Genomic DNA, 72,089 nt, shown 5'->3' with positions numbered 1-72,089 from the left:
GCATTATTTGGTACATATGAAAAAATGGGAGTAAAGGAAAGTAAAAAGATAAAAAATGGAAGAATGGAAAATCTTGGAAATGTAACTCCATGCACCACCTGAGCATTAAAATATTCATGTTGTCCACCACTTTGCACCACACTTAAAACCTCAGAGGAGCACCTATGGGAGAAAAGAGAGAAAGCATGATAACAAATGCAGAAAGATGGGATGAATGGAAGGAAGGGAAAGCATAAATGGACCTTACCTTTACACTTACCTCCTCACACCAAGAGAGCACTACCCTTGCTGTCCAAACTTCTGGAAAAAAAAAAACCCCAACTTGGAGCCAAAAGATAGAGAGAAAAGAGGAAAGAAAGAGAGCTTGAAAGGGAGAAAGGAAAGAAAGAAAGAGGAAAAACTATGTGAATATGGCACGCTAGATGAGCCACCTCGAGGTGGAATATATAAAAGACAAGGCCACACCCTATTACCCGGCACCTGGATGAAACCATAGGGTAAAGGGGGGACCGGTGGTAATCTAGTTGCCGCCTATGCCCCTTTTGGTGAAGTGACTTGGCCTAGTTCTCTCCCGTTAGTAAGAGAGGGACCTTGGGAAGACCTCCTAACGAGGAATCTTGCACGAATTGTCCATGGTAAAGTGATGGAAGAGAGAAAGAGAGTAAATGATGAACATTGTGGGAAAATTCAAATCCAAAATCCAATAACTCATGAGAAATTAAAGATAAATTGGGAGGATTATGTAGAGGAGAGAGAAAATCCCATGCATTTTCAGGTTTCACAAAAAAAAACTCCCAATGAAAACTAACATCAATCGTGACCGTCGATTCGTATCCCAATGGACTAGACCCCTTTCCCAATAAAACCCAGCATCAATCACGACCGTCGATTCACGATTCGATGGATCGGATCATTTTCAAAAACTTCACATAAATTTCCAATAAAAATTGGCATCAATTATGACCATTGATTCGTGATTCGATAAACTGGAGCATCTTCCAAAAATTAAAATACATTCCCAATAAAAACCAACATCGATCACGACCATCTATTCGCGATTCGATAAACTTAACCCCTTTTAAAAATATCTCAATAAAAATCAAAATCGATCGCGACTGTCGATTCACGATCCGATTTGACCCCTTTCAAAATCCTTAAATATATCTTAATAAAAACTAGAATCGATCATGACCGTAGATTTGTGATCCGATGGACTGAATCCTTTTCAAAATCTTTAAAAATATTTCAATAAAAACTAGCATTGATCACAACCGTCTATTCACGATCCGATGGATTGAACCCCATTCAAAATCTCAAAAAAAGTATCCTAATAAAAACTAGCATCGATTGTGATTGTCGATTTGCGATCCGATGGACTGGACCCCTTTCAAAAGCTTCAAAAATATTCCTAATAAAAACCAGCATCGATTGTGATCATCGATTTGCAATTCGATAGACTGGATCCTTTTTAAAATCTTCAAAAATATTCTAATAAAAACTAGCATCAATTGCGACCGTCAATTTACAATCTGATGGACTGGACCACTTCCAAAATCTCAAAAATGTATCCCAATAAAAACCAGCGTCACCGTTCATTCGCAATCCGATGGACCAAATCATCTTTCAAATTTACCAAAAATATTCCCCTAGAGAATAACAAACCGTGGGACAATGGATCCGATCAATCATGGATAAGAATATTGACCACAAACCGTGGGATGACGGATCCGATCAATCATGGATCGAAATCTTAACCACAAACTGTGGGAAGATGAATCCGATCAATCATGGATCGGAATCTTGACCACAAACCATGGGATGACGGATCTGATCAATCATGGATTAGAATCTTAACCACAAACCGTGGGGCAACGGATCCAATCAACCATGGATCGAAATCTTGACCACCAACTATGGGACGACGGATCCGGTCAATTATGGATTGGAATCTTAACCACAAACTATGGGATGACGGATCCGATTAATTATGGATCGCAATCTTGACCACAAACCGCGGGACAACGATTCCAATTGATCATGGATCAAAATCTTGATCACGAAACCAGTGGGACAACGAAATCAATCATAGATTAAAATTCTGATCGCGAATCGTGGGACAACGAACCCAATTAGTCACAATTTGGAATCCCAACCACCAATGTTGGATAGATCCGCACCATCCATAATAAAAAGGAGGAGTTGATCACAACTAATGATCTGGATCAACCCAAGAACAATTAAGTCTGATTACCATGTGAGACGATGGAACCGATTAACCATCTCTAATGGGACTTGATCATAACCATTAATCACACTTGCATCAAATAAACCATCACCAGTAGATCTCAATCCCGATTATGACAACCAAAATCCAAGTAATAAAGTATAAAATCTTAAAAATCCACAATTCTCATTACAAACAGCATGTGCACTAACCCCTCACATATTTTCAATAAAAACCAGCATACTTGAAGTCCCTTAAGCATCCCCCTATGGAGAGAACCAGTAAGTTGAACACATTTTAAAATCATCTTGTAATAAAAACCCTCATGGAATATCACTCCCTAGAGCGGGGTGACTTTAAAATCACAAAATATTTCCAAAATAAAGCATCAGATATTCGAGGCACTAAGAGATCTTCCATATCTTTGGGTGGGAGTCAGCACAAAATCAAATAAGATTCGATATCTCACAGTTTTCCCAAAGATTATCGAATCTAAATTCACATTAAAGTACGATCGGACTAAACTACAACGATAGCTCCATCGTATCAAATGTTAATGCTAAGAAGAGATGATAGACCAATACTAGTCAGAAGAAATCATCCAAACGATGAAAAAGACAAATTGTAACCTAAGCATCAAAATTAGAAGATTGCATGTAAAAAGGTCACTCGCACGTACCTAGGTGTAGATGCTTACTAAATTTGATCGAGTCCAAGTCAGCGTAGCAAGTTCCCCGTAAGGCCGCAGAAAGCGCAAGGCAGCTAACCCCTTTAATGATCAAGCAAAACAAGTACTTCTGGGGTGATCTGGGAGTAACGAACAATCCAGTACGAGTCAATATCCTCGTAAGGCCATAAAAAGTGCATGAGCTCTACTGTTCCTTTTCAATGTTAGTACCAATTAGGAGTGAAAGGGTGGTGATTGACGGCCCGCACAGGGATAATCGAAACATTTTCCTCAAACCATTGCAATATGTGCAAGTTATCTATTTCCAGGCAACCAGCTGACAAAAACACAAAGGCAGGCAACGAATCCAAATCGGAATTCATGACTGACTGGTAAAGGTGGGGTGTCCACTCACTTTGGCATTCGGTTGAACAAAAACTCTGCCAAAGAGGGGTATCTATAGACACCCCACTCCAGGCTGATAAGCTAATTTAGTTTGAACTAATGGATGGTCGACCAAACCCCAATCCTAAACCCTAACCCTAGAAGCCTAAACCTCAAGAACCTTAACCTTCTTATACACTAACCCTATAAGCCTAAACCCTAGGAACCCTAATCCTAAACACTAAACTCATCCCATTCAACCTAGTCAACGCAATCAGCCTAACCCTAAACCCTATGAACCTAAAATCCTAGAACCTTGAGTTAGCTTTGTGAGTCAACTCACCCGATCAGCCTATCCAGTCCAACAACCAAATCATCTCACCTAGTTAAGCCCAAATCCAAGCCCAAAAAGCAAGCACAATAGGAGAAATATGTAAAACCTCAAAGAAGCAACCTTCATAGAGCCTCCGCATGTTTGGAGCAGGCTGCCTGCCAAAGCAAGGAGTCCAAGTGGGGACCGGTGGCGACTAGCTTACTGTCGACCACGTGGCACTCTCCATCTTTGGGGTGGCATCCCTTAAGTATGTGGAATCACCCTTTTTGGACCATAAGCATATAGTTGAGGTGTATTTATTTTGATGCCTATCTCCTTACCCAAAATTACACTTTTACCACTTCATCCAACCCATGTGATGATGCCATGTGAAAATATATAATTTTAACCCTTCAACCATCCTTTGTCCCAAGGATCACTAGGAATTACAAAAAAAAAAAAATGGATTTGGAGGCTATAAATAGCTCCATCCCCTTCTCATTTCAAGCACTCACTCTCATTTTATTCCATTAAATCCATAAAACCTATTTCATCTAGTAGATTCAGGAGGCATCCCTTCTTATTCAGAGATCCCTTAGCCTTAGCTATGTATCCATCCCTCCACTAAGGAGAGTAAGATTGAGAGTCTAGCCTTGGTCTAGCTCAGCCTAGCCAGAGTCCAATCCTCCTAAGCCACCTAAGTTCAAATTTGAGCCACTCAATCTAACCTTTCAACACTATCGTTCATCCAACAATTCAAGCTTCAATTAGTTTCATCAAAATCATAGGATTATCATTGCGCAACATTCATTCCCTTCTCAACCCCTTTGCTCCTCATATATATTAGTATTTCATCGTTTTCTCGTATCCGACTAGCAGGCGTATGCTCTATGGCTTGCCGATATAATTGGAACTAGCCCACCAAAAACCTTAGCCAGTTAACCGTCATTTTATCATAAGCATCAATACACCATCAAGCATTTCATACATCATATTTTTATATACTTTGCACCATGCACTCGATCATTTCAAACGTATTTTTATGGCTTGCTGATATAATTAGATCCTGCCCATCAGAAATTCGAATCAATCAATCACCATTATCATTGTATTGTATTACATTTTTTGTACTCGAGAACTAATCTTATTCCTCAAAAATTAGTCAGATCTTGTGAAGTAAAGACTGTACATCTGTACGGATAAAGTGTGCCTAAAACCTTCCCTCTCTATAACCATGGTTCCATACTCGGAATCTCTGGAATGTAAACTCACGAGTGATCTTAGGGTTAACGATCTTTGGGTTCTCAATCCTAAGTACATTGATGTCATTTAATTTAGCCTTTAAAATACACTTTTGCATGTATTAGTGACACCTTGATATTTAGAGATTGTGAATATGCCCGATTCCTGGATTTCGGGACATTACAATATAAATTGTGAGACAGAGATGACCTTGACACATAATATGAGGGAGAAGTAGAAAACTCATGAGTTAAAAGGTTAAAAAAATTAGTTACTAACTTAAGTTACTTTTACATTAATATTTATTAAACTAATTTAATTAGAATAAATAATTTAATTACTTAACCTAAGTCAAAAAGTAACTTATTTGGCCGTATCCAAACGTGCCCTACATCTTCTCAATTTGCATTCTTCCTGGATGGCCAGACACATTTCAAACCAAGTGCGTAGTGTTACGCCATCGCAACTACGTCACAAACCGATGTGAATTGTGTAGCGAGCAGATTACCACGCTACAGCGTAGTGTGGATTCTCTGTCGGGCCTACCGTGATGTACATGTTTTATCCATGCCGTCCATCAATCTTTCCAACTCATTTTAGAACATTATCCAAGAATTGAAGCATATCCAAAACTCAATTAGACCACATCACAAAAAAAATCCAAGGTATAATGACATCCATCATTGAAACCTTCCCAAGGTAACATTATCCACAAAATCTATTATTTCACGTGATGTGACCCACAAGATTTTTATAATAGCCTTAATTTTATATCGGTACTTCATCCTTTTGTGATATGTAAGACTATTAGATTGGATGTAATACACACACTATAATCGACGAGAAATTTCTAACTGTAAACCCCACCTTTTACCCACCATCTTTTCCAAACACTCCCAAACTTTACTTTCCAAAACTAAACCACTCTATACAGACACACTCTTTTCAGACGAAAATACCCTTGCATTTAGCACAGTTGCATCGTCCATTCTATAGACATATGCTATTGCATGAGTTGAAAGCTTCCTACATGAATCCCAGTGGTGCACCTTAAGCTCTTTCCCGGTTATACCCTCAGAGCATTGAAGAAACCCTTTTGCTGAAACACTTCTGTTGTGCACATTTGGATGAGTGTGCCAGTCTCCATCTCAGTTGAGCGCCCTCCACTTGAAGTTAGGAAGGCTTTGTGCGTCATTTTGTATGGAGGAAGGATTGTGCACCACTCCCTGAAGGAAGATCTCCTGTTGTGCGCCACTTCTTAAGGGGTTCTAATGTGTGTTGTCTGAAGGAGAAGGGGTTGTGCACCACTTCTTAAGGGGTTCTGATGTGTGTTGTCTGAAGGAGAAGGGGTTGTGCGCCACTTCTTAAGGGGTTCTGATGTGTGTTGTCTGAAGGAGAAGGGGTTGTGCGCCACTTCTTAAGGAGTTCTGTTGTTTTGTCTGAAAGGAAAGCTGTTGTGCGCAGACCTATTGTACGCTACATGTTTCAGTCTGAATGAAACAGTTGTGCGCTCCATGCACTCTCCTGATGGACCTGTTGTGCAAAAATAGCCCCCCACATGTGTGGGAGGTCTATAAATACCTCTCCCCTCTCCTCATTTGAGAGAGAGAAGTTAGGAAAGCTGATGAGCGCCCAGAGCATTGCACTCTGTTGTGCGCTCCAAGCTTGTGTGCCACTTTTGAAGGAGCTTTATGCGCACATGTCTGAAGAGAAGCCTGGGCGCTACTTTTGAAGGAGCTCTGTGCGCTCTTGTCCTGAAGAGTTGGTGTTGTGCGCCACTTCAAGTGGCCTTATTTGAAGGATACCCTTGTGCGCTCCTTGTTTGAAGGAACCTTATGCACTCCTTGTTTGAAGAGAAGCCTTGTGCACCATTTTACATGGGTTCTTATCCTAAGAGAAGGCTTTGTGCGCCACTTTGAGTGGCCTTCTATCTTAAGGAGAGGCTTGTTGCGCCACTCCCTGCCTTCAAGAATGTTGTGAACTCCCTACCTTTAAGAGTGTTGTACACTCCCTATCTGAGGTTGTGCGCTCCCACCTTTGATGAAGTTGTGCGCCCTCCACCTTTGCATGGGCTATGCACCCCCTCCTGGTGAAGTTGTTGTGCACTCCATGGTTGTGCGCCCCTTGGTGATGCACTCCCTGTTGTGTGGAAATGGTCTCCACACGTGTGGGAGGTCTATAAATACCTCTCTCCCATCTTCATTTGGAGAGGGCAGTGAGAGAGAGAAGCGAGAAAGAAAATTGAGAGAAGACAGAAGTTGGAGAGTCTCAAGGAGCTCCCAGAGGAGAGAGGAAAGTTGAGCATGATGGAAGATCCGCACAACAGAATTACGGCACAACGAGAAAAGTGGCACAATGGAATTACAGCGCAATGAGAAAAGTGGCACAACAGAATTACAGCACAACGAGAAAAGTGGCACAATAGAATTATGGCACAACCCAACTCTGAGAAGCCTCTGCTGTTTCTCCAGATGTGCACCCACATAACCCAAGTCTAAGAAGCCTCTGCCGTTTCCCCAGTTGTCCACCCGCACAACACAAGTCTGAGAAACCTCCACCGTTTCCCCGGTTGTGCACCCGCACAACCCAAGTTCATGAAGTTTCCAGTTCCTCCTAGATTGTGCACCAATATTCTTGCCCAAAATGCCCTTTCCTTGATCAAGTGCGCCAGTTGCCGGACTTATAAAGGGAAAGTAAGGGAAATGTAAAGCATAGAGAGAGAGCTCCAGGAGAAAGAAGAGTCTGTTTATACAACTGAAAGGATAAGTGGAAGGACGATCAATGCCTATTGCATAACCAAATCAAGGGTTTTAAGTCTCTTCAAGTCCGCACTACCCATTTGCCTTTATGATGAACATCAAAAGCGTCGAGATGCTGCTAAAATTATCATTAAACTATCTTCTCTTTCATTCATTGCATTGATTCAATGTACTCTGTTTTCATAATCATGGGAAATACAAGGATGTAAATGAACTCAGAATGAATAGAATACTTTGTGATCATTGTTCTCTCATCCCTTCTTTGTTATCATTGAATGAATTCACCCAAATCGAATGCATTTGTTTCTTGTCGAAATAGGTAGCATAGCTATTAAGGGCAGCGGGGCCACCACCAATTCGGCGCGACCCCACCCGCCGATCCAAACAGAGCCAGGCGTGGCCACTGCCAGTTTGGTGCGACCCTGCGGGGACCTAAGTTCTGTGGGGGCCTTTACACACGTGTGGGGGCCCCTTTTAGATCTTTTTTTAGCCCTCAAACACCCCCATTTTGAAATTTCCCTAATCCCTCTACCTTAAAACCTAAAAACCTCCATCTAAGCCCATTCCCTACATCCAATCATCCCCACCAAACCCCATTTCCCTAAATCCTCTTCATCTCTAGGCCCACTATTCACCAAAATTCTTCCTTTCAAACCCAATTCCCTCAAAACCCCTCATTCCCTAAACTCGTCTTCCTCAGGGGGATAACTACTCCGAATCCATAGAGCTAGAAATTCAGCGAGGCAAACTGGAAAGTGAGTGAGGCAAACTTAAAATTAAGCAAGGCAAACTGGAAATTTAGCGAGGCAAATTGGAAATTCAGCGAGGCTAACATGAAATTGAGCAAGACAAATTGGAAATTTAGCAAGGAAAACTGGAAATTGAGCGAGGCAAACTAGAAATTGAGCGAGGCAAAATGGAAATTGAGCAAGACAAACTGGAAATTGAGCAAGGCAAACTGAAAATTCAGCGAGGCAATCATGAAATTGAGCGAGGTAAACTGAAAATTGAGTGAGGCAAACTGAAAATTGAGCGAGGCAAACTAGAAATTGAGCGAGGCAAACTGAAAATTTAGCGAGGCAAACATGAAATTGAGTGAGGCAAACTGAAAATTGAGGCAAAGAGGAAATTGATCGAGGCAAACTGGAAACTGAGCGAGGCAAACTGGAAATTCAATGAGGCAAACATGAAATTGAGTGAGGCAAACTGAAAATTGAGCGAGGCAAACAAGAAATTAACTGAGGCAAACTGAAAATTCAGCGAGGCAAACATGAAATTAAGTGAGGCAAACTGAAAACTCAGCGAGGTAAACTGGAAATCGAGAGAAATAAACAGGAAATTCAGCGAGGCAAACATGAAATTGAGTAAGGCAAACAGGAAATTGAGCTAGGAAAACTAAAAATTGAGTGAGGCAAATATGAAATTGAGCAAGGAAAACTAGAAATTGAGCAAAGCAAAGAGGAAATTAAGCGTGGTAAACACAAAATTGAGTGAAGCAAAGAGGAAATTGTGCGAGGGAAACAGGAAATTGAGTTAAGCAAACTGGAAATTGAGCAAGGGAACTGAAAATTCAACGAGACAAACATGAAATTCAACAAGGCAAATTGGAAATTGAGCGAGGCAAACTGGAAATTGAGCGAGGTAAACTGAAAATTCAGTGAGGCAAACATGAAATTCAGTGAAGCAAAGAGGAAAGTGAGTGAGGTAAATTGGAAATTGAGCCAAGTTAACATGAAATTGAGTGAGGCTAACATGAAATTTCATACTTTCCTCACACAATTTGCTGTTTACCTCGCTCAATTTCATGTTTTCCTCGCTCAATTTGTTGTTTGCCTTGCTCAATTTCTTGTTTGCCTCGCTCAATTTCTTGTTTGCCTCATTAAATTTCATGCATCGTGTGAATCGCTATCTTTAGTTTCTTTATATCCACGGATGACCCGAAAGAGGGGATGACGTACCTTTCCACAGTATACTTAAAGTAATAGTATACTCAAAATCGACTCTATATCGTTGCACAACACACTCGATGAGAGAGCTTACCCCCCATTAAAACATTCATAATCATTTATTGGTCCCTCTGTGATGTGCTTCACATTGTATCCAAAAAGCTAAAATTAACATCTTCTATAGTAATTAATTACATGGGTTTAAAGTTTTCAAGTTTGAGTTAAGAAGAATGTCGAGGCAGCCTAAGCGAACTAAAACTTAATATTTATAGTAAAAATGAAAATAAAATGGACTTTCGGCCATCAATCTAATGGAATCTCCTAAATCTGTTGGGTTAGTTGGCTAAATCAGCTTTTCCAATTTGCCTCCCTCAATTCTAATTTTTCTCACTAAATTTCTAGTTTGCCTCGCTCAATTTCCAGTTTACCTTGCTTAATTTCCAGTTTCCCTCGCTGAAATTCCAATTTGCCTATTTCAATTTCCAGTTTGCCTCGCTCAATTTCATGTTTGCCTCGCTCAATTTCTCGTTAACCTCAATCAATTTCATGTTAGCCTCGCTTAATTTCACATTAGCATTGCTAAATTTCATTTTAGCATGGCACAAATTCCAGTTTGCCTCGCTCAATTTCATGTTTACCTCGCTTAATTTCTAATTTTCTACGCTTAATTTCCAGTTTGCCTCGCCTAATTTCCAGTTTGCCTCACTCAATTTCCTCTTTGCCTTGCTCAATTTCCAATTTGCCTCGCTAAATTTTGATGTTTTCCTCGCTCAATTTCATGTTAGCCTCACTCAATTTCACGTTAGCCTCACTCAATTTCCAGTTTGCCTCGCTCAATTTCCAGTTTGTCTCGCTCAATTTCCTCTTTGCCTTGCTCAATTTCCTATTTGCCTTGCTCAATTTCATGTTTACCTTACTCAATTTCCAGTTTGCCTCGCTCAATTTCATGTTTGCCTCAGTCAATTTCCATTTTGCCTCGTTCAATTTCCAACTTGCCTCGCTCAATTTTCACTTTGCCTCGCTCAATTTCCTATTTGCCTCGTTGAATTTCATGTTTGCCTCACTTAATTTCCTTTGAGCCTCATTGAATTTCATGTTTGCCTCACTTAATTTTCTTTAATGCTCATTGAATTTCATGTTATGATCATTGAATTTCATGTTAGGCATGTTAGGCTCGTTGAATTTCATGTTAGGCATGTTAGGTTCGTTAAATTTCATGTTAAGCATGTTAGGCTCGTTGAATTTCATGTTAGGCTCTCTCAATTTCATGTTAGGATCCTTGAATTTCATGTTAGGCATGTTAGGCTTGTTGAATTTCATGTTAGGCTCTCTCAATTTCATGTTAGGATCGTTGAATTTCATGTTATGCATGTTAGGCTCTATTAGGCTTGCTCAATTATCCATAGTTGTATGTACTTTTCGATACAGAAGCAATGGCTACAGTTTAGATCCGTAGCCATAGAACTAATGGCTATGAATCTAATGAAGCAATGACTATGTTACCAATGGCTACAATTATAATCCGTAGCCATAGGTCCACAGAATAGACGATGCAACCGTGATGAATGCAAGGGTATTTTCATCTAAAAATAGCGTGTCTGTACATAATGGTTTAATTTTGGAAAGTAAAGTTTGGGAGCGTTTAGAAAAGACGGTGGGTAAACGGTGGGGTTTACTGTCAAAAATTTCTTGAAAGGCTTTCCACAGGAAATCTGATTGGGTACCACGAGATGGATGTTCACGTTATATGCTCTATGGGGCCCATAGTGATGCATGTGGTGTATCCATGTCGTCCATTCATTTCAATGGGTAATTTTGTGCATGATTCCTAAGAAGAGGCAGATCGAAGCTTCAAGTGGACCACACCACAAATCAATGGTAGACATTTAATCTCCATTGTTTCCTACGATGTGGTCCACTTGAGCCTTTATCTGCCTACTTTTTTATGCTCATGCCTTAAAATGAGCTGTCACAATGGATGGACAGCTTAGATAAAAGACATACATTGCAGTGGGCTCCATAAATCCTGCTAGGTAGGGAGGGGACAGTAGCTTTTAGCTACGGAATAAACCATAGCAACGTAGCTACAGTTTATGTCCGTAACTAAAAACATACATAGGCCGTAGCCTTTTCTCTATTTTTCTACACAGACCCTTACTTACATTCCCTAAGGAAAACCCATTAATTAAAAGGTAAAAACTAGAGAAAACTAGTTTGTTACATGGTACATAATAGAGTCTTAATCTATGATCCTTCGTCTTTAGTGTGTTTAAATCATTGATTAGGCAGAGCATACCAATGCTTCAAACACTCAATAGCCTTAGCATTGCATCCTATATAAGCTCCAGAAAGTTTGGAAGTTCTGGAAGCATGTTTACCTTGCCCTGAGGCATCCAAAAGTCCTTGGACAAAAACAAAACTAGGTCCATTCTCCTGGAGAAACCAAGAGTTGACACTCCTGACAGTTAGAGCAGGACCACCCAGGAGTTTTATTAATCAGTCCAAACTATCAGCGCAGGTCACTATTTGGGTCTTTGGATAATCAACACAGCCACCACTAGTGCCATGAACAGTAAGCATTGGGTTGTAGCTCGGGACTCTCAAATAGTCGACCGGGGGGGGGTACTATTGGTGCTCAAACAGTTGGTTTAGAGCCGAATAGCTCTTAAGCAATCTCAGGAATCAAATGGCATGAGTTGTGGGAATGAAGATTTAAAGGGGTATTTATAATGATGGGAGACCATTATTTCCCTCCCACAAGATGGTTACACAGTTATTTCCCACCTAGAAGTTAGTCGGGAGGTTATGGACACATGTCGCACTGCCATTGCACCACTTAGAGTGCTTTATGTTGGTGCACGCAAAGTGCAAAACATCGTTCAACATAGAGTGGACTTATATTGAAGTGATTAGTGTTGCATGGCTAATAGACACTTAGCGCAATATGACATACTTGATCCCATGTTATCTCTCAAATAGTGAGCACAGACTGGAAACACGAACCAGCACTAGCCTCGACCATTGGCGATCAGAGTGTATTAAATGAGCTCCGCCTGAACTTGGTCAGCACATGATGTGGATCCATCCTAACCTAGAGATGAGTGCGAACCATCCTACATGGGCTAGTTATGGTTAGCACATTTCAGATTTAATGAAATTTTGATGCCACGGTGTTGGAAAAATGTGTTGGAAATACCAAAAAATAAAAATAAAATAAAATAAATTATTTTTGTTTCACCAGGATGAATCACTTAAAAATTATGCTGTCCTTAAAGCGTGATTCGCCCCCGTATCTATTGTTGATGGGTTACATGTTGAGTGTCAAATATTACATATTTTCCCCTATTTATATCTTAGTTTTATGAACATGATAATGTTTAATGGGTATATTTTATACATGTTTGTATTGTAAGGTGAATCTGGGAGCTTAGATTGAAAATAATGTTAAAAGCATGGATTTGATGCTCAAGAATCACCAAGGCAGAAGATGGATCTTAGGAGAACAAGAATGAACAATTCACATGCCAAAGAACCAAGGAAAATAATTACAAAGGATGAAGAAAAGACTGGAGAAGATTATTTAATATGCTATAGAAAACAGACAGGTTTGGTCTGACCAAAGCCAACTTCAGTCCGACCGAAATCGCACAAAACAGTCCACCAACTAATGATGAAATTCAGAGTTAATTTGGTTTGACCGAGAATTAATTCGATTCAACCAAAACTTAAGTTTGGTTTGACCGAACCAAAGCTCGATGTGACCAAAATTGAGCAACCGCTGAAACAAAATCCTATCATGATTCGAACTCGACTTTGGTCCGACCAATGCATAACGCGGCTACATAAATTTGAGGTGATTTTAAGGTCGGATTGCGGAAATTCCAAGGTGGTGTGAAAGATAGTGTTTCACAACTATAAATAGGAATCCCTAGGACGTCCCAAACCATCTTCTAAGGTTTGAAAATAGAAAAGAGGCCTAGGTGGAGTGTCGATGACATTCTTCTACTTCAATTTCTTCATGGGTTCTAGTAGATCTTTCTGTTTTTCTTATGTTTTTGAGTTAGCTATGACTAACTTCAGCTAATCTCTTAACTAAGGCTAAGAGGTGAAGCTTGTAGCGTGTTGGGATGTTTATTTTTCTTTGATTCTCGTTCTTATTGAACATCATTGATTTCTAGTTTGATATTAAAAGAATATTTTCAATTTTCTATGATTTATTGTGACTCAAATTACAATAGATGTTGTGATAGCTTTGGATATCTTCTTTTCCTATTTTAAGATTATGAGATTGGTAAATCCTGTTGTTCATCATCGTCTCCTAGACATGGTAGGATGATGGAATCCCTTCCACTCATTACAATTCTCCTCCATTGAGAATTAGGTCAATGAAAAGTTCAGATTTGATTTAAATTGCTTTATCTTTCAATTGGATAGGATTTGACTTCAATTCCAATTGTGTTTATTGAATCCAGTAAGGTAGCATCCTGACAGCTACAAGTGGATCCTTAGCACCCTAGTTCTCACCTTTAAATTTGTAAGTTTTAATCAACATTATTCACCATTACTCTCAATTATTCCATACTTAGGTTTAGATCTTTCAGGAAAAAAAAAAATTTCCTTTCAAGCTTTTTATATAACAATCATCAATTACATTCGAGATTTTTCAAGGAATAAAAGAACCTAGGGCAAACCTATCATAAAATGGGGACCTAGAAAACTCTCAAAAGAGGAAGGAAAAGGAAAGAGAAAAATGAATGAACCCAAGGACACGGGGCCCCTAAACAGCCCCATCCAGCAAATAGTCACCCCCAAACCAAAACCAGGACAGCCAAACTGCACAAACCAAAGCCTAAGCTTAGCCTAATTCCCCCTAGATATTTCCCTAATAGATCCCAGCCCCACCTTGTCAAGGAATCAGAGACCTCTAACCTAAGATGAGAACCACCAGGGAAGACGATTGATTCCCACTACCCGAGTGGGCCATCGCGTCTGCTACCGCATTACTTAGGTTTAGATCTTTTTCTAGTTCTAGTTCTAGTTATTTTCATAATACATACAAGTTTAGTCCCTATGGATTCGACCTCGCTCCTACCGAGTTATTACTACATCACGACCCTACACTTGGGGTTATGAACAAGTTTTTGGCGTCATTGTCGGGGACTACGGCTACATTTTTCTGAGAATAATTAGTATTAAAATTAGGTTAAGATTAGGGTTTATTTTTCTGTTATGCTTTTAGGTTAGGATTTTTCTGAAACTATTTTTAGAGACTAACATTGTTTTTCTGTTTTGTAGGATCCTAACATAACAACCCTAATCGGGTAACCTCTTTCCAATTCTCTCTATCTTTTCAAGATTTCTTATTTGCTTTATTTAGTTTTCTTTTTCTTAGGCTTAGGTTTGTGTAGTTACTTGAGGGCTGAGAGTGTTTCATGCCCAAGTGGGTCAATGATAACACTTTACGTCTCTTGAGTGAAGGAGGATTAGTTGAAGGGTTGCCTATCCATCACTGGATTAGATACCATCTGAGATCCTCTGAGTCAGTACAAGTGATGGTTGCATATCAACCTCAACACCTAGTTGAGAAACCCCAAGATGAGAATGAGGTGCATCATACACCCCCACCTCATACTCGACATAATTATTTACAACCAGCGAGGGTGAGTACACCTTCTTGCATGATATTCCCATTAAATGCAGAAACTATGAATGTTAAACCAAGGGTGATTCAACTCCTCCCTAAGTTTCATGGACTAGAATCTGAAAGTCCATACTTGCATATGAAAGAGTTTAATGAGATAATATCTACATTACACTTCCCAAACGTGTCCGAGGACACGGTAAGACTGAAATTGTTTCCTTTCTCTTTGAAAGAAAGGGCTAAGTCGTGGTTACATTCCTTAAGACCACGGTCTATTGGCACATGGGTTGACATGACAATGAAGTTCCTTAAAAAGTTCTTCCCATATCATAAAACGAATACCTTAAGGAAAGCAATCTTGAATTTTGCGCTAAAAGAGGATGAGACCTTCTTCCAATGTTGGGAGCAATTTAAGGATCTCATAAATTCATGTCCACAACATGGCTACAAGATATGGTGTATAACAAGCTTTTTCTATGAAGAATTGACCTCACCCATGTGCCAATTTGTGGAGATGATGTGTAATGGAGAATTCATGAACAAGGAAGTCGATGATGTGTGGGATTATTTTGATAAACTTGCTGAAAACGTGCAATCACGGGATACCTCCTCAAGAACCACCACTTCTAAGCCTACTCAATCAAAGGAAATGGGAGGAATTTATATATTAAAAGAGGAAAATGATATAAATACAAGAGTGGCCAAACTCACAAGAAAAGTCGACGCCATAGAACTTAAGAAGGCAGAACCCGAAAAGGTTGCGGAAGTTATTTGTGGTATTTGTGCATGTAACATACATACAACTGAAAATTATCCAACAATTCCTGCTTTTCAAGAGATATTGAATGAGCAATCAAATGCCGTAAACAACTACCAAAGACCTTTCATAGGACCCACGTCAAATACATACAACTCCAGCTGGAGAACCATCCAAATTTTAGCTGGAGGAATGAACAAACGACTAACCCACAAGAGGCACTTACTCAATTTTTAAATCAAAAGAGGCCTCAAGAGGATACAGTTCAAAAATTCATTCAAAACCAAGAGTTATTCAACCAGAATACGATACAAGTATTCCAGGATCTCAAAACAACAATGGGAATTTTTACGTCGTCCATTCAAAGGATTGAGTCACATTTAGCGAGTGGGGAGAAAGGGATACTTCCAGCCCAATCTCTCCCCAATCAAAAACCACAATGTGAAATTAGTGACCCAAGCTCTGCAAATCAGATGGAGCAGGCTAAGTCTATCACCACTCTTAGGAGTGGGAAGATTACTAACAAAACCATTCCTATGAGGGCTGAAAAGTTTAAGGACCCAGAAGAAAATGAAAATGATAGACCTAGCAATGCCCCACATGGGTTAGGACCGGAACCTCAAAGTAAGCCGATTGCGCCACTCCTCGAGCAGTTGGTTGCACCAAAACCTCTATCTAACTCACAGGATATTCTAGAGGTACTAAAACAAGTGAAAGTCAACATTCCTCTGCTGGACACTGTGAAATAAATCCCCTCTTATGCCAAATTTCTGAAAGATTTATGTACAACCAAGAGACGGCAGAGTATTCAAAAGAAAATTTGTCTAAGAGAAAATGTGAGTGTCATCCTCAAGAAAGATGTGCCACAAAAATATAAAGATCTTGGTAACCCAACTATCACTTGTATAATCGAGAATCACCAGATTGAGCACGCACTTCTTGACTTGGGAGCGAGAGTTAATTTGATTCCTTTCTCGGTATACGAACAATTGGATTAGATGAATTAAAACCCACCCGAACCACATTATGACTTGATGATAGTTCGGTCCGTGTATCAAGAGGGATGATTGAGGATGTGTTGGTCCAGGTCGACAAATTCTACTACCCAATAGATTTTATCGTCCTGGATACGCACCCCATTGTAAATAAGAGCACTTATATACCGGTCATCCTTAGTCGCCCATTCCTTACTACATCAAATGCCATCATTAATTATAGGAATGAAATTATGAATTTATCTTTTAAAAATATGACATTGGAGCTCAACATCTTTTTCAACATGAGTAAGCAGCAAGAGGATGAAGACGATACCCACGACATTAATACGATTGATTCTTTCATGGAAGATAGTGCACTTCTGACTCTTTACTCTGACACTCTAGAGACGTACTTGGCCCACTCTCCTGATTTAGATGATGACACGATTAGGGAGAGGAATGTCATGCTTGATGTTGCGCCAGTACCTGAAGTTAATTAGTGGAGGCCAAATTTTGAAGAATTGTCTCAAACCGATGTAGTGCCTCTACCATCTAGCCTCAAAGCATCAAAGCTTGACCTAAAACCTTTGCCTGTTAATCTTAAATATGTCTACTTAGGTCAAGATGAGACATACCCGGTGGTGACTTCTTCCCACCTTGAAAAAGAACAGGAGAGTATGCTTATTTCTACTCTCCTTGAGCATAAAGGAGCCATTGGATGGTTAATTGCGGAGCTCAAGGGAATTGATCCTTTGATTTGTACTCACCGTATTCATCTTGAGGATAATGTGAAAACCTCCCATCAACCATAATTTCAATTAAATCCAAACATAAAGGAAGTGGTTAAGGCTAAGGTACTTAGGTTATTAGATGTGGGTATCATATATCCTATATCCGACAGTCAATGGGTGAGTCCAACTCAGGTGGTTCCCAAGAAGTCCGGAATCACCATCGTATCAAATGCCGACAATGAACTCATGCCAACTAGAATCATTACTAGTTGGAGAATGTGCATTGACCACACGAAGTTGAATGTCATCACAAGGAATGACGACTTTCTTTTGCCCTTCATTGATCAAATTTTGGAAAGGCTAGCTGGTCACTCTTACTACTGTTTCCTTAATGGATATTCGAGCTACAATAAAATAGAGATAGCCCTTGAAGATCAAGAAAAGACAACATTTACATGTCCATTTGGCACATTTGCTTACCGAATGATGTCATTCGGACTGTGTAATGCCCCCGCCACTTTTCAGAAATGCATGTTGAGTATTTTTTCTGACATGGTGGGGCAATATTTAGACATCTTCATGGACTTCTCTGTCTTTGGTCCATCCTTCAAGAGTGTTTAAAAAATCTTAAATGTGTGCTGAAGAGATATGAGGAAAATAATTTGGTTCTAAATTGGGAGAAATGTCATTTCGTGGTTCCTAATGGAATTGTTCTTGGACATATAATTTTATCCAAGGAATTGAGGTAGACAAGGCTAAAATTGATCTTATCTCTAACCTACCTCCACCTAGGAGCATATGTGACGTGCGATCCTTCTTAGGACACGCCGAATTTTATAGACGATTCATAAAGGACTTTAATCATCTCTTTCACTCTTTATGTAATTTACTTCAAAAGGATACACCATACGAGTGGACTGAACAATGCCATGAAATTTTCACTAAGCTCAAGGGCATCTTAATTACCACTCCTATTATGCAGCCACCCGACTGGAGCATACCTTTTGAGATTATGTGTGACGCATTTGACTATGCTATTAACGCAATGTTAGGCCATAGAAAGGAGAAGAAGACCTACGTGATTCACTATGCGAGTAGAACTCTAAATTCTGCCCAAGTGAACTATTCTACTATGGAAAAGAAACTCTTAGCCGTAATGTTAGCTTTAGACAAATTTAGATCTTACTTGATCAGATCCAAGATCATCATTTACACTGATTATGCGACACTGAAGTACATTCTTTGTAAGAATGATGCTAAGCCCCGCTTGATAAGATGGATCCTTCTACTTCGAGAGTTCAACATATAAATACGAGACAAAAAGGGAGTAGAGAACATAGTGGCTGACCATCTCTCTAAGCTTGATCTTCCCGATTTCCTTAAGCTAACACCGATAAATGACATGTTCCAATTGTTTAAACTTTCCCAATTATCTTGGTTTGTTGACATTGCAAATGATTTTGTCATAGGTTTCACGCCGACATATTGGACTACACAACATAAGAAAAAATTATTCACCGAGGTACATAAATTTTTCTGAGATGACCCTTATTTATTTAAATACTGTCCAGATCAAATTCTAAGGAGATGTGTACCAGACAATGAACATCAGAGTGTCATCTCCTTTTGTCACTCTCAGGCCTGTGGTGGTCATTTTTCTGCTAAAAAGACCATAGTCAAAATTTTACAGTTCGGCTTTTACTGACCCATTATGTTTAAAGATACGCATGAGTTTTACAAATCTTCTGAGCATTGTTAGAAATTGGGAGGATTATCTCATTGAAATATGATGCCACTAAACCCAATTCTTGTCAGTGAAGCATTCGATTGTTAGGGCATCGATTTCATAGGACCATTCCCCCAATCCTTTGGTAATAATTACATCTTATTGGTAGTAGACTATGTCACTAAGTGGGTTGAAGCAATCCCATGCCAGAACAATGATTATCAAATGGTCATTAGATTCTTAAAAGAAAACATCATTTCCCGATTAAGAATGCCTCGAGTCATCATTAGTAATAGAGGTTCACACTTTTATAATAGGTTGTTTGAGAACTTAATAAAGAAATATGGCATCTCTCATAAGGTGACACTACATACCACCCGTAAACAAGCGGGCAAGCTGAGATTTTCAACAAAGAAATTAAACAAATTTTAGAAAAAATGGTTAACCCTGACTGTAAGGATTAGTCAATCCGCTTAACTGATACTTTATGGGCTTATCGTACAGCTTTTAAGACCCCCATTGGAATGTCTCCCTTTCGACTCGTCTATGGGAAAGCTTGTCACATGCCTGTGGAGCTGGAACATAGAGCCTATTAGGCTATCAAAAATCTAAATTTTAACTTAGACAACGCTGGCTCACTGCGCAAACTTCAATCGAATGAACTCGAAGAAATCTGAAATAATGCATACTAAAACTCGAGAATTTACAAGGATAAGATGAAGGTGTTCCATGACTGGAACATCCTTCGAAAATCATTCATAACCGATCAAAAAGTTCTTCTGTACAATTCTTGGTTACATTTTTTTCCGGGTAAACTGCGTTCTTGTTGGACCGGTCCCTTCATTGTTACTAATGCCTATTCTCATGGGGCCGTCGATAAAAAGAATTCGATGAATGACAATGTTTTCAAAGTGAATGGACATCATCTCAAGCCATCTGTTGAGAAGTTTGATTCAGAGGACATGTCTATGCCTCTGACTGATCCTGTGTACCAGGATTGACCTCCTTTTTTGATGGAGGTGTAGTTAGGTTTATTACTTTCATAGAATTTAGATTATGATAGTTTATTTTTCAGTAAGTTTAATCTTCATGCTAACCCATCTACATGTTAAGAACTTTGAAAAAGCTTCAATTCTCCATCTTCAGGTACTACATTTCCATCACTTCTCCTTTCTTTTCGTTGTCTCATATACATTATATGTTTATATCTTTTACATTGAGGACAATGTAGGTTTTAGGTTGGGGGTGTGGATTAGGTAAATTAATCAATGTTTTCTTAGTCTTTGAGAAAAAAGTTTGAAAATTTTCAATTTTCAAATAAAAGAACTCTTTGAAAAATAAAAAGTTTGTGCACTTAAGAATGCTTTAAGTATGATGATAAGATAGAGATTGAATTTTGAATTATTGGAGTTTGATCAACTAAGTAAACTATCACTTAAGTTCTTGCACTTAATGGATTAAGAGGAAGTTTGAATATCATATTGATCTAAATCACAAGACACATTCAATTTATTTTCTGTGAATTATGCTAGAATTTCTGATTATTAATATATCTATCATTGATAGATGTTGATAATTAAGTCTGGAGAATTTTATCCACCTTAAAAGATAAAAAGAACTAGTTAAAAAACAGTGAGATCGACAAAAAGGTCATATATGGTGAAAAGACTGGAAAAGAATGAAAAGAATGGGTATATTTTATACATGTTTGTATTACAAGGTGAATCTGGGAGCTTGGATTGAAAAGAATGTTAAAAGTGTGGATTTGATGCTCAAGAATCACCAAGGCAGAAGATGGATCTTAGGAGACCAAGAATAAACAATTCACATGCCAAAGATACAAGGAAACCAAGTACAAAGGATGAAGAAAAGATCGAAGAAGATTATTTAATCTGCAGCAAAAAATAGACAGGTTGGTCTGACCGAAATCGCACAAAATATTCTAGCAACCAACAATGGAATTCAGAGTTAATTCGGCTCGATCGAGAATTAATTCGGTTCGACCGAAACTTAAGTTCAATCTGACTGAACCAAAGCTTGGTGTGACCGAAATCGGGCAACTACTGAAACAGAATCCTATCATGATTCGAACTCGACTTCAGTCCGACCAATGCGTAACGAGACTGCATAAATTTAAGGCGGTTTCAAGGTCAGGTTGCGGAAATTCCAAGGCGGTGCGAAAGATAGTGTTTCACAACTATAAATAGGAGTCCCTAAGACGTCTTAAACCATCTTCTAGGGTTTGGAAAGGGAAAGAAGGCCTAGGTGGAGCGTCGACGACGTTCTTCTACTTCAATTTATTCATGGGTTCTAGTAGATCTTTCTATTTTTCTTATGTTTTTGAGTTGGCTATGACTAGCTTCAGCTAATCTCTTAGCTAGGGCTAAGAGGTGAAGCTTATAGCGTGTTGGGATGTTTATTTTGCTTTGATTCTTGTTCTCATTAAACCTCATTGATTTCTAGTTTGATATTAAAGGAATATTTTCAGTTTTCTATGATTTATTGTGATTCACATTATAATAGATGTTGTGATAGGGATATCTTCTTTTCCTATTTTGAGATTACGAGATTGGTAAATCCCGTTGTTCACCATTGTCTCCTAGGTATGGTGGGGTGATGGAATCCCTTCCACTCATTACAATTCTCCTCCATTGAGAATTAGGTTAATGAAAAGTTCAGATTTAATTTAAATTGCTTTATCTTTCAATTGGATAGGATGGGACTTCAATTCCAATTGCGTTTATTGAATTAAGTAAGGCAGCATCCTGACAGCTACAAGTGGATCCTTGGCACCCTAGTTCCCACTTTTAAATTCGTAAGTTTTAATCAACATTATTCACCATTACTCTCAATTTTGCATACTAAGGTTTAGATCTTTTTCTAGTTCTAGTTTTAGTTATTTGTAGAATACGTACAAGTTTAGTCCCTGTGGATTCGACCTCGGTCTCACCGAGTTATTACTACATCACGACCCTACACTTGGGGTTGTGAACATTACATGCGAATTGCGTTAAGGATAAGACAAGCCTGTCTGGACTTGCGTTCAGTAATCACGAAGGGTCCACTTGGGAATAATTCAACACAGCAGATCTTCTGGCAGAATCAACCAGTGGATACGTTAACAGTATTCTAAAATGGAGATGCAATATGGAGGATCTGATGGATGAGGAAAGATGTGTTTGAGTTGATAGAATTTGGACTGGAATGGTCCAGTTTATATAAGCACCAGGGAGTTGACCGTTGCTAGGTGGCTTTTAATGGTTCAGAACATTTGAAAAATGTTTCTGACCGTTGATCATTAATTTGAGTCGTTTCTGGTCGTCGGATCGAAAGATTTAACCATTAGCCAGTCCGTTTTCGGAACGTTGTGGCTTTCAAGGCTGCTAGCCATTTTTAAGAATTACTGACCATTTCGGATTAATAATCCAACCGTTCTCAGTTGCATATAAAAGCCCTGACTCATTTCAGACCCATTGCACCTAGGTTCATACTAGACCACTAAAAAGGTCGAGAAAAATGTCCTAGAGGAGGGGGGGGGGGTGAATCTGACTATGCCAAATAAAATTAATAAGCAGAATATAAACAATAGATAGCCAAATAGAATGCAAATAATAAAAGGAAATAACAACCTCAAAATTCAAGTATTGAGAGGTTGATATAAACTTCGTTCTAAGGACAACCTAACACCAAAAAACCAATTGTTTATGGCAGGACAACCTTACTAAAACGTGGGTGAGTATCAAAAACTCAAACTCAAGAGGATATGAAAGAAATAGAAACAAATCTATTATAACATTCATCACACAATGTTGAAATATAAAGATTACAATATTCACATCCACAAATACATCCCACAATCTTAAACCATAAAAGATAAAGAAATAAATCACACATCCACCAAATACAAAGAATTATAGTGGTTCGCTTTGTGTACACCAACTATTAATATACAGCCACACAACTACTCCACTCCTAATATTCACTCCCTCGGGATATTAGCGTTCACCAATCAAAATAGGTTTTTCAAAGTTCACCTAAAACCTTCACAATTGTGTTTTTAGATGGGCTTACACAATTCAAACCTCTCTCTGAGATTTTCTGGATCACCTCAGACAAAATAAAAATAGAGATTTTCTGAAACAATCTCATAAACCAGAAATGAATTGAATTACAGAAAAAGTAAAAACTTATTTGTATGACGATTCTAAAGCAGCCCAGCAGAACCAACATGATGACAACGTAGATGTTCAATGTTCAGTCTCACAAGTGTATAGGGTTCTAAGTCTAGATGATTATTAATTTAAATCAACAAGGGCTTTGTATTGATTTTGATCTCAAGAAAGGGTAAATCAAATATCCCTTTTCAATATAAGAATGGAATAGAGATTCAAAATCAAATTACAAGAACTACTAGAAGGAATCTTAAATATGCACAAAATAATTTAGAATGTACTCAAACTTATCTTAGAGTGATTGCTTAAAAATGATTTGAATTGAATTGAAAACTCTGAAATTCGAGCACTATTTATTGGTGAAAAATCGGTTCGCACGACTGGCCTTTGGTTAGCTACAACTGGCCATATACAAACAGATTTTCAAAAATTCTGACGCGATAAGATTTTTCAGTTACACGACTAGCCGTGTGGGTCCCACGATTAGTTAAGTAGCCAGCTCGACTAGTCGTGGACACCACACGACTAGTCTTGTAAGTCCAAATTACTCGATGGAAAACGAGTAAAGCACTGCACGAATGGTCAAGAACTATTTACACGACTGGTCGAGCAATTTTCAGGAGTGGTCGTAGACCGACAGAAAAATTCTAAAAATTCATAACAAATCCTGGATTGGTCGAGAAAATACTAGGACTGATCAACCTAGTGCTACGGCCAGTTAAAAGAATAGAATTTTACACTTATAAAATGACCGACCGAAAGTATGAAATGATCTAGTTATGATCTAAGGTCAATCTACGTCAATCATACCTTACTTGTGAAATAGAACATATGAACACTTAATCTATCGATCACTTCAGTGACTTTAATTCTTGTGATCTTCAAAGCTTGAACTCAACATACAAAACATAATCTTCAACTGGGTCTTGAGTTCTTGGACTTCTATGGTTCCAGATCTTGAACCACAATGTTCTTGAAAACTCTGTCTCCACTCAATATATGAAAGTCTTCACTTTCTTCCAATTTAAATATCTCGGTAAATTCGTTGTAAATATCAACAAGATAAATTTAACATGAACAGAACGAACGTCGAAGATTCAATGTGAACAGATGCACAAGCTTGATACAAATCAAGATACAAACTTGAATTGGTTTGTCACACCAAAATTTGACGATACTTAGAGTTTATCAACATAGCACTTTTAATCTCCCCCTTTGTCAACTTTGTGACAAAACTAAAATTACAATATGCAAATATATTCAAACAACACATTACACAAACATGTTACACTAACATGCACACACATGTATGACATGAACCATATTAGATATCATACACAATAATCAACTCTCCCCCTTAATCCATTATTCTCTGCAAAAATAAAAATAAAATATTAGCCACATTTTCATCATATTTCATCATATCATATCCTCATTCACATATCATTCAATATTACAATATCTCTCCCTTTTTATCACAACATGACAAAGGAAGCGAATAAGGATAAATGTAGAGAATAAGAGAGCATGTAGAATTAATAACTACTCATCCAAATCTAATAAACACACTATCTGAACTGAATAGATAAGAGTTTAAACAAAATTATCCAATCCGTCATATGAAAAAGAGTTAGAATAAAGTTATTACAGATACCATCAAATCAAAACAAAACTAATCAGATCCTGAAGAGGGAATAGGAATAGATGATCATTTTGATGTAAACCCTTATTAATGCGCCTCACATGTTTGCGCCTATAAACAAATTGAGAATCCTGGGTTACACAAATCTGAGCCACCTTTTGCTCAAGATTACGTAACCTCTCATCGAAATCAGAAGGCTGATAATCAGGGTCAGCCTCAGAATCTAATTCAAGTTCATCAAATAAATCATCCATATTAACGTCTTCTTGAGGCAAAGCATCAGCTTCTTCATCTCCTCCAGCATTCTCATCAACTTGACCAGGTGCCAAGTCTAGGTTCATCTTGTTGATATTAGAATTGTTAAATGGAAAGAGATTAATAGAACCTTCTCCAACAGGCATAGCTATCAAAGCATGATTAGTTAAGGCAGTCATAAGTTAAATGAATGGAATATCGCTATGACTAGGATAGAGATGAAACTGAATAATATGATGACGGATAAGAGAAGGAAGACAAATATGGATGCCAGATACAACTAAATGCATAATGCAAACCATAAAAGAAGTCAGCCCAGTCTTGCTACCTAAGCGAGGATAGACATTCAAAATAAAAATCCGATGCAAGACCCTGTATCTGGCCAACATATATTTGGAACTGAGTGCAGTATCGCCGTTCCATTCCGCATTCATATTACAAAGTACTCTCGTAATCAATTGTTTAGCATTTTCAGAAGGTCTAGATTGCAAAGTGGATATGGGTATGCCGTCATCAACAACAGGTATATTCTTGATTATTGAAATTAAATGATGGTTTACCTCAATTGGACCTTCTCTAGTTATCACAGTAAATGTCAAATCTTCTAGAGAGAACTTAGTAATGCAAGCGTACATGGCCTACGTAATGGACCGGTATGCCGGACCACCCAAAGATGGTATGTTTTCCCATCTTACAGCTTGAAGGAGAGGGACAATGTTAAAGCGTTCAAGATGATCAACAATGACAACATGCTCAACTATCACATTTATAAGACAAAAATCCCGTATATACTCGAGATCCTCTATGGGAGGCCAAAGGTGACGCACAGTAATGGGTGCAGAATGGGATGAAGAGGGACCACGTGTGGTTCTCTTCCTATTTCTTCCTTCCATTACAACAAGAAAACAAAGTAAGAAGGATTGCAAAAAGAAGTGAAAGGATTCCAAGTAAATCAGATTTTAAGGAAAAAAAACCCTTTCAAACTGCCATAAATCTTGAAACAAGAAGCAAACACTACCAAAAAACAGGGCAACGCTGACGGTTTAAAATTGTCGGCAATGACCATCCCTGACGGATTCTAGCTATTGCAAGGTCCGTCGGCAAAGGGTGTGTCGGCGTTGCTCGCCAACAGATTAAAATCGTCGGCATTTCTGACGGCTAAAACACCGACAGTAACGGCGACGGCCAAAACCGTCAGCGTTTTTGGTGGCTAAAACCATCGGTGTTTATGACAGTAAGAGCGACGGTTAAAACCGTCGACTTATTTTACGGTGAAAACCATCGGCGTTTCCGATGGTAAGAGCGACGGCCAAAACCATCGGCGATTCTCATAAATTAAAAATAAAAATTGAAATAACATATCATCCATTGAATTTGGATGATATATTTCTTACATTTCTATGGTGTAGACTTAACTTTTCAAATAGGTTAGTTCATTCAGGGCTTTGGAGAAATGAGTATATCTAGAAATGGATGTGCGTTGATCAACGCGCACATCCATTTCTAGATATACCCATTTCTCCAAAGCCCTGAACGAAAACCTATTTGAGAAGGTAAGTCTACACAATAGAAAAGCACATGCATGGCATACCAAAAACTTTTAAAGGCAACAAGAAGCAAAAGTCAATATGACATACCAAAAACAACTTACGTCTCTTTCAACTTGTGAGAAGAACATGAAAGCAGACATAGCTTTCTTTGGTGCATTAGGATACTTTTTCTTCTTTGGTTCTCTCTTCTTTGAACCATTTTCATCTCCATCCTTAGATTTCCTCTTAGAAGAAGATGCCCTAGGAGCAGCTGTTGCTTTCTTTGCTTCCTTCTTGAGAGGCTTCTAAAATGGGAAGAAGAGGAAGAAGAAAGTATTAACTTCCATGGCCAGACATTGATGAAAAAGCTATAGTATGTAATTAAAAGCACCAAAACATTCTAAAACAGCAATGACGATTACATAAATTGCCATGTCAAACTCAAATAGTGCATCCAAACATAGCCTAAGGAATATAATTAAAAGGCCCTACACTTTCATAATGAATCTACTCCCAATATGAGAAACGACTTCACAGAGAAGGTCCATGTATCCCTAATACTCTACCACCAAGCATCTCTTCATCAGTGTCATATTCCACAAATTCACGAGGCCCATGCAACCTAGAAACTTCGCAATTTCACCATTGTAATGCATCTATGAGTATGATTATAATATGTAGTTTCTGGTATGAAGCATATGCCTCAAATCACTTATGCTAATTGTCCAAGGTTTATGGCTTTATGCTTCATGAGGTATAACATGCCTTTCAACGCCAATTAAAAGAACAAAATTCAAGCTGACAAGGGTAAATGATGCTATCAATGTCAAATGCATAGCCCACATAATATTGAAAATACTATTTCCCCCTAAAAGTGAGCTTGTTGAAAGAACTCTTGAAAAGGTTAAATTTCAATGATCCCCTTCACATCTCTGGAAGAAAAAGTGAGCGGGAGTAGATTGCACCAAAATAGAGCAAATTACAGAATCATAAGAAAATTGTGCAACTTACAACACAGGCGCATGCAAGAAAAGAAGGTACCTTTGAGAAGCATGAAGAGGAGGAAATCCAGATGAATGTAGTGGACCCACATATCTTACTCTATCACCTGAAAATACATCGCAAACGATTATGTAAGAATACAAGTGATACAAATAGAATACATCAAAAAATAAAAAAGAAGAAAAGAAAAAGAAGTCTGAGGGAATTTCACCTTTGCCTGGCTGTAGGCTGTAGCAGGTTGCTGCAGGAATAAATGAGTTGCTGTCTATAGAATTGCAGGCCCTTAATGGTGGTGATTGGTTTTCAGCCTTTCATAGATGAGTTGGAGATGTAGTCCTGCTCGTATTTTCTTGGGATAGATATACATTGTTGAGCTCGTTAGTGGAAGTTAAGTGGGTTTTTATTAACAGTTTCTTTCCTCTTTTTTTCTTGCATTGTTTAGCAGGCTTTCATTGCTTACTTCTTTTTCACTAGAAATAGTGCTTACCAAATGGAGGAAATCATACACATCTGTTACAACATCTAGATTTGATGCCACCTAGCAAAAAGAAGAAAGAAGGCAATTCATATTTATGCTTATGAAACAAAGTCTAATAGTTTACACAGCTAGGTTATTAAACTAGTAAATTCTAAGAAAAAAAGTAAGTGCTAAGACCTATGGCATAAAAATAAAAAATAAAAAATCATTGCATGGATTAACAATCAAAGAACAATGGTAAAGGGAAGAAAACTAACTTCTTTCTTGCTCCACATAATCTGGAAAGGTGTTCCTGTGCCAATGGCGACATGTTTACCCCAAGAACATGATGCAACTATACTGGATAGTGAATCCGTGTGAAACCTTTCAGCTGCTCTCTCAAAACATTTATTTGGCCTCTGCATCCATAAAAATTATTAAGATTGGTTAAACCCTACCAAATTACCAATAAAATTCGGTATGGCACAATGGTAATTCTTCCCTTGAACGTCATGGAATTTAATATCAACAGACATTGGCAAGACTCAACATTAATCCATCTTTACTTTAAACCTAGCCTAAATTTCTTTGGACTGTTGGTTTGGAATCTACCAACCAGATGGCTAGGATCATCCAATTTATATATTTTTAATCATGTTTCATCAACAACAGGGGCAATTAAATGAACAAACTGAATTGGCACGTCACCCCTGTCATGTGTACTATGTAAAGGTCCTCTGTAATCCTACACCGATTCCACCAGTTTTGCCATAATTTCTTCCTCCTATTAGAATTATTATATGACTAAAAGCACAACTGATGGGGGTATTTATCAAATCAGTACTGGGTCTGTACACATACATACCTACTTCTTCTTCTTCTTCTACGGCACCTTTAAGAAGCAAGCCTAAAAAGGTAGAAAAAGATGGAAGTGAGGCTAGAAATGTCTTAAAACAAACCTTATAACCATTTCCGAGACAAAACCACACAAGTTGGAATGTATAGAGCTGTTCAAAGATGATAATCTCCAAGGTACCCAAGTACCTATGTGGACATATACATTCAACTATAATTCACAAAACAATATCAATTTTTGTTTTCATCATCCAAAGACAAGCTGACTCCTTGGCCCATTCAACCCATCCTAAAATTCTTAAGAAATTACCTCCTGTTGAATGGGCCATTCAACCCGTCCTAAAATTCTTCCTGACTATGAGTTAACCCAATGCATAACCAACGTTCCAGATACACTTTCAATCTACAACAGCAAATCCTGAGAGATGTGAGATGTATAGAAGAAAAACCAACAATTAAAGCAAATTCAAACAGCCAAGAAGTATATCTGACTCTATCTGTATGCCTACATATATATATCGGTAAACATGCAAAGACACTGCTGTTAGGAAATGCTGAATCTGATCTTGATACACATCATTTGAAGCTATCCCTCCTACAGTAAATCAGAATTTCAAAAATACCAACATCAGTTGCAGCATCAGAGAATGATTAAAAGCTTTCGAATCATGAATGTTTGACTAAATCTACCGAATTATTGATATAGATACCATCATCATCATCATCATCATCATCTAAGCCTATCCCAACTAATTGGGGTCAGCTACATGAATCCTTTTCCACCATTCCACTCTATCAAGGGCTAACATAAGTTAGCCCATAGGCCATCGAATCTTTTCTTACTGCCTTCACCCATATAATTCTACCTTCCCCTTGTCCTGTCAAAAGTTTGTAGGGTTTGATTAGATGGTCAAGAGTCTGAACTAACAAAAGATGCACCAGTCAACAGTTTGTAGTATTTTCTGCTATTTACTAAATGGAACCTGATGTAATCAAATCCTAGCCAAAAAAAAAAACCATACTGTGCATTACCTAGACCAAAGCCCCAATCGGGAAGTCATTAATTTTCAGAAGGAAAACTATAGTCATTAGGGCATTTGGAAATGCCACCAAAGTTAAGTTAGTAGTAAATCTGTTAATACCATGCCTAGCAACAATGTATGTACTCCAACCTTGGATCGCTTGCACTCCTTCAAATTAAAGAGATGCTTGGAGTTGCCTTAGACCACATTTGGTCGAACCATAGCTACAAATTCAAAGAATATAAAGAAAATATATTAATAGATAGATCAGAATAAAGAAAAAGGATAGTTACCCAAGCCTAACCTCGAAGAATGCATCAATCTTTCTTAGCATTACCCAAGCCACACTGAAGGTTTTGAAGAACCTCACCCAAATGTAACTTCATTCATTGTCACCATTATCATAATCATCATAGCCTTTTGATCCCATGTCTAATATTGGATCCCTAGTAGATAGCAAATAGAGTTAAATGAAGGTATGACATACATAAAAGCTGAAAAGCTGGTGGGAAGCGAATGGTTACCAAAAATACACCACCTGCAAAGGGGCTATCTGTTGGTCTCATAATTGTTGCTTGCCAATGGAACATGTCATCAGCAATGGGACCTATAATCATATAAAATATCTAATTCAAAAAAGCTGAAAACCAACCATAAAAGATCTTGGAGCTAAATAGGGAGCCAAACCCAACCATAAATCAGAAACAACTAGAAAATGGACTGTGGAAGTAATTTCCAGCATTCTACTAGTCTATTCAACTAGAAAGAGAAGAAGAAACAACTAGTGCTTGAGAAATTAGAGCAGCTAATTCTCATATTAAAACATGTCTGCTAGTCTATTCAACTAGAAAGAGAAGACATAAATCAGACTGGAACTAGGTAGGCCTTGGTTTGCAAGTAACTCAGTCTTATTTTCCTGGTTAGTCAACTTGAAACTTAAATGCTACCAAAAAGAAAAATAAAAACTTATCTGGTTAACTCCCCCTGAAGTGTCACCTACACCAACCTGCAAGAATGGAAACCAGATCAGTCCCAAATGTGTACTTAGCAATCAAGGCATCACAAACATGCTGAATCAGACTGATTTTTGGTGCACATGCCATTGATGGTGAAGCCTGTCAAATAATATTTCAATCATTGAATCACCAGGCCCACTTTACAAGCTGAAAATCTCTAATATTACTGTACAACCTCTCCAGAGTTGGGGCTGACAGTTACAGACTGTGGTCAATTGCACTCGGGTCCCAAGAACCCAACTCATGGACCACAGTAGCAGCAATTGAAAGTATGGCCCATAGGCCTACAACTCGCTTCCAAGAATAAAAAAAACATAATAGTCCACAAAGCACTACATCAATACATTATTCTTGCCTATAAACCAAGAAAGCCTATATATAGCATCTGCCGAGCAAGTGAGTTTGCCTTGTACTTTAAATTTTCACCAAGATCATAGAGTATCAACACATGTTATATGTAAGTGTTTATGAAATTGGATAACAGAAGAAGATATAAGAGGAAGCCCAATTGCTCTAACAGTAACTGATCTCACCCCTAAGTTCCCAATTGTCCAAACAAAAAGGGAAAAAAGAGAAGGAATGAAAAAAAATATCGAATATAAAAGAGAAAAGAAACAGAAACTGCATGGGAACTGAGATCAAGAGGGAACTGAGAAGTAGGGAACAGTCTGAAGTACTTAAAGAGTTTCCACCACCAAAGAAATTCAATCAATGCCCAAGCCGGAATAGGGTTCAAAAGGTACTCTAACAATCAATAAAAAATAGAACATGATCAAGATACTCTCAGTGCCATGGATTTTATTAATTAATGTACTGAAAATCCCACACACCAATTAAAACAAACACATCCCACCCTCTGGCAAAAGGAACCGATCTAGTCGGTTGTGGAAGAAGCCAACATATACAAAAATTGGAAGGAGAGCAAGTGAAGAAACAGGACATCACTAGGCGGATTGAAACACTGCTATTTTTAGCGAGCCAGATTCCATAACAGAGAGGGGACAATCGAGGAGTGGTTTCAGGCGGTAGGTAACTAAGGCTGAGGAGGGATAAAATAAAAAATAGAAATGGCCACTAGATAGTCTCTCGATTGCAGGAGGGCTGCAGTAAAAAGAACAGAAAAATAATCATAAACAAATAGATAGAAAGATGCCAGACAGATTTAAAATCAGTATCAATCAATGATCGTATTGCAACATATGATTTTCTATCCTACAAATAAAGTATGATTTTCTATCCTACACCCATCACTTTCCTTTTTGTTCTCCTCAAGTTTTGTTTGGCTAGGATGAGATCCTGAACTTGTTCCAATTAGATATCCCTCATCATCCAAGTAGTCTGGTCTAGCCTATTAGATCTCTTTTTGTATCACCTTTTCCTTGATAAATTTACTGTCGCCTTTCAAATAAAATTGTATGGTGTGTTAACCATCTTTTCAATCTTACATGTCATTTAGGATTTTTCATATGATTCCACCCAAAAAATGGGAACAATATCATAATTTTCATAGATTATCGAACTGTTTTCAAGAAGCTGAAGACGGGACATATACTAGAAAGGATACAAATACCTAAAGACAGCAAGTGTGCTGCAAGCATAGACTTCCGTGGCTCCCTTCTGATGTAATAAAGCAGCACCTTTTGCAATAGTACCTGCATTCACAAGCAACTAGCAATTAGAACCACTTTCAGAGGAACAAAACAATATTGACCAAGGAGTAAATAGCTAAACTACACTCACTAAATCCTAAGGGTATGATCTCCAATGGACACAAGGAAACGCACAAGATAGCAATGATGCACATGTTTAGCCAGGGCGACAACTCCACATCAGAAAATCACCCTTAATTGGTAGATTACAAAAGAAAAAAGGATAATCATCACATGAGGAGCTTGACAGGTGAATTTTAAAAGTCAGATTTCACACCACGTCTATACAGATATATATATATACACACACACACACATAATGGTACATTATGACTATATTGTGATTATTTATTTGTGAAAAATACATAAAAATAACAACAAATATTTGAGGTATTATGCATTTCTCGGGCTGAGGGATTGTACAGCATGCTCAGGTTTTCAATTTGTACAACTAGTCATCATGGTTAAGTGATCCAAAACATTGATACATTGGGGGGTGGGAGCTCAATGTGATGGTTCATGCACCAGAAATCCCATAGACGGAAGATCCAAGCTACACATTATTAGGGCCTTTTTTATGACTGAAAAAATCCAGAATTTCAAGGATATGTAGAACTTATTTATGCAGAAAGCTCCAGCACCAATGCCCCATTAACCTGACTGTTGAGACACAGGGGGTTCTGATTTAATGTTCCACAATGTTTAAAGGAGAATTTAGATAGTAGCTATGTGATTTCTGAGATTATCATAACCAAGTATGCACAATCTTCATGAGAAAGTTCTTTCACATTTCTTCCTTGTTTTAAGAATTCACATGTTTTACCAGATCTACAGTGAAAAACATTCCTCAAAATTGAGGGGAAAGACAATGCGATTCAACAATTGCTCAAAAAATGACAGCAATGCAATAATGAAAGTTCCTCAGAAAAAATAAATCAAAACGCAACATCAGAAAAACAAAATCCTAATAACAAGGTAAATAAACTATGATTTCCCAATCGGCTGGAAAAAAAAAAAAAAACTCCGTAAGTACAGCCATTTCCCTAAGAAGAGGTTTCAGAAAGAAAGCAAAAAATTGAAATAAATAAGCAATACTCAGATTATGTTTATTTTCTAGAAAGCCACTGCAACTTCAACCAAATGAGAAAAAAATAGAAATCCATGAAAATTCAAAGGTTTTTAACTGCAATTTCCAGATCTTATAAAAATCTACATGACGAAGTCCACATGATGCATAAGCTCAGATGTTTACCACATGGCGCCAACTTGACATGTGTGCTGACAGGTAGAGGGGCTGCATTATAGGCACATCAAATTTCTATTTTTTTCTTTTTTCCCTTTCCCTTTCTTACAATTGGCAGTTGGGAAGGCATCGAAAACAGAACTTGCATGAAGTTGGCTTCCTTTTTCTTGCTTTTTCCATCCAAATTAGAGGAGAGTATGTACTGGGAGACACTAAACATACCTCACATGTGTTTTGATGATAGTTCTTGAAGCCCAATGAGCTGTTGCATGCCACATGCAACTATGTAGTCAGACATTGAAAATAAAGAAATGAAATGATCTGCAAGGAACCAACTAAATGGAGATGCAGGATGTACCTTATAAAGCCCAGCACAATTAGTTATCTGGCCTAAAAACTCAGCTTAGTGCGACTTAGTATAACTTAGGCCTAGCCCAATTAGTTATCTGGCCTGAAAACCCAGCTTAGTGTGACTTATAAGCCTCTTGGCTAAGCCCAAACCTGGCCAAGGTGGACTTAGGCTTACCCCAGGGCAATCAAGTCCAGTTGCACCTCTAGCTATAGTTTTGGATTATAAGAAGTAGCAACAGTACTACCTAAGTCTTAGATGGTGATGCTGCCTTCACGAGTTCCAGCTAGTTTTTTACGTGCATGCAGTCATGAGAAAATACCAGCATCCAAGTGGGGAAAATGTGAACCCATCATTTCTTTTTTTTCTTTTTTTTTCTTTTTGAACAAAGCTGCCATCCAAGTGTCAAGAATTTCCTTAATTTATGTTATCAAGTACCTCATAGTCCCATTCATTTTATATGCTTTAGTTTTGGCTGGATTAGATTTTCATTAGTCTGATTCAATTGCATGTGTCATGCACCTCACAAATTTATTTACTAAATCTAAAGTGAAAACCAGGCCTTGTTTTCGTTCCTCATTTTATCATATATGCAAATGGTACAGTTTAGAATTCTCTTTTTTCATGGTTTAATTTGTCAAATTTCATACTAAATGATTATTTTTCTTCATTGATATGAACTGAGTAGGAAGTGGGCAATATATAAGCTTATTTTGTTTGTTGCATGAACTTAATGTAAGTAAATTATATGAACCTACTTATGAGTAACTAAAATGTACTTGTAAGTGTTAAAGGCCAAGCCACTTTGAACAATCCTATTACTAAAGGGAGGCATTATGCAAGCAACAATACAAGCAGACATCAAGAAAAGCAAGTTTCAACCCAACAACTAATCAGCATCTTTTCATTAATCAGCACCAATTGAAGTAAGCATAAGATGGTCAAAGGCTAATACTGCACTGTCGGTGCAAACAACAAGTCCATAACGTCCATCCCAAGAGCTACTCTCCACCCAATTTACACAGTTGAATAAAGCTGCAGTTCCTCCATAGCATGCATTTGTTGAATCAGCTCCTTCGATGTCCGTATTCCCCAATTCCTGTTTGTTATTCACATGAATAAGGGGATAATGCAATCCCATTCTGAGAAACATAAAAAATAAGAAGATGCTAACACTCTAGGATGAAAAAGTGCGCTCGAGTTTATTGGCCTTTTCAAGAACAGAAGGAACCATGAAATGTTGCACTCGTTTTACTCTAAAGAACATGCATAGCCAAAGGAATTGGAAAAAAAAAAAAAAAAAACCTCAAAGATTTGCATCAGCCAAGTCTATATGGATTTGCTCGTCTATCACAGTCTCACTGCCCACTTCCAGGCAACCAATTTATCATAGGTCAATCCCATATTTCTCAAGAAGGGAAGTAACAACTGTCAAGCTGAACAAAACCTTTTGTTAAGAATCAAATCTTAACATAATACAAAGGCATCCAACTAGTCATGGGTCATGATAGGCTTTAACAAGTTATGTATCATTCAGAAGACCATAAACCTCAGTTAATTGGGAATAACTCTCAGCAAAAATGGTCTACATGTGGACTATAGATACATTGTATTGTTATTGAGTGCATTTTTCCATGGAAATGTTAAAAGGTCAACGACTTGCAAGAGGTGTCTCTTGTTACCTAGGAAGCATTTAACAGCTTTTATGAAAGATTTCTATATCCATGATTTCTGAGTAAAACCTTGGAAATCGAAAACCATTTCTGAACCTACTTATTGTTTACAAAAGAGGAATGGTAGGTTTCCATGGAAGATATTTTCATTTCCAAGATTTTCAATGTTCCCAAACAAGATCTAACAGATTGGAGAACTCTCTTGTAAAATCATAAAAATGGTTTATTGCTTGCAACCTTTTGTGACTTTGGAGAAAAGTTCATATCCAGGCACTTGATAATGGATTATCTGGATTACAGTATGGAAGGAAATCGAGGATTAGAGAGTGGTCCACAACCTCATAGAAATGACATCTTCCAACTCCGTACAAAAGGCCATGCAATCTTGCCCAAGTCCAATAGTGTATTTCCCTTTACTTGCACCATCATGATCCTCCAGAGCTTCCTATGGTTGCATGTGAAAAAAGACAATAAGAAAGAATTTAATAGTAAATACTTTCACCATCACGATCCTCATAAGCTTCTTATGGTTGCACATGAAAAGGACTATAAAAAAAAAAAATCAATGAAAAGTACAGCAATTTAAAATATTCAAAGCACATGCCTACAACACCATTTACATCATGCATGCATGAGAGAGAAAGAGAGAGAGAGAGAGAGAGAGAGAGAGAGAGAATAGGAAGAGGTTGATCTGATCAAATTCTCACATACTCTCTCCTCTTTTCCTTTTGAAAATTGAACAACATTAGGGTGATGGTTTGCCACCATTTTCAAAATGGAAGCTGATCTAGTCTCCCGCTTTTCTCTGTCTGGCAGATTATTACAAGGTAATGGTTGTAGCCAAGGATAGTTGCCAATTCGTGGTACACAGAGGCAACATCCAGACCATTCATAAGGTGGGTCCCGCCGTGAGCATTCCATGGCCCAAAAGACCAGTCTGGTCCACTCATCATTGGACTCCATGTCTACATCACTACCATTAATCATTCCCGTCTAACCACCCATTTTTACCTCAAACAACTATAGTCCACTTATGAGTGGACAGGTCATACCTTCCCAGACAGGGATTCCCACTTACCATCCACATGCTCAATAGCCCAGATCTCTCTCTCTCTCTCTCTCTCTCTCTCTCTCTCTCTCTCTCTCTCTCTCTCTCTCTCTCTCTCTCTCTCTCTCTCTCTAATACACACTTCAATTGACATGTGGGCCACAAACCCCCTCTTCAATCTAATTCTCATGCAAAATAACCTTAGCATTTCTCTTCAGAAATTTCACTCTTTCTTAAATAGGACAAAAACAATAGAATCAACTAAATTTCAACAATTCACGATACAAATTAGAGAGACAGAGAGAAATTCAATGCAATGGCGCATTTGGTAGCAGAAAATATCATGAAATTTCTCACGATTAATCAGTCTAATTTAGTGAAAAATGTCATGATATTTCGTGAAATCTGGTGAATCAAAGAAACCCTGAAGCAAGAAAACAGCGCTAGTGAAGTACATTGGTGGAATTTTAGAAAGAAGAAAAGAATTTAAAAAAAAAAAAAAAAAAAAAAAAAAAAAAAAGAGGAATGAATGACTCCGAAGGTGACGAAAATAGATGCAGAAATCCGATTCCAATCTATTCGTAGGGGATTCCAGATAAGCGAAAAATCCATCCCATGCAAGAAACAATTCTTGAAATAGAAAGAGAAGAACCCTAGGAAGCAGTTACCTGTTGAACGCAAGTAGGAGGAAATAGATATCCATGGTGAGAATCCCGACATCCTTCTGGGAATCCATTTCCCTCCCTGGAATAGAGAGAGAGAGAGAGAGAGAGAGAGAGAGATATCAGGTCTTCTTCATGGCTAGTGAAGGATTGATGAGGTGCGTCTATGAAGGGTCCATCGCAGGACAGGACATGGAGATCGATGGAGGAAATGTAAGGGGCCGTTTGAATGTGGGCGCTCGATGGAGGATTTCTCGATGGAAGATGAAAGAGGGAAAAGAGGGAAAGATGGGCGCTCGATGGATTTCGGATGGATTTGGAAATCCTCTTTCAAATAAGATAACTCTTTGAAATCCGTATGTTGTGAGTTTTACATTAAATAATAACACAAACTCTATTAACGGTCGTACATGCATGGGACCAATTTCTGGATGATTAAGATTGTACTATATAATAAAAATTTATAAATATTTACCATTTACAACCAGACCAATTATTTGGATGGTCTGGATAACTCTATATCTTAGCTACTATTGTTATGAACAAGTCACCACTATTTTATATTAAATACAAAACTCATAGTGAAAAACGGAAAAATAAAAATGGTAAATTAAGCTTTGGATCTGGTATGGCTCTGTGGGCCCCACCATGATCGATTTGTTTCATCCATGTTGTCCATCTATTTCTTAACATAATTTTATCATTTATCACAAAAAATGAACCTAAACTAAAGCTTGGGTGGACCACACAATGCGAAAACAATAGTGAATTGGACATCCACCGTTAAAAAATTAGTTTGGCCGACGGCTTATTTGGTTTTAACTACAGCTAAAATCCGTAGTTATAACCGACGGCTAAAATCTGTAGCGAAAACCTTCCAAGATCCGTCAGCTTTGCCCTGTTTTTTTGTAGTGAAAATCAAGATTAAGGATGATCAAAGAACTTAAATCCACAAGGAAATTAAAAAATGAAGCACTAACCGGAGAGTAATCGAGAGATGGGTTCGACCGATCGTAGTTGGGCTTGATGTAGAAGAAGAAAGAAATGAAAAAAGTGACATTTTCCCCAAATAAAAACTCATTTCATGAGTTTCACGACTGGTCGTGTACATACTCGACCGGTCGTGCCACGACTGGTTGAATGTGTTCTCGACTGGTTGTGTAACACTGAAAATGTGCAATTTTGCATATATTTAAATTTTAAAAAAAATATAAATTAATATATACAAACATTATGATACAAATGAGCACAAATCATCACTTCATATTACACATACCAAGATCAAATTTCAATTTTGCAAATCGATTTTTTTCGAGCGGTTTTGTAAACATGTCAACTAGTTGATTCTCTGTCTGAATATATTCTAATGAAATTATCTTTTCTTCTACCAGTTCACGAATATAATGATACCTAATGTTAATGTGCTTGGTTCGTGAATGCTGAATAAGATTTTTGAAAATATTAATTGCGCTTGAATTATCACAATATAACATCATATATTCTTGCGCAATTCCGTAATCGCTTAGCATTCTCTTCATCCATATTAGCTGAGTGCATGCATTAACTATAGCAATATATTCAGCCTCAGCAGTGGAGAGCGATACGGAACTTTGTTTCTTACTTAGCCAGGAAACTAGACAGTTCCCAACATAGAAACAACCACCGCTGGTTGATTTACGATTATCAATATTACTAGCCCAATCAACATCCGTGTAACCAGCTAATTGTACACTAGTGTCATGTGGATACCAAAGAACAAGATTAGTTGAACTAGCAACATGTCGCAAAATACGCTTAATAACAATCAAGTGGGACTCTTTAGGGTATCTGGCACAAATTTCAATGCAAAAAGTAATATCACGTTGACTTGTAGTTAAATAAAGTAAACTTCCTATCACACTACGATATAACTTAGGATCCATACTTTTACCTGTTGAATCCTTAGAGAGTTTCAGAGTGGCACTCATTGAAGTATCAAAAATTTTTTCACTCTCAAATCCGAACCTTTTAACTAAGTTCAGATCATATTTATTTTGAGAGATGAAGAATCCATCAGGAAGCCGTTTGACTTGTAACCGTAGGAAATAATTTAGTTCTCCAATCATGCTCATTTCGAATTTGGACTTCATAAGATCTGCAAACTCAACAGTCATGTTAGCACAGATAGATCCATAGATAATGTCGTCAACATAGATTTACACTATTAAAATATGATCATTATGTTTCTTAATAAATAATGTTTTATCCACACTCCCCGCAACAAACTCATGACATAACAAGAATTTAGTTAATTTCTCGTACTATACCCTGGGAGCCTGTTTCAAACCATAGACTGCCTTTTTTAGGCGATAAACATGATTAGCATGCTTAAGGTTTTCAAAACCCTTTGGTTGTTCAACGTATACTTCTTCATGTAAATCACTATTTAAAAATGCACTCTTAACATCCATTTGATATATTTTGAATTTTTTAAAACAAGCAATGGATATAAATAGTCTGATTGATTCAAGACGAGCTATTGAGACAAAAGTTTCATCATAATCACTACCTTCAATTTAGGTGTATTCTTGTACAACCAGCCTAGCCTTGTTTCTAATTATGTTACTAAGTTCATCAGACTTATTCTTGAAAATCCATTTTGTTTCGATAATATGTTTATCAGATGGTCTTGGAACTAAATACCAAACATTATTTCTCACAAACTGATTGAGCTCTTCTTACATAGCTACAATCCAATTTTCATCAGTAAGGGCTTCTTTACGTTAGTCGTTCCATCTGAGATGTAAAGCACACATAGTTACATATATCTTTTAATTATTTATGAGTGCGTACACCAGTGATGGGATTTTCAAGGATTTGATTAGTACGATGATCTTTATTTGTTCGTAATTTATCAATTAGAAGAACATCACCATCTTCTGAACGTGAGACAGGTGTATTCAAATGATCATCAATGACCACATTAATAGATTCTTGTATTACACCGGTCCTCTTGTTAAGCACCCGATATGCTCGACTATTCAGAGCATACCCTAAAAATATCATTTCACACTTTTGGTGTCAAATTTACCCAGATGTTCTCAGTCACACAATATATAGCATTTACTACTGAAAACTTGAAAGTATTTAATAGAAGGCTTCTTATCAAACCACATCTCATAAGCCATTTTATTATTTAATTTTTTAATATAAACACAGTTAATTATATAACAGCAGTATTTATGGCTTCAGCCCAGAGATTTTTAGGAAGCTTCATACTATTTAACATTACATTTGTCATTTCTTGAAGCACCCTATTTTTCCTTTCCACTACCCCATTTTATTGTAGTGTTTTGGGAGCAGAATATTCATGTGATATTCCTTGGTCACTACAAAATTTTTCAAAACTGCTATTTTCAAACTTAGAACCATGATCACTACAGATCTTAGTGACTTATAAATCTTTTTTATTTTGGATACATTTAAGTACCCTTTTTACTTCGTCGAGAGTTTTAGATTTCTCTCTTAAGAAGACTACTCAAGTATACCTCGTAGAGTCATCTTAAATGACCAGAATATACTTCTTGCCACCTCAACTCTTCATTCTAGTTGGTCCAATGAGATCCATGTGGAGAAGTTCAAGTGGTTTAGATGTAGCATTGGAGTTTATCTTTTTGTGAACACTCCTGGTTTGTTTACCAATCTGGCACTCGCCACATATCTTATCTACTTTCTTTATTTTGGGTAGACCTCTTACCAAATCACTTTTGCTCAATCTATACATGTTGTGATAGTGTACATGTCTTAGGCGCTTATGCCATAGTTTGGTCTCATCGGTATGGACCATGTAACACAATAGCTTAGATGAGCTTGAGTCACTAACTACATAGCAGTTCTCAGAAGTTCTGTGACCAGTTAATATTACAGAACCATTCTTATTTAAGATTTCACACTTTTGGTTTGAAAATTTTATACTGTTATTATTAACGTAAATTTGAGAAATGTTTAATAAATTATGTTTTAAACCTTCTACATATAAAACATTCTCAAATAGAGGGAGGTTAGGGAGTTGAATCGTACCTTGGCCAACAATTTTGCAGTTGCTACCATCACCGAATGTGACTGAACCATCAGTCATGTCTTTAAGACTAATGAACAAACTTTTGTCACCTATCATATGTCTGGACCAACCGCTATCCAGGTGTCACTTTGAATGGCTCGTGGCTTTGAATGCGGTGTGGGCAACCAAACAAGCAACCTTAGGGACTCATTTCATTACAGTTTTGGGTTTAGGAGCATAGTTGGTCTTTTCTAATTATAATTGTTATACGTCCTACCCACTGAGTTAGATTTTAAGAGCTCCTTAAGCAAGTCTACAATTTTCTTAGCTAAAGGATTACGGTTTTTATTTTTATAGTTGATATGGTTCTTTTTAGGATTTAAAGACTGAAAAGTTTTAGTCGTTTTAGAAATATTTTGATTCAGACTTTTCCCTTTTGAGTTAGAAAATTCCCCTTTAATAAATTTAGGAGGAGTATTCTTATATTTGGGAGGCACATTTTTATTGTAGCCCAATCCAGATCGATCACCATATTTTCTGAACCCAGATAGGAGTTTTTCTAATTTAGGTCACCTTGGGCATACCTCCATGTGTCCTTCAAACTCAAAAGTGAAGAGACTTCTAGTTTTAGGTTTTCCTTTTCAGATTTTAAGTTTTCAACTTGGGACGTTTTAAAATCTAAGCCTCACTTAGTTATTTCAAAGCAATCTGAAAGGTGTGATTTTTCCAAAACCAGATTATCAAAATTCTCTTTCAATTTTAAAAAATTTTCTTTATGTAGTTTTAATTTAATAGCTATTTTACAACTTTCCCTGTATAGGGCATCATAAGCATCCTGAAGATCTTCTTCATTCTCATGATCACTTCCCAGATTTTCTTCATTGGTTGTATCATTATCTGAGAAAATGAACTTAGCTAGAGTCAATAGGGCTTTAACATCATTACCCTACTCGGTTTCAGAATCTTCTGACTCAGAAGAGGCTTAAGAGCAGGAAGATTCACCCCATGTAGCCAACATACCTTTCTTTTTAGGTTTGTCCTTTTTAGGATATTTGTTTGCTAGATGCCCATATTCATGGCAGTTGTAGCACTGGTTGTCTTTTAAAGATTTTCAATTTTTTGATTTGATCTTTTCTTTTCAGTCGGTTTTTGAACATCAACCCTCTTTTTACTTTTGAAAATCTTGTAAAACTTTTTAGCTAAAAGGGTCATATCATCTTCAGAATTTTCTAAATTAAAATTATTATTTTCAAGAGAAATACTTTTAGAAGACTTAAGGGCGATAAATTTACCTTTCGGAGCTTTAAAGTTTAACACATAGGTTTGTAAAGAACCAACCAATTCTTCAACCTGCATATGGTTTGTATCACGAAATTCCTTAATGGCCGTGACTTTTGAATTGAACCTTTCAGGTAGTGAACATAATATCTTTGCACAGACTTTACTTTCTGGGATGCTATCTCTAAGACCCCACATAGAGTTGGCTATCTCATTCAACTTAGTATAGAAGTTCATGAATGTTTCACTTTCTTTCATACGTATTTCCTCGAACCTAGTGGTGAGGATTTGTAGTTTAGATTTCTTAACAGTAGTCGTACCCTCATATGTCATTTCTAAGATATCTCAGGCTTGTTTCGCAGTGTCACAAGATATAATTCTTTTGAATTCATCTAGTGATAGTGTGCAAGTAATTGCATTTAAAGTCTTGGCATTGACACTACTCTCAGTTCTTTGAAGAGTGGTCCAAGTACTATAGGGAGCAACCCTCAGAGATTTAGTTCCATAAAGGCTTAGAACTTCAATAGTAGGTGGAGTCCATTTAGTTATTGTGGCTTGCCACACATTCTCATCAAGAGACTTAAAGAATATTCTCATTTTGACTTTTCAATAAGCATAATTAGAGCCATCAAAAGGTGGAGGCCTAGTTATAGAAAGACTATTAAAATTTAACATCTTAAAAGCTCAAATCGGTTAGCTCAGGAATTAAATTCAAATAAAAAAGCTATTAGGTGTTTTAATACCACTTGAAAAGGCTAAGCAAAATGTCCTAGAGGGGGGGGGGTGAATAGGACTATTGCAAATAAAAATTAATAAGCGGAATATAAACAACAAATAGCCAAATAGAATGCAAAGAATAAAAGGAAATAACAACCTCAAAAATTAAGTATTGAGAGGTTGATATAAACTTGGTTCCAAGGACAACTTAACATAAAAAACAAATGATTTATGTCAGGACAACCTTAATAGAATATGGGTGAGTATCAAAAACTCAAACTCAAGAGGATATGAAATAAATAGAAACTAATCTATTACAACATTCACCACACAATGCTGAAATATAAAGATTACAACATTCACATCCAGAAATACATCCCACAATCTTAAACCATAAAAGATAAAGAAATAAATCACACATCCACCAAACACAGAGAATTATAGTGGTTCGCAAGTGTGTACACCAATTGTTAATAAACAGCCACACTACTACTCCACTCCTAATATCCACTCCCTCGGGATATTAGCGTTCACTAATCAAAATAGGTTTTTCAAGGTTCACCTAAAACCTTCACAATTGTGTCTTAAGATGGGCTTACACAATTCAAAAACCCCTCTCTCTGAGATTTTCTGGATCACCTCAGACAAAATAAAAATAGAGATTTTCTAGAACAATCTCACAAACCAGAAATGAATTGAATTATAGAAAAAGCAAAAACTTATCTGTATGACAATTCTAAAGCAGCTCAGTAGAACCAACTTGATAATGTCGTAGATGTTCAACGTTCAGTCTCACAAGTGTATAGGGTTCCAAGTCTATATGATTATTAATTTAAATCAACAAGGGCTTTGTATTGATTTTGATCTCAAGAAAGGGTAAATCAAATATCCCTTTTCAATATAAAAATGGAATAGAGATTCAAAATCAAATTACAAGAGCTACTAGAAAGAATCTTAAATATGCAGAAAATAGCTTAGAATATACTCAAAATTATCTCAGATTCATTGCTTAAAATGATTAAAATTGAATTGAAAACTCTGAAATTCGAGCACTATTTATAGGTGAAAAATTGGTTCGCAAGACTGGATTTTGGTTAGCTACAACTGACCTTATCCAAACAAATTTTCAAAAATTCTAGCACGATAAGATTTTTCAGTTGCACGACTGCCCTCGTGGGTCCCACGACTGGTCGAGTGGCCTGCTCAACTGGTCGTGGACACCACACGATTGGTCGTGTGAGTCTAGATTACTCACTGGAAAACGAGTCAAGCACTGCACGACTGGTCAAGAACTATTCACACAACTGGTCAGTAGTTTCCAGGATTGATCGTAAATCAACAGAAAATTTTTAAAAATTCATAACAAATCCTGGACTGGTCAATAAAATACTAGGACTGGTCAAGCCAGTGCTAGGGCTAGTCGAAAGAACAGAATTTTACTCTTATAAAATTATCGAATTAACCGACTGAAAGTATGAAATGATCTAGTCATGATCTAAGGTCAATCTAAGTCAATCATATCTTACTTGTGAGATAGAACATATGAACACTTGATCTATCGATCACTTCAGTAGCTTTAATTCTTGCGATCTTCAAAACTTGAACTCGACATACCAAAGATAATCTTCAACTAGGTCTTGAGTTCTTGAAATTTTATGGTTCTAGATCTTGAACTGCTATGTTCTTGAAAACTCTGTCTTCACTCAATATATGAAAGTCTTCACTTTCTTCTTGTTTGAAAATCTCGGTAAGTTTATCGTAGATATCGGCAAGACAGATTCAGCACAAACATAACGAATGTCGAAGATTCAATGTGAACAGATGCACAAGCTTGATACAAATCAAGATATAAACTTGAATTGGTTTGTCACACCAAAATTTGACAATACTTAGGGTTTATTAACATAGCACTCTCTTAACCACTGCACCGTAATCGTGATGCGCACGTGCGAAGTACAAAGTGCACCAAGTAGCGCCACACTTCCCACGCCCTTGCCCGCGCGCGCGTGCGAGCATATCAATCTTCAACACTCTAAGTAAGAATACTACACACACCTCCACATATAAACCACGATTTTCTTTTTTTCATTTCTGATGTGGGACTAAAGCACACACCGCACTTTTCAATTTGAAATTTCCAAAAGCATTTTGGCGACAAAATGAAAATCCCAAAAATTTTCGAATATTTGATTTTTCAAAAAACCACACATTTCAACAATCAGTCTCATAGGTCAACAATACATATACAAGGAGCAGTTTAAAAATGCAATGTACCGGTTGATATTTTCAATAATATTGATGATATCTCATGATACACAAAATATTGCAAGATATCGGCCACTTTTAGTATAAATGTTGTGCATTGACAATAATATTGATATTATCATCACTATCAACACAACATGTGTAACTACTAAGAAAATTGACTGAAAAAAATATATAAAATCCATTTTTTAAAAAAAACCATTTTTAAAAATTATTTTGGAGATCTCTTCTTAAGCTGATTTCAACCACTCCTGAGTTGTTTGAAATCAAATCTCAGGTTTGGGAGAGAAATCAAAACTCGAGGGCACAAACAGGTCGGAACTCTAAGGTGAAAAAAAAAGGATGAAAATTGCTATTTATGAGTGTTTAGTCAATATATTGATTGGCCATTGTTTTCTAATTACATCATTGTTTTCTCTTTTTATATAATTAATGTAAACTGTTGAGAAAAGGACCAAGAGACATTGGGTGGCAACATAGCTTGCTTCTTGAGGGGAATAGATTTCGATTTAAAACTAATTACTATGGACATGTTTTGAGGAGTTGGTGGTGGGGGCTTAGGTTGAAGGAACAATTGGCAAGAAGTTGGCATAATGTGAAGGGCTAGCCTAGTGCTTCAAAGGATGTAAAGGCATAAATGAGGAGCATGTTGCACATGGGTGCAGCATAATGGAAGGAGTAGAAGGTAATGTTTTAAAAAGCAGGTAGCCTATTAAGTAGAGTTCAACCCTCTATAGCATCTAGCGTAAGCTATGGGATACTTCTACTTTTTAATTTAAGAAAGAAACTTGGGGAAAATATATCAAACAGTAAGAATAAATGTTAAAAAAATGAATTTTACAAAGAACTACCTAATACAAAGAACCACCTAATTAATATGTAATTTGTTGGGGGGAAAATAGAGCGGCTTATGAATAGGAGTCAAATCTACAACCAGCACGGACCCATAAACCAAACTACCCAAAAGAGAACTACTGACTGGGAAGAGCCGATCAGTAAGATAGTTCGACCTACTCATAGGTCAGTCCAGTCACAGGTTGGCTCGACCATAGCTCGACCTACTTATAGGTCGGTCCAATCACAGGTCGGCTCGACCATAGCTCGACCTACTCATAAGTCAGTCCAATCACAGGTCGGCTCGACCATAGCTCAACTTACTCATAGGTTAGTTCAGTCACAGGTCGGCTCGACCATAGCTCAACCTACTCATAGGTCGGTCCAGTCACAGGTCGGCTCGACCTACTCATAGATCGTTCCAGTCATAGGTCGATTTGACTGTAGATGACCTTCAACAGCTACTTGAGCCAATATACTACTAGCAAATCGACCTCGGAATGATACTGAGCTACAAATAGGTCAGCACTATCTACCTCGGAGGCGTCATCCACCTCATCCATCCGATCCTGCCTAAAGGACGGGTGGGCTTATCAGTTTCCGTCTACCGTTTGGCCTTATCCAAGTCCAACAGCCCAAGGATCTCTCTCGGGGATCTTTCCCCAAAGATCTCAGAGGATAAGATCAGGATCCCAGAGATCTCGGACACAAGTGATTTAAGGGAGATCCTCGACAAATCAGAAATCTCCAAACAGGGAAGATCACCGACAGTATGATCTTCCCTCTAAACAGAGAAGATTTCCTGCCCGTGTGATCTTCTCTCTCAACTATATAAGGGAACCCCTAGACGGTGAAAGGTACATTCACACACATTATTACACACGACTGGTGACTCTTTTCCTTAAGATCATTTCCTACAAAGACCCAAGTCCCTGACTTAGACATCGGAGGGTCCCCTGCCTTAGCCAATGTCTCCTTTATTCTTTTATCTCTTGTGTGCAGGTGTATGACGGTCTAAGGAAGGTCTGCTGAAAAATCGCATCAACATAATTTAATTCAAGTACCTTTTTCAAAAAGGCTTTCAAAAGCTTACCTCATTAATCAGTATAATGGTCATTCCTCTACTTTTCGTCATGCCAGTCATGCGAGCAAACCTGTCGATGGATTGTGTGGGCCCCACCATGATATTTATGTAAAATCTACCCCAACCACCACGTGTGTCACCTCATGTTAGGCCAAGGGCCCAAAAATTGGCTCCATATGTGATTTAGGTGGACCACATGATTGGAAATGGTGTACAGGGCAACCCTCACCCTCTAAACTATTTCCATCAGTGTAGCCCATGTAAATCAAAGATGGGTATGATTTTTGGGACAAATGCCCAAAATTTTTTGTGGAATCTAATGATTGGTGTGGATTTTATATAATTATCATGGTGGGCCTTGTAAAAATCAAGAGTGGACATCACTCTCCCAAGTGTTTCCATTAACAGAATCACACGTCAGACTAGTTTTTTGTATCTAGGCCTAATATGAGACTAAATATCTAATGTTCACAGTGGATCTTATATAAACATCACGGTGGGATGTCAAAATCAAGAACAACCTACCATGCAATTCCCCCTTTTTTCCTAAATACTCTCCCTCTCTTTGTACCGTTGGAGAGTGTCGGGACTTGATTTTCGGCAAGCCCCACCATAATGTGTATGCAAAATCCACTCCAACCATTAGATGTGTAATCTAGCTTAGGCCCAAAATAAAAAATAAAAATAAAAAATCATGCAGACTTATGATTTAAGTGTTCTACCAAAGAAAACATAAGGGAGAGATGTCCACCCTTGCTTCTTACATGGCCCACTGTAATGGTTATATGAAATCCACTCCAACTGTTAGATGCTAAACCAAATTTCAAGCCCGGGGCCTAAAACTCAAGCCCATCCGTGATTGAGGTGAGTAATACCAAGGGAAACAACTTTGAGGGTGATCGTTGCCATGTACGTTTCCAATCATGTGGTCCACCTAATTCACATATGGGGGTGATTTTTGGGTCCTTGTCAAAACATGAGGTGATGCACCTGGTGGTCAGGGTGAATTTTACATAAACATCACGGTGGAGCCCACCCAAGCAACCGACCCATTTGCATGTATGTCAACCCAACCGATGTTAAAAACATCGAGGAAGGTAGGGCTGAAAGTTGGGTGGGTTCAACCCGACCGACCCAACAGTGGGTTGGGATCACGCAGGATGTATCGAGTCCGATCTCGGGCTTGGGCTATACCAACATTAACCCAATAAAACTTGGGTCAGGCTCGGGTTAACTTCTTGGGTTGCCCGACCTAACCCGAACCCAATCAATATATAAGTCAATTACTTATAAATTATAATTGAGTGTGGATCGTTTGTGTTGAAGGCATAGGAAATTCCAGTGTTGTCGGGTCTCATCGGTCCATGTCAATTCCAATGACTCAAGCTAACAAGATATGCCAAATTTCTCACTCCCAAATAGATTGTGTTCTATACACCACGACTTTTAAAGGAGTAGTTCTCCTATATGATAAATAACTACATATATAATTAATAAAATCATAAATACAAAAAATAAGATATGTATTGAAATATAATAGACTAATATAATAATGAAAATATTAGCATGTATCCACCCGACCAACCCGACAGAGCCTGCTTGGGTTGGGCTTGGGTTGAGAATTCCCAACCCGATGTTGGATTGGGTTGGGTTATGGTTGAGGTATAGGAACCTTGGGTTGGGCTAGGGTTGAGCACCAAACCAACTTGCCCGACTTTCAACCCTAAAAGAAGGTAGTGGAATGATAATAATATTGATTAATAAGGTAGCTTTTGGGAAAAATGTAAATTCCATATTAATTAGATAGGTTTTTTTGTGTGAAAAATTCACTTGGAAAAAGAAAAAAGAAAAAGCAAAGTAACTCAAAAAAGGCCTAACAAAATGCTTCATTATTTTAAGCAAAACAAGTTATTATCATTTATCAAAAGCCAGTCTAATTATATTTAAACCATCGTCATCACATGAACATAACACAATACACACTACACAGGACAACTACTAAAAACCATCATTTTTGAGTGGTGGTCCACATGGTGGACCGATGAGGTTGCGCAGTGGGCCCCACACAATAGAAAACAATGCAGAACCACCCAAACACCTCTATTGAAGCATGATGTCCCATGTGATAGTTGGATTGGTTGCATACACGCCATACACACACCGCAACAGGCCCCACATAAAAAATAATATATATATATATATATATATATAATTTCCATGAAACGATCTTATCCTGTAACATTGCACAACAACCAGTCTCCTAAAACAAATAAACAAAAAAAAAATGAAAACGGTGGATGATAATCCCAAAAATATACCATACTCTAGCTCTCCCGCACCAATCTGCTTGCATTTTCCATTTGAGTGTGGACCATTGCTGCTTTTCTCATCTTAACCATCCATTTAGGGCGTGTTTGGATTCACATATAGGGTTGTATTGCATTGTTATTCAATACGGCAAATGTATAATGATGGATGTAGACTGTATCGAGCGCCCTTTTCGTTGACGAACAGATTGTTTGGGAAGGACTGGCTTTGGAAATGTAGAAGGTTGATATATGCATATTCACTGTTTGTTGAAGGATTGAATTGAAATGAACGATTAAGCAGACCACATATAATACAAGGTATAAACCTCGTCTACGACATAATCTCATTTCACCATTGATTTTAGGTCGTAGCTATGTGGGCCCCATCACGATGTATGTGTTTCATCCAAACCGTTAATCAACCTATATTGATTAACATACAGTATGACACCTAATATTAGGCCTATCTTGGATGTAACATAGATTATAAGGATCAATCTGTCTGCTTCCATAGACCCTTCATCTAGGCCTCTATGATCAAATCAATATATAGGATACCAATATCATGGTAGTGGGCCAATGGAGGTTTGTAGTGCTGGATATCCATCCACTAATTATTGTGGCTGAAATTGAGGTTCTGCTTTCACATAGACACGGCACAAACTTACCCAATAAAAAATTACTGAAAATTAAAGAACCGATGTTTAAATGAAGCAAACAAACAAAGTCAGAAATAACAATACACATACAATACGATAAATACAAATAAAAAAAAATGATTTGGCCGTAAACTGAAAAGGAAAAAAAAAAAAAAAAAAGGGTGACCAGTGTTTTGAGGGTGTAATAAAAAAATTACAGTCCCAAAAAGAAAATGCCTCACTGGTCCTGAGCTTTCTCCACTCATTTCAAATTACCATATCGGCCACACCCCACCTAATGATCCCATATCATCAGAAACTTGTAAAAAACCACGCAACTACTACGTATATAAGTACGACTCCAATTAAAATTTTGATGATGCCGTTCAAAATCTCTTCATCCTCAGTATTTCGTTTCATGTCCGATATCGAGACACAAGATCCTTGCACTCTATTTTGATGTTCGTTAGTGTCTGGCGGTGGCCGAAAGGAAGCGGAACCACCTTTAACTCTTCCCGACAGTCTTTCTGTCATGCTTGATGATGCCCTGTTATGTAGACTACAGGTGTTGCCCGACCCAACTTGCTGCAAAGTGGCCTAAATACATGTAATCAAGTTACTATTACACCTCAGATACAATGGATGAATCTGATAGTAACCATAAATTCCTAAACATATTTTCAGAATTTTTCGTATGCAATTTAGGTTCATACCTTGAATGTGGTCCACTCTGTGACAGCCTCATCATGCGTTCTGAATAATCAATGTCTGGACCCGCTAAATCTTTCAACCTGTTTCCGAGCATCCTCCTAGTTGTCATATATTTCTGGCACTCTACCCACAAATACGACATAGTATTTATCCATTTCTATCTACAAATAAAACACATTGTCAGAATTGAAGTGCATTGTGTGGTCATGGAGTATCCCGGGTCTTATATAAAACTAAGAACAACACATGTGATCATGCAGTATCCTCATTTTCTCACCTGAAAAAAATGTTCACTTTAATCACAAACTCTTCTCAAATATACCCATCCAAATAATGCAAAAAAAAAATTCATGCTTGATGTGTATATATATTTAGACCCTTTTTATGTATAAGCAGTATGCATACGTAACCAAGTATCATTACATAAAGTCAGACTGTAACACCACAATTATGACTGTAAGAAGAAGTAATCATCTCAGTTCATTATATTTATCAATAGCTGATCAGTGAGATGGCAACATTACGATGATATGTCAGAATATAAAAGATAGAAGCTAAAATATGGAGATGAATGAGATTTATTAATAAGGAAATAGCAGCATCAAATCCAATCAATCTGAACGATCTCAGAAGTAATCTGAAGTAGACATCACACCAGGTTCCTGAATTAACAATTGAACCATATAGTGGACAAAATATCAATTGAAGACAACTGAAGAAATCTAGTCTGCAAGTCTGAGGCAGACATCACAGCAGGTTCCTGCAATATATTTATAACCTACAGTGAACAATATATCAATTGAAGACAACTGAAGATATCTTCTCTGATAGTCGGAGACAGACCTCACAGCAGGTTCCTGTATTATGTAAAAGACCTACAGTAGGTATCTGGAGCATAAAAGAATGATCAATATAAGCAGATATAAATAAAAAAATAACTTTTAGATGGTGCGACCATCAACATCATCAAAATCCAAAATTAACTATTAGAAGAACAGCGCAAGCAAGCCTAAATCCCACAGCATCCAAACCCATTCAATCATAACATTTATACAGCACATTTAAAAAAGAAAAAAAAATAGTTTGTTCAAGAACCCATAACCAAAGTATCAAAGGCAAAGTTTTTTTAAACAGGACCACTGCTTTCAAGGAGTTTTTGCACCCAATCCTTATGCCTCTCGTGGCCCATCTTCATGAAAAACCCAACACTGACAAGGTCCCCCTGCATCATCCGTGCAGCACGCAGTTGATCCTTAGGGCTGAGTCCCTCTACCTCTTCAAGTATGCTCAGGATTTTTTGGACTCTGGTCATTTTCTTGCCCTGGGACATTGTAATAGTGAGGGACTTCATGGCATCAGCTAGTTCACCCATTCGGTCACTGATTACATCACTCTGCTTGCCCCTTTTTGGACGGGACAAGCTAGTAGCGGTAGAATGGGTGTTCTTAGACCCCCTTGAAGTATCCATGTTTACTGCATTAACCATATTCAACCGATTAGATACATTGACATGAGGGGCTGGACCACTGTTGTGGTCCTCCCCAGAGTATGAAGAAAGGCGAACTGTGTAAGTCCCATATTCATCTGAATCAAAGTCAGAATTTAACTCATTTCTACTTCGTCGGCGACCTGAAAGTGGTGATGAGTAAGCTGTGCTCGCAAAAGACCCATGAGCACAGTCGTTCCCTAACATGAATGACAGATCGTTGTATCTGTCAATATGTTTGCCACGCACCCTTTCGATGAATGGGTGAGACTGCAAACAGTGAATTACAAAGTTATTAACACATTGTAATGAATAAAACTGAACGAAAGGTATAACAAACAATTTTTAAATATTACTTATAGCAATATACCCATCCCACACTTCGTTCGTCGCTGTCACCATTTTTTTTAACTATCCCATCCAAATCCGGAGGCATTTAGCATGTCTTGCATGGCCCAATAAAATCTTTTTAACATCCGCAAGCGGTTAGAAATATGTTTGTTCTTAAGATCAATATCACATCTATCAGAAATTTCTGTTATAGTGGCCTTATAAGCCTCCGGTTTGAATCTTATAACACTTTTCCTCCCGAGGTTTACTTGTTCTACTAGTGCATCAACTAATGCATTGTTCATATGGTCTGTCCATTGAATCCGCCCAATTTTCCTAACAACTGAACATTTACTTTTGCTACCACTTGTCAGATTTTTCCTACTAGGGCTACCAATAAGCTTACTTGGTGATGCTGTGTTTTGTTTTTTTTTTTTTTTTGGGGGGGGGGGAGCTTGTCTCACGTCTCGGGGAACCGGTCTTAATTAAACACTTTTTTTCCTTGTATGTACTTCGTAGAAAGTCATATTACCTACGCATTTGTAACAGTTAATGGGAATAAGAATACTTAAAATAAAAACTTAATTGCAATTTAAACGAAACCACATAAAATAATGATTAAAGCATGCTAAAATATAATATGACAGCTACTGTTATATGGCATGCAATCAATATTAAATTTACTGTCATAATAATATCCATGCATGATAAAGTAACTATCAAATCCATAAAATCCAGTTAAAAATCCCACCAACCAAACACAAATTTTAGAAAAAATAATTTGTTGTTACACAAACAGCATAATACAGAAACAGTAGCAAGGCAAAGTCAATGACATTGTCGGGTCTGAGGGAGACTGTCATTCCACATCCTATCTGTAATGTCATCCCTCATTTTCATCCACTCTTCTCTTGCTTTATCTGTCACGCGAGATAAAGCACGATCTTCTTCAACCAAACTTACTTCCATAGGAGATGGCGATATTTCATCAGCACTGTCTGCAATATCCTCAACTGTTTCTGTTAATCCGTCTTCACCATAGACACGGATGAAGTTGTGTATAACACAACAAGTTATAACAATCTTTACTTGAGTTTTAAACTTGAACTGTGGTGTTACACGGAGTATAGGGAAACGGCCTTTCAAGAGTTCGAAAAAACATTCAAAGACATTTCGCAGCTGTACATGACGATAATTGAAGAGTTTTTTCTTATTTGCAAGCTTTCGCCCAGTACGAAATTCATTCAAAGGATATCTGACACCCCGATAAGGTGCCATAAACCCAAGACAGTGTGCATAACCCGCATCAACGACATAGTACTTCCCTACACAAACCAACGTATGGGTATTACAAATATGTACATAATATGTTCTACTATTTTTTCTTAGAAAATCACATCAATGTTTAGTTACCATGAGGAACAATGAAACAATCTGGTTGACGGGTTAACGCATTATGCAAAACACGAGCATCAGATGCCGAACCATCCCAACCCGCAAGCAGTTATACAAATTTCATATCAAAAGTACAAGCTGTCATTATATTCTGAGACAAAAAACCTTTTCGATTTCGAAAGGTGGCACTTGCTTCCTTGGGCAAATGTGCAGATATATGAGTCCCATTGAGTGCCCCAATACAATGTTACAAAAAAATTGTTATGACTTTTAGGTTGTTATTTACAAATTAATACATAGTTAATACCATACAAATATGTATATCACTGATTATTTTACTTAAAAATATGATGACCACATAGGATTATCAGATATCTCTTTCGGTGTATATAAACCTGAAAACTTTACATATTCTGGATAAAGTCTAATTACAGCATCAAGAACTCTTCGAAAATGATGACTAACGGTCTCAACAGACCTTGAAAAGCGATGACCAATGACTCGGTTTCGTACATTGTGGCCTATTGTATGCAGGAACAATACCACTTGTTCCTCCAAACTACACCTCCTTGAATCCGAAAGTAAATTTCGATCTCTTAGTAGAGAGCATAATTCGAAGAACTTATTCTGACCCATCCTTAACTGTGCTAAACAGTCAACATCGCTCTTTTTAATGATTTCATTTATGAATCTATTTCTCTCAATATCACCACCTCTAGGCGATGCCTTCATACAATAACATCGGTAATATTCAGCAGCTCCTATAACACATGTAGACACTGCGATCGTGGTTAATGCAGTAGCTATTTCATTTTCATTCCATTCACTACTGGAAGACTGATCTCCGTTGGAGTCCCCACTGTGAGACCCCATTTAGACAAATAGGGGCTTCACCTGTTATTCTTCTCAGTTATTTTGTAATTATTAATGCATATGACATAACTTGAGTATGTGTACAACGATGAATTGAAGTATACTCAAAAAAAAAAAAGACACACAGCATACGATTTCTTAACAGGAATGACACATATGAAATATATGTAAATTTGGGGTATAATAAATGCATGCAGTCTTTGTATTCTCGCATGATAGAGTGGAAAAAAATGAGTTATTGATTAGGGAAAGTTTAACAGTCTAACAATGAAAATAACATATATCATGAAATAGATGATGCCCTCATAAACATGTATTGATTTTAGGCATGAATCAACAGAGTATACATACGCACATCTGTTCTTTGTTAAAGTGAAAATGAACTGATTAGTATGACGATCTGCACATATGCAAATATCGTTTTCTGCATCAGTGGTTGACAGACAATTTTGTAAAGTATTCTGATTTCAACAAGAAATTTGAAAATAGAATGGAAATAATATTCCAGCAATATGAAAAATATAGCTTACAACACTCAAGAAATCTGGTCTGCTAGCCTTACAGACACATATCATATGTGAAAAATATTCATAGCATTATGGACAACAATAAATAGAAACGAGGGTTTCGACATGCATTTACTCAGATGATACATTGAGACATTGTAATATTGAGGATGGAGTATCACCTTCTACAATCAACGCACCACTGCAAGAAACAAACCCTTCAAAAATATAACAGAACAGAGGTTTTTGGGTGGAATAAAATGGAAGATAAAAGCTTCTGATATACGCATATATGAAAAAGAGTAATCATCGGTAGATGGAAATCATAAATCCATCAACAGTGTATGATATGCAGTGGTCATGTCCCACAAGTCAAGAGGTGAATCCATCAACTGGATTCGGTTCAGATACGCATTCACCTCATGTATATCTAGATAGTGAAGAAAATCGGATTGAAAAGTATTGTATGATACACCCTCTGCATAGGGTATAAGAAAGAAGTGTCTACGCAAATACTCATCTCCTCCTGTAAAAGAGGGTACACGGAGAGAAATGGTATCCGTCAATAAAAGGATGAATACGATCGATTTAAAACGATGATCACCTGTTGTCCTAGAATTTATAGTGGGAAGAAAATCATATACCTTCTTTCACTTTTGCCCTTAGGGTAATCTATTTTGGGCGAGAGAAGAAGGAGATTTATGGCAGGATCAACCTAAGATGAAGACATCCCATCTTCAACGTAAGCGAAGAACACAATGCTAACAATTGCCTCTACATCTCAGATATGGTTGTAATGACATCCAATCCTCTCGCAAGAGGGTTAAGACAAACGGAGAAGAAGAACGAGGGCGCAGTAAGGAGAGATGGACCAGCGAAGCACGCTGAGGATGAAGGTCTTCTCTCTTTACAAAGGCGGTGCAATGCAATGAGGGCGCTGCACTGCCCGATGTCTTGGTAATGTATGTAAATAACGCATGTCCAGGTTGTTCTGGTTCGACGATGTAATCACCCGCCACATACAACGGCGGATTTCAAATCCATTTCAAACGACCGATATAGTATTTTTTAATAATAAAACAATGCAATACGAAGTGGACCTGCGATCCAAACACACCCTTATAGTATGTAAATCGAAAGTTTCTCCATTGAAGATTTCCTGGCATGCCCATTCACCGTGACGAACGGTTTGGATCACGCAAACAAGAACCCCACTTGCATATATGAAAAATCAAGAAAGGATTATACATTCTGTTTTCGTACTCCTGCGGAATTAACAAACATGATAACTGCACACCTTCATGGTAATCGCTAGCTCGTGGCACATGTGCGAGAGATCCGGACCATTCAACAGGTGAGCATACCCATAAATGACATTACAGGAAAATTTGACCAGTAAGATTCACAAATGGGACACCCATGTACCAAAAAGAAGATAATCAACGGTCGATATTCATGTATGCGTTCAAACCTTTTTGCGCGGCATCTGAAGGAGGCGCCCTCTTTAAATACTTTCTTCCAACGATTCAACCTCATTATCTAATTCCTTTCTCATTACACTCCTGTTACTCTGCTCTCCAATTCCTCTTTTTCCTCCAAAATTCAAGAAAACCATCCAAACGCTCCGAATCTTTTTTCCTTTCTCATGGAAAATCGTGCCTTCTTCTTCTTCTTCTTCTTCTTCTTCTCCCTCTTCATCTTTTCAAAAATCCCATCCCTCTCCCTCTCCCAACAGCTTCCCGCCACAGGCGAATGGCGCCTCCTGCAGAAGAGCATTGGCATCTCAGCCATGCACATGCAGCTCATCTACACCAACCAAGTTGTCATGTTCGACCGCACCGATTTCGGACCGTCCAATCTCTATTTCCCTAACCGTCGATGCCAATTGGACTCCAACGATACCGCCCTCAAGATCGACTTCACTGCCCACTCCCTCACATACGATGTTCCATCCAACACCGTTCGTCCTCTCACCGTCCAGACTGACACGTGGTGCTCATCCGGCTCCGTTCTTCCCAATGGCACCTTCGTACAGACAGGCGGATACAATGACGGAGAACGCGTGGTCCGCACATTCGCCCTATGTGTGGGTGGCTCACTATTTCAAGATTGCGATTGGACCGAAAAGCCCCACTATCTTTCTGTCCGTCGCTGGTATGCCACCAATCAGATTCTGCAAGATGGACGAGTGATCATCGTTGGTGGACGTCGACAATTCAGTTATGAATTCTTTCCAAGGAACGCCTCTGAGCCGGCGAATTACTGGCTTGGGTTCTAGAAAGAGACACGGGACGTCCACGAGAACAATCTTTACCCGTTCTTGCACCTGCTACCGGACGGGAGCCTATTCATCTTTGCGAATGATCGTCCGATCAAATTTGATTACATGAACGATTATGTGGTCAGGGTGTATCCACCAATCCCGGGGCGGGACCCACGAAATTTCCACAACTCTGGATCATCCGTACTGCTCCCGCTGCATCTTGATGATGGTGGCGATGAAGTCGATGGCCCGATAGCCGAGGTGATGGTATGCGGCAGCGTGCCACGTGGCGCATTCAAGCGGGCCGAGAACGGAACATTCTTGCTGGCTTTATCAAGCTGTGGACGGCTGAGAGTCACTGATCTTGAGGCCCAGTGGTAAATGGAAAAAATGCCAATGGCCCGAGTGATGGGAGACATGTTGCTGCTCCCCACGGGCGATGTCTTGATCATGAATGGTGTAGCCAATGGCACATCCGAGTGGGAGATGGCGCGGAACCCGATCACCAGACCCGTTCTTTATTGTCCATCTGATCCAGTGGGCCACCGGTTCCAGATCCCAAGTCCATCGCCAATCGCTAGGGTATAACAGTCATTAGCTGTCGTGCTTCCCGACGGTCGGATCCTCGTTGGAGGCAGCAACCCTCGTATGCGTTACAACTTCACTGGCGTGGATTACCCAATGGAGCTCAGCATCGAAGCATTTTCGCCGCCCTACCTTGATATGCAATACGCTCGGTTTCGGCCACAGATCATATTCATGATTGATTTAATTGGGCTTTTTAAAATGGTTTGTATATTTGGGTGGCATTTTTTTCATGCAATTTTGCATGTTTTATGTTGAAAGAAATGAAATCAACGATTGGATTATGTTATATGTTGAAAGAAATGAAATCAATGATTGGATTGGTTGTTTGAAATCAGAAGAAGGTTGGATCTCTCTCTCCCTTAGTTTGCTTTAATACTCTTACAGTGTGTGATGAATGATACGCAGGCAGTTCCAATTTAATTACTGAGAAATTGCATACGTGGAAACACATAATTAGACTAAGTTATCCAAATTTTGGTACCTGTTTAGGTCCATAATTGACAAAATATTACTCTTATATATAATGATTAGATTGCTGTACATTTGTTGGACGGTTAAGAATGAAAAGCTTACAACGGTCTTATTTAAAAATAAAAAAGTGTCCATAAATCAGAGGTTTGGGTTGCTCGACTAGTCTGATTTTCAGTGGGTCCCACAGTTTATTTGGTTTTATTTGACTTCATACATGGCATGGGCACCATTTCTACGCTCCTGTGTACGATTCACCACTGACATAATAATATTGAATTCCACGAAATAGTTTGTGGGGAAGGATCCTACCCTCTTAATTTTTTTCCTCAGATATTAAGCACTTTGTACATGTGAACTTGGTCCACCTATATGAGATCCAGAACATTCATCCAGCAGTTCCTGCCATGGATGGATAATAGCCCAAAAAATCAAATCAACACCAAGCATTTAACTGGAGGATTTTTGAGGATTCCATGTGGGTGGCTAAAAAGATGTCAACCAACAGTCTGATGGGTATCATCTTTTGAGCTACAGCCATCGACTGCACAATGCAAGAGATGAACAATGGATCTCTTGTATGTGTTGCTACATGTACAAGGACAGAGTTCCTGATATTTAAGAAAAAAAAACAAAGTTGCTAAGATTTATATCCTTTCTCACAACGTAAACAGCTAGATTCAATCCAACTAGCATGCACAAAATCACATTTTAGCTCTTTGAGATCCCCAGCATGGTTGCATCAAATGAATGTCTCTCAAGCATGATGAAAGATGCAATATTGTGAGAAGATGGAAGTAAAATACACATGCATAGTATATACATATTAAACATTATTACTCTGTTTTTCAGTTCCTACAAGGATGCATGATTTTCTAAATAGTTACATATATTACAGCAGTGGTATGGTGCCTGTTTTGGAGTGAGAACACAACATGAGGAGCATAGCTGCCCATGACTATTTTATAGGAACACACACACAAAAAAAAAAAAACAAAAAAACAATCATCATATCACAGCAAACACTTTGATAACTATGGAGAGAGAGAGAGAGAGAGAGAGAGAGCTTTGCCAAGTCCACACGCACCTCTTCATGTGGCCACATATGCCGACTTAGGGAGTTGTGCATCAGGCGGACCATCCCCACTGACTAAATAACCTAGCACAAAATCTGAACGGTCAATTCATAGGTATCTATAAATGTTTGAAAACAACACAGCTTCGAAATAATTCATGTTCAACATACAAATAATTCATGTTCAACATACATGTGTGACCCACCTAATGACTTGATGCACAACATCATGTAATTTTAAATAGGGAGAGAAACCTGATGCACTGCTTATTCATCCATGTATGATTAGAAAAACTCATCAAACAAAAGCTTCGCTTGTATAACTGCACATTCTTTTTACCTGTGATGACATGCACAACATACTACTTGGGCATCACAAGGGCTTCCAGACTGTCAACACCTCCTGAAACATCTCCACCATCAGTTCCCTATCCGCATGCATGAAGAAGTTGTTGATCTCGTCTCTAACATCATATATCTTGCCAAAGTCGAACAAATACATCAAACACACTTTCTTTAGCTTCTTCAGCTGGTACAGCCACGCCTCCTGCAGCCTCTCAAGCACTTCACAGTTATTACATTGAGTGGAATCCTCAAATTCACGCATCAAACATGCCTAGTGATTGTGATCATTGATCTTCTGGGTCACCATGTGAAAGGGACAGGCCAAACACTGGTGATTGGACAACTTTTTTTTTTTTTTTTTTCAAAAATGAACATTTCATTGAAATGGATGAAGACTATACAGATTTGGGGGCTCAGGCTAACAAAAAGATCCTGAGACCCTAGCTGCCATGCACATTCAGGGAGGCCCAACACAAAGGCAAGCCCACCTATCGTAAAGGAACTAAACAAAAAGTAAGCCTAGGAAAGTCGCACCTCTCCTAAACTAGCACTATCCAGGACCAGCTCTCCGCGAGATAGGAAGGGAAGCCCGGAAGCGTTGTCAAAAATTCTGAATTGCTGGTTGGCACTGGCCCAACGGGCTAGGCTATCTACAACCCTATTGGCTTCTCTCGGGATATGCTTGATGGACACAATTCCAGCGGACCAAGTGGACTCAAACTTCTTTTTCTAATAGAAGACATTCCAAGGAGCATCTCCCGGTCTGGAGAACATGTCAACCACTTCAAGGGAATCACTTTCCACCTCAATCAAGCTGAACCCTTTGTCTATACAGATGGAGAGGTCGTCTACCATTGCTTTCACTTCCGCAAGAAAGCTGGATCCTTGGCCGTATCCCTTAGAGAAAGTGAACTTAAACTTGTCTTTGTTGTCTTAACAAACACCTCCACACCCCGAGGGCCTGGGATTGCCTCTGGACGAGCCATCAACATTCAGCTTTAAGCGCCCTGGGTTCGACCTAACCTCGAGGGCCCGAGATTGCCTCTAAGGACGCCCAATAATGATGAGCCGCTGGCCATGGCCCACCATTGGGATGCCCTATTCCCCGTCGATTGGCTAGGGAGGAAAGCCACGGAGAGAATGGAGGAGAAGTAGTCCAAACGGAAGAAGCTAGCTTGCCAGCGACGAAGAGGTGATCAAGGTATTCCTCCCTTAGGCATATTGGTTTATAGAAGACGCAGGAAGAGGCCATGTGGACGCCCTTTCTTTTCACGTTGATGTCTACTAGAAGGGCATTATTCAAGATTTTCCAGACGAAAACCCCAATCTTTGGAGGCAGGTAAGATTGCCACGTCCACTTGGCTGGCTGCGAGGGCAGATGAGTTGACAAGCTGATTTGATTGTGAACTGGCCGGACTTCTCCCTGGTCCAAATGGCCCGATATTCATTTTGGTTCAGAGAAATACCTTCAGCAACCATGTGGTGACAAACTGAGACTGGAAGGGAGGCCGGGAAAGGGGCGTTGTGAATTAGGCCATCCGGCCCAATAATATCCCTGACCTTCAGATTTTGGGATTGAGGAGGGACACTACCTTAAATCCATCTCTTGAGAGGGCCCAGGCCCGACTAGTTGTCGTCCCAAAAATTGTTATTCCTGTTCCCCAAAAGAAGACGAGAGTGATCCTCCAGGAGATCCACCAGATTTCTCATCTTCTTCCATGTTGGGAAATCCGACTGTCGTTGGATGAAGGCGACTTGGGAGTCATTAATCCCATACTTAGAGCGCAAGAATTTCGCCCAAAGGCTGCTGTCATGGCCGAAGAATATGGTCCAGGCTCTTTTCAATCTTAGGGCCGTCGAGACGTCCCTTAAGGCTTTGATTCCCAGCCCACCCTCCACAGTTGGGGAAGAGATTTTGCTCCAACTAACCCAGTGGAGGTTCTTTTTTCCTTTAAACCATCCCCAACAGAGTCCGTGAATCCGGTTTCTAGTGCTGCTAGCATCTTTTTTGGGACCTCTATCACTGCTAAGGTGTGAATAGGGATGCCCGAGAGGACATGTTTGATGAGGATGATTTTAGTGGTTTGGTTGAGGAAGCAGGCCTTCCAACCCGAAATGCGGGACAGTATTTTCTCCACCAGAGGCTGGTATGAGGAGGATCAAATTCGCCCATTAGACAGTGGCACGCCCAAGTAGAGAAGCCTAGGAGGGACAATACTTCTATTCCCCGAATCCTGCTTACCGGCATCTTGGAGGATGCTACAAAGCTACTCTTAACATTGTTAATCTTGAGGCCTGACACGCTCGTGAACTTGTTGGGGAATGCCATCATGCTTCTAATGGATCCGGTGCCACCATTTATAAAGATAGTTGTGTCATCCGTGAAGTGAAGGTAGGAAATAGTCTTAGAGCCTCTTCTGGTCCTGTATGGCTGGCATTTGTTGATTTCAATCAACGAGACAATGCCCCTGTTGAGGGCCTCCATGATTAAAATGAAGAGACTAGGCGAGAGGGGGTCTCCTTGTCGGAGGCCTCTTTCCGATTTGAAGAAGCCCGAGGCCTCGCCGTTGAAGAGCACCAAGAACTATGGGGTCACCCAGCATTACTCCGTAATAGAGATCCATGCCTGACTGAACCCGAATTTGTGGAGCACAACCTTAAGGAACGACCTGCTCACACAATCATAGGCTTTCTCAAGGTCGATCTTGAAAATAATGTTGTTGCCCCTAATCTTCTTGTCAATGTGAGGCCCCTATCTTAGCCCGTACTATTCCGTAGGCTTCCGCGGTCCTCCTAGTCGATTTCGGCAACCCACGAGTTGTTATCTGCAGTCGCGCACAACCTTGAATCGTGTCCCGTATTCCAGAGTCGGATCAACCCAGGACTTGTACCCTAGTGACCGCGCCGTCGCCGCAGTTCTGATGTCTTGTCTCACGCACCGAGGTGATACCCGAGCTAGGAGATGTGGGCCCGCGTTCAGTTCGAGGAAAACACCATGCGTTGCAAATCCCAAGAGAATCCATCACATCAAATGTCAAGTACACTCCCATCACTCACCATCACTCACACCCATCCCCAAGTACATCTACCCTCCCCAAAAGTCAACATTTTCTTACAACAAAGTACCTACTTACATCACTCACCATCCCTCTCTCTCATCACTTCTCTCCCATCACTTCTCTCTCTCTCTCATTCTCTCTCTCACTCTCCCAAGCAATCCAAGCCCCAACGTCCAAGCTTCTCAAGCTTCCATGGAGAAGCTAGTGTGGCCCACCTTCCTATCTCCTAATCCCACCCTTCAAGCCTCATCTCAACCGTTGGATCACATTCTTTGGAGCTATAGAACGTGTTGATGAAAGATTGAATAAGATCTTGAGGTGGGTGCTTTATAGGCTAGATTTTCATGTTTTGATGATGGGTCAAGTGAGGCCTACCGATTGATGGTATGGATCTCACTTTGGACCCTAGGTGTGGCCGATGGGCCACCTTGATTCTCTTGATCATTCCATGATGGAGCCATTCTCCATGGACCACATCATGATGTTTATTTTCTTTGCATGGATGAGGTCATCTAGACCTTTCGTTTTGGTGGAGAAGGAATCTCCACCGTTGATCCTTGATTTGGTGGGCCCATGTGTGGGACCCACTTGATGTATGATTGAATGTAAGGGAGGGCCCATAGTGTCGGGGTCCCTCCATCACACGGGTGTCTCTCTCTCTCTCTCTCTCTCTCTTTCTTTTATGGTGTGTGATGATGTAGTTGTGTGGCCCATCCAGATGGACCCCACCATGAAGCATGTATTTGATCCAAGCCATTTGTAGGTGGGGCTCACTTTATATATGTATATGTTCCACACCACCCAGCCATGTGGTGGCCCACCTAAGCAGGGCCCACCTTAATGATTTATTTGCACGCCCAAAAAGAGTCCAGCGTTTGGACGTGAGCTTGGAAACACAAATATTAGCTTTGGTTAAAAGCTTTTGGGAAGGGTTGTTCATGCAGGCCCCACCTTGATGCAAGGATCAAATCCATTCCGTCAATCCTATTTCCCAACTCATTTTAGGCGTTAAGCCGAAAAATGAAGCTGATCTGACTAACTGGTGGGCCATACCTTTGAAAATAGTGATTTTTACCATTTAAATTCACCTTAAATTTTTCTACATGCCGAAACACGTCGAATATTGGACTCGTTTGATCTGTCTTGAGTCATAGAGTGCAATGGCTGGAGTGGATTCACCAGATGTGGCCCCCGCGCATAAAAAACTGTAAAAAAAACATATTTCAATATATATATATATATATATATATATATATATATATATATATATATATATATATATATATATATATATATATATATATATATGAAGCATACGTTGCTGCTTCCAGAGGCGCGCAGGCAGCGCCTACTACGTGTATGTGGGCGGACAGAGGACCCACGGTCCAGCCGTGGGCCCCACCATGATGTGTGTTATTTATTCACACCGTTCATTGGGTGGGCCCCTTCTTGAAGTGGACCCCCTCCAAAAATCGGCCCTATCTAGAGCTCAGGTGGCCCACATCATAGGAAATAATGGTGATTGAATGGCGGCCATTGAAACCTTTTTGGGTATCACAGAAGTTTTGGATCAGTTATGAAATTTGTTTTTCCTTTCATCCAAGTCAGCGTGACCTTATCAACAGATTGGACGACATATAAACATTATGGTGGGCCCCACGTGGAACCACAATGATGTATGTGTTTATTCGCACCGTCCACAGCAGTGGACGGTGGAACCCAGTATGATTTATGTGTTTTATCTACACCGTCCACACCTGGACGGTGGGACCCACCATGATGCATGTGTTGCATCCAAACCGTCCAACCATTTAGCTAGCTTATCTTATAGGCTTGAGACAGATCTAGGATCAAGTGGCCCACATAGCAAAAAGGAGTGGGGAGTGAGTGTCTGCCATTGAAACCTTTTGTTTCACATAAGTTTTGGATCATTAGGAAATTTCTTTCCTCTTAATCCAGGTCTGTGTGACCTTATAGCCAGATTAGATAGAAAATAAATGATACAGTGGGCCTTGAGAATTTTTAATGGTGGAAATCATTATCGCCACTTATATTGAGAATGTGGTCCAGATAACCTTCAACATAATTTATTTTCTTTATGCTCTAAATTGTTCTTAAGCATATAGGTGAATGGTGTGGTTGGTGAGGCTCATTGGTGTGGCCCATTTGATATATACATGAGGCCCATGTGATTAGGCCCACCTTGATGTGTATGAGGCCCGTTGTTGAGGCCTACCTTGATATATACATGAGGCCCATGTGATTAGGCCCACCTTGATGTATTTGTGGCCCGTTGTTGAGGCCCACCTTGATATTTATAAGGCCCATTTGAGGACACCCATCTTGATGTAGTTATGGCCCATCCATTGAGGCCCACCTTGATATACATGAGGCCCATGTTGTGAGGCCCATTTGATGTATTGGAGGTCCATGGGTCGAGGCCCAATGGGATGTACATAAGGCCCATTGAATGTGATTCCACCCTGGTTTATGTGTTGACTTTTATGGCGGGCTATACCTTAGGAGCAATGATGGTTCGACGTCCACATTGTAAGAATAATGTTGGTTAAATGTCCGCATTATAACTCTTCCTAGGGCCCATTGATAGGCCCATACTTGTTAGGTGTAGGCCACCTAAGCCCATCTTCGTTGTGAGGATAGTTCATCACCTTACTTTGTGTAACTCCATGATTCATGCCCATACACATCATTTGTATGCTTGATATGAGTAGTGACTGATCATAGCATATGCCATTGGGTAGACTATTCATGGGACTCATTGATAGGAGTTACCCACATGAGTTATGTGTTACATCTAAACTATAGATCGGAGGGCCCCACCGGCTATATCGTTGTTGTAGTTGACGTTAGCAAGTTCCGTGGGGACCACCAAATATAGGTGCTGTATACCCACACCATTCGTCCAGTTTTGTGGGAACCACCGTGAGGTATGTGTTCATCCAAGCCGTTTGGCCATGTACCCCACCGTGATATATGTGTTTCATCAATGCCATCCATCTACCTTCTGTGGTATGGGGCGTATTGAGATGTACGTGTCTATATTCATACTGTCCATTTGGATGGTGCTGATTGGAGCCAATCTTGATGTATGTGGCCTTCCATGATGCGTGTGCTATATTCACATCGTCTATCCATTTCGATAGACGTGTGGTCCACTTTGATTTATTTATTTAATAGCCACATCGTTCAGATAGTGCTAGACAATGTTTGGACCGTGTTGATTTATATAGGCAATGTTTAGGTGGTGCTGACTTACTTGGAAAATGTTTGGACAGTGCTGCTGATCACATTAGTGAAACATGTACCCCTATAATAGTGTATAGTGATACACATGATACACCTACAACTATTAAAATGAATTTTGGTGTAATCCAAGCCCACTTGAAGCCCATTGGTGCGGCCTATCCATGAGGCCCATCATGATGTATTATTGGCCCATGTGCAGGCCCACCTATTTGTATTTTGGCCCATGTGAAAGGGCCCACTTGCCTTGTATTTTGAGGCCCATGTGATAGGGCCCATCTACCTTGTATTTAAGGCCCATATGATGGGGCCCACCTGCTGAATCTGAGGCCCATGGGCAAGGCCCATTGTGATGTATTCGTGGCTTAAGGGTAAGGCCCATTGTGATATGTATTAAGCCTATGATGTGTGGCCCACTTGATGTATATGTGGCCCATGAGTGAGGCCCATCGTGATGTGTATTAAGTTCTTGAGTGAGGCCCATGGTGTTGTATAATTAGCCCTCGTGTAGGGTCATGGGTCCATTGTATGTTAGGCTCTATGAGGGCCATGCCATGAGGGCAATGTTGGTTAAATGTCTTCATTGTCGTGGTCGATTGTCGATGCCGGTTATTGATACCGATTATGAGTATGTGACTGCATAGCATCATGATACATGCCCATACGCATCATCTGCATGTTTGTTATGAGATATGGTTGGCCATTGCATATGTCATTGGGCAGATTGTTATGAGACTCCCTGATAGGCAGAGGTTATCTCACATGAGCGTACGGTATGCACAGGATTGATTCATGACTGGATTTTATGACTCATGCATCTTTCATTGTGTGCCTTAGTGACATCAGAGCTGTAGACTCCACAGGCATATCGTGGATGGTCAGACAGGACACCGGAAATTTGTTCTAGCATAGGGCTGCCATAGATGGCCCTGGGTGAAAATCTCTAAACCCTCTTGGTACCAGAGGACGCCCCAATGTCGAGACCGAGTGGATATATATGAGCGCATGAGGGCCATATACCAGTAGGTCGCGTCTCCCACTGTATCATGGTCGGTTGGGAGGGGGTGTGACCTTACCCGCCTGAGTGAGGGGGCAATATCTAGGTTGAGTTTGACCAGCTTGAGGAATGGGTCCGCTATCGACGAACCGGGCCCGATATTGGTAGGCGGATATTGATGTCTCTTCCACTTACCCAGTTGTGCGCTCGGATAGGAGCGGCAAGCTGGCGTAGAGTGTAGTAGACCCCGGTGATGATCCCAGAGATGAACAGTACTGATATGTGGACTTATTGAGTAGGAGTTGCATACTCATTCACTCATTCATTCACTATCCACTCGGGCTGGTGGTGTGCAAATATTTGTTACGTGTACCTCCGCAATGGCTAGGATTTCGGTTGGGGTGCGCGACTAACCTGAGATCAGGGGTTTACCACATTGAGTCTAACTATCCAAATTTAGGTATGGGACTGGTTTTGATAGAAGTCTCTTGTGATAGACCCTATAGCCTGCGTTACTACGTACTATCATCCCGACTTCACACTCCAGCATGGTCATTCGTACCGCATATCGCATTACATCCGTAGCATATGGTATTTGGGGTTACTATGTTTATGCATTTATATGGCCTAGATACGACTGACGGTATTCGTAGACTCATCAGGATTTGCATATTGCATTGCATCATCGGCATCTGATATTTAGCTTGCTGTATCCACATTATATAGTTGATCTACATTGCTTCATTAGTATATAACATTGTTTTTATTATATTTTTGCATCGCATAGCCTGGATAGGGCTGATGGTATTTATGGGTCTTTCAGTATATTTTCACATTACTCTGATATTGTATGATTTATGAACTTATCAGTATTTCTAATATTGTATGAATTATGAGCTTGTCAGTATTTTCGCTTACTCTGATTTCTCTTATATTGTTTACTTAGCACTTACCTTGTGCACACACTAACACTACCCTCTAAGCTTTCTATAAGCTTATGGATGATAGATGCGTGCAGGTGGCGTTAGTTTGCAACGGCGTTGAGCATGGAGCATGTAATTGACTTCTAGAGTTTTGATTTTAACATATGTATTTTCCTTTCAACATTGTATTCAAATGTTTATATTAATAGATATGTGATTTTGATGTTGCCTTTGTGATTTGGGTAAACTTGTGGTTATGCTTATTACGAGACAAATGTACGTTGAAAAATCCTCCTTGTGGGATCCCAGGATCGGAATCTAGCATATGCACGTTGGGAACCGAGAATGAGGTACTACGGAGGCTGTCGGCACCGGATTCGGCGATCAGAAATTTTGTGAGCCTGATTTCCGAGTTTGGGGCGTGATAGTCAATGTCATAGAGAAGCTCTTGAGCCAAGGCGATGCTATCCATTAAGAACGCCCTTGGACAAATGCCATTTGCTCGCCGAAAATTAGCTTAAAAAGGATGGAGTTCAACCTAGCTGTGATTACTTTAGAAAAAATCTTGTATACACAGTTACATAGACTGATTGGACAAAAATCAGAAAAGGATTTGGGCGCTATACATTTTGGGATTAAACAAAGGAGAGATGCTGAGAATGCTCTTGGGATCATACCTCCTTGGAAGAGGAATTTGACAGCTCGGTGGAGGTCCTCCCTAACAATAGACAGCTCGGTCTGATACCCACGATCACTGATTCGAACCAGGCATGGGCAGGGATGCTATTCAACCTAATCCAAGTTCCGCCGTGCCATGACAGATCTGGGATCCTAGGGTTCGAACCACTCTAGGCCCATCATAGAATGACGGGCCGAATTTGTGGAGAAGTCTATAAGTTCCTCTAAAGATTTGAACTGGAGAAGAAAGGCCTTGGGAGTTAACCTGACCACATCCACTACTGAAGCTACAAGTCTGGAGTCCCTCAGGGACCGGAGGATCTAGGTAATGGGAGTGTTGGGGTGGGTAGAGAAACCCACCAGAGATTTCTCCAAGCGTCGTCTCATGTGGGCGACTGCAGCTTCGTCTGCTATCACAGTGAATGACTCACCACTAACCGATTTCGGATCAGAGAGAGGGGTGTTCCTCTTGAGGACTTCGCTGAAGGACTTTGGGTTTCGGGGGGCCTAAAACAAGGTGGGTTGATGGGGATGATTGAGATTCCTCTGCCTGTTATGTTTGGAAATAGCTGCTTGAACGGAGACTACTCTCCCATCGATTCGTTTACCGTCCAGCACTCCAATGGTAGCTCAGGCTTTGTCTTCGTATAGGAATCTCACGAAGGTATAGCCCCTCAGTTTCAGGGATCCTGGGAAAGTCAGAATAGAGACATCGTGGACCCTCCCTATCTCCCAAAGATGTTGCAGACGTCTTCCCAGGAGCAATTGAACGACAGGTTGCCGATGAAAACAGAGAATCCTTGCGGTCTAGGGATCCTTGGAGATGCCCTAGACCCTTGCATATCGTTCCTCTCCAAGGCAGGCACTCTATGTTGTTAGTTTTGCCCATTGAATGTGGACAATTGCTCAATTTTTCTATTAAACATTCTTTTTTTAGGCCACTGATAAGATGTCCACCATCTTCTGATTGTCATGCTTTCCAGTTATGGCCTATCCATGTGGCGGCCCACCAAATCAGAGGTTGATCACCATACACAAGCACATGCACAGTACAGATGTTTCACTAGTCACTTCATGGAACTCCATGATGCACACGTCACAGACTCATAGTAGCATTCCTGAAATCTATAAGATGGGCAAGGGCAATTACATTGAGTGGATAGATCTTTAGGTCTAGGAATTCTACATCAATGATGAATTGCCCATGGAAGGTAGAGTCAACAGGCCACACAAAGTCTTCACTATTCTAGAGAAGTCTTTCATGAACTGCACAAAGCAATATTTTTTAAATGGACAACCCGACATCCATGCATAAGATAAAAGCATAAGAAGAGAACACTATCAGTTTTGTGCATGCTCAACGTAATTCTTATAGATGTAACATTTAAAATAATCATTGATGGACGATCGACCGGAATTGACCATTGGGAATTTTTAATATATCAGTATGAACTTTTAGCAGCTTAAGGTTTGATTTTGGCAATAGATTTCCATAAACTTGTATGACCATAATCTCAGGGGGGGAAAAAATCTTGTTTGCATTTGCCACATGTTAAATCATGGTGACCTAGCCACCATACCCATGAACATCCATGCAGTCCAAATGGCATACTGCCATTGACCATTCTCTTTTAACCATCAAATTAGGCATCATGATCAACTGACTAGTGCAATTTTCAGGCAATGTTTCATATAATGTTCCTAGCATGCATTGCTGAGATTATAGATAATGTCGGTCAATATTATTTTTATCTATTCACAAGAATTGTCTTTTGGTCCATAAGGATTGATATCGATTTGATTCTTAACTCCATTGCAATAATATGCACCAACATGCCTTGTCTACTGGTACCGTAACTAAATACAAATGGCTACGGTTATAACCCGTAGTAAGACCGTAGCCATTGATACCATAGCCTTAGGTTTGAAAGCAATAGTTACCGTAGCGAAATGTACTTATAGCTATGGATAATATTTGTAGCTAAAAGTTGGACTCCATCCGTTGCTATAGAGCGAAGTAAGT

At 39.0% G+C, this 72,089-nt stretch overlaps 3 long non-coding RNA genes, 1 other non-coding gene and 1 pseudogene across 4 annotated transcripts; 1 reads left to right on the top strand and 4 right to left on the bottom strand.

Moving 5' to 3' along the window:
- Positions 1–15,515: 15,515 nt before the first annotated feature.
- On the bottom strand, positions 15,516–15,623 carry LOC131244819 (small nucleolar RNA R71). The gene has a single exon (XR_009170592.1). It is a non-coding gene; the product is annotated as a small nucleolar RNA R71 (small nucleolar RNA).
- Positions 15,624–27,132: 11,509 nt separating this feature from the next.
- LOC131244456 (uncharacterized) lies at positions 27,133–28,418 on the bottom strand. The gene is made up of 3 exons (XR_009170290.1): positions 28,179–28,418; positions 28,007–28,073; positions 27,133–27,270 (listed from the first exon to the last, which is right to left on the bottom strand). It is a non-coding gene; the product is annotated as an uncharacterized LOC131244456 (long non-coding RNA).
- A 7,118-nt stretch (positions 28,419–35,536) lies between these two features.
- LOC131244455 (uncharacterized) lies at positions 35,537–36,812 on the bottom strand. Its single transcript, XR_009170289.1, has 3 exons — positions 36,570–36,812; positions 35,864–35,994; positions 35,537–35,657 (listed from the first exon to the last, which is right to left on the bottom strand). It is a non-coding gene; the product is annotated as an uncharacterized LOC131244455 (long non-coding RNA).
- Positions 36,813–51,604: 14,792 nt separating this feature from the next.
- Positions 51,605–57,308, bottom strand: LOC131244454 (uncharacterized). Its single transcript, XR_009170288.1, has 3 exons — positions 57,051–57,308; positions 56,256–56,300; positions 51,605–52,093 (listed from the first exon to the last, which is right to left on the bottom strand). It is a non-coding gene; the product is annotated as an uncharacterized LOC131244454 (long non-coding RNA).
- A 743-nt stretch (positions 57,309–58,051) lies between these two features.
- LOC131244127 (aldehyde oxidase GLOX-like) lies at positions 58,052–59,512 on the top strand (annotated as a pseudogene).
- Positions 59,513–72,089: the final 12,577 nt, after the last annotated feature.

This window comes from Magnolia sinica, chromosome 4 (genome assembly GCF_029962835.1).
Source record: "Magnolia sinica isolate HGM2019 chromosome 4, MsV1, whole genome shotgun sequence".
In the NCBI taxonomy this organism is placed as follows: domain Eukaryota; kingdom Viridiplantae; phylum Streptophyta; class Magnoliopsida; order Magnoliales; family Magnoliaceae; genus Magnolia; species Magnolia sinica.
This window is presented reverse-complemented; position numbering and strand designations above follow the sequence as displayed.